Below are 65,218 nucleotides of genomic sequence, written 5' to 3'. Positions count from 1 at the left end.
TTGGGTAGACATTAAATCTACTTTCAAGAAAAGTAAACCAGAATACACTACCACTGAAGTCCCTTGGGCCTGGAAAATGAACCCCAGAATTACAATAATAATCAAATAAAACATGTATTTAACCTTTATTTAACTGGGCAAGTCAGTTAAGAACAAATTCTTATTTCCAATGACATCCTACCGCGGCTAAACCCTAACTTGGACGACGCTGGGCCAATTGTGCGCTGCCCTATGGGACTCCCAATCACGGCTGGTTTTGATACAGTCTGGAATTGAACCAAGGTCTGTAGCGACGCCTCTAGCACTGAGATGCAGTGCCTTAGACCTCTGCGCCAATCGGGAGCCAAAATGATCCTAACCAGCTGTCCCCTGGGTCTGGGAGTGCTTTCTCCATTCAGACACACATGTGGATGGATGAAGAGCTAGCTAGGGTCATGGGGCAAGGGCCATGGGGCAAAGGTCATGGGGCAAGGGCCATGGGGCAACGGTCATGGGGCAAGGGCCATGGGGCAAGGGCCATGGGGTAAGGGTCATGGGGAAAGGACCATGGGGAAAGGGCCATGGGGCAACGGTCATGGGGCAAGGGCCATGGGGCAAGTGTCATGGGGCAAGGGCCATGGGGCAAGAGTCATGGGGAAAGGGCCATGGGGCAAGGGTCATGGGGCAAGGACCATGGGGCAAGGGTCATGGGGCAAGGGCCATGGGGCAAGGGTCATGGGGCAAGGGTCATGGGGCAAGGGCCATGGGGCAAGGGTCATGGGGCAAGGGTCATGTAGCAAGGGCCATGGGGCAAGGATAGAGAACCGCAAAACTGGATTACTGCTGGACACTAATGTCCTGTGTCTCACAGCATAGCGTTTGTTAATCATATTAACCAAAGGCCTTCTGCTGTGTGTGTGTGTGTGTGTGTGTGTGTGTGTGTGCGTGCGTGCGTGCGTGCGTGCGTGTGTGTGTGAGTATGTCATGGTTAGCTGAACACCCACTCCTCCTCCAAATGTGAAATATTCATGTTGAAAGCCACCCATCCCTCCCTCCCCATCCCTCCCTCCCCATCCCTGCCTCTCTTCCTCCCTCCCTCTCTTCCTCTTGCACCAGAATGTACAGAAGTGTTCAGCCATGATTGTTGCGGGGTAATTGTTACTTCCTAATTACAGTTTCCTGATTCAAATCCTCCTCAGAGCTATATGTTCACGTCCACGCCAGTTCTGGAGAGATCGGTGATGTCTGGGGTTGTAGTGTAATGAATTCAATTTCAAAATAGGGGTTTTAATTGAACTTATTGAAGTTGAATTGAATTAGATTGATGGATTATATTATTATGACATATACATGCACATAACAAACATATTATAGACTAACACAGTTTATGGCTGTACTGTGTTATTCTATTCTATGTTGTTCTTTTGTTTTTGTCTCCAAAGTGGAGACGAAGAGGAGGGAGGGAGGGAGGGAGGGGAGAAGAGGGTAGAAGGAGGGAGAAGGGTGGGGGTGGAGGGAGGGATGGATGGAGAGGGAGAGAGAGAGGGAGAGATGGAGGGAGGGAGGGGAGAAGAGGGTAGAAGGAGGGAGAAGGGTGGGGGTGGAGGGAGGGATGGATGGAGAGGGAGAGAGAGAGGGAGAGATGGAGGGAGAGAGGGAGAGAGAGAGGGGGAGATGGAGGGAGAGAGCGAGAGCGAGAGAGAGAGAGAGAGAGAGAGGGGGAGATGGAGGGAGAGAGCGAGAGAGAGAGAGAGAGGGGGGGTGGAGGGAGGGAGGGATGGATGGAGAGGGAGAGAGAGAGGGAGAGATGGAGGGAGGGAGGGGAGAAGAGGGTAGAAGGAGGGAGAGGGGGGGGTGGAGGGAGGGAGGGATGGATGGAGAGGGAGAGAGAGAGGGAGAGATGGAGGGAGGGAGGGAGAGAGAGAGAGGGGGAGATGGAGGGAGAGAGCGAAAGAGAGAGAGAGAGAGAGGGGGGGGAGATGGAGGGAGAGAGGGAGAGAGAGAGGGGGAGATGGAGGGAGAGAGCGAGAGCGAGAGAGAGAGAGAGAGAGAGGGGGAGATGGAGGGAGAGAGCGAGAGAGAGAGAGAGAGAGGGGGGGGTGGAGATGGAGATGGAGGGAGAGAGCGAGAGAGCGAGAGAGAGAGAGAGAGAGAGAGAGGGGAGATGGAGGGAGGGAGATGGAGGGAGAGTGAGAGAGAGAGAGAGAGAGAGAGAGAGAGAGAGAGAGAGAGAGAGAGAGAGAGAGAGAGAGAGAGAGAGAGAGAGAGTGAGTGAGAGAGGGGGAGATGGAGGGAGAGTGAGGGAGATGGAGGGAGAGTGAGAGAGAGAGAGGGAGATGGAGGGAGAGTGAGAGAGAGAGCGAGAGAGAGAGGGAGAGTGAGAGTGAGAGAGGGAGATGGAGGGAGAGTGAGAGAGAGCGAGAGAGAGGGAGATGGAGGGAGAGAGAGAGAGAGAGAGAGAGAGAGAGAGAGATGGAGGGAGAGAGAGAGAGAGAGAGGGGAGATGGAGGGAGAGAGAGAGGGAGATGGAGGGAGATGGAGGGAGAGTGAGAGAGAGAGCGAGAGAGAGGGAGATGGAGGGAGAGTGAGAGAGAGAGAGAGAGAGAGAGAGAGAGAGAGAGAGAGAGAGAGAGAGAGAGAGAGATGGAGGGAGAGAGAGAGAGGGAGAGGGAGATGGAGATGGAGATGGAGGGAGAGAGAGAGAGAGAGAGAGAGAGAGAGAGAGAGAGAGAGAGACAGAGAGAGAAGAAAAGGTCAACCAGTGAAGAACAAACACCATTGTAAATACAACCCATATTTATGCTTATTTATTTTCCTTTGTGTTCTTTAACCATTTGTACATTGTTACAACACTGTATATATATATATATATATATATATATATATATATATATATATATATATATATATATATATATATGTATAATATGACATTTGTAATGTCTTTATTGTTTTTGACATTTCTGAATGTGTAATTTTATTGTTTATTTCACGTTTGTATATTATCTACCTCACTTGCTTTGGCAATGTTAACACATGTTTCCCATGCCAATAAAGCCCCTTGAATTGAATTGAATTGAACTGAAAGGCCGCCGTAGACAGACCTGGCTCTCAAGAGAAGACAGGCTATTTGCCCGCAAAATGAGGTGGAAACTGAGCTACACTTCCTAACCTCCTGCTAAATGTATGACCACACTAGAGATACATATTTCCCACAGATCACACAGACCCACAAAGAATTAGAAAACAAATCAAACATAGATAAAATCCCATATCTATTAGTTGAAATACCGCAGTGTGCAGTCACAGCAGCCAGATCTGTGGCCCGTTGCCATGAGAAAAGGGCAACCAGTGAAGAACAAACACCATTACAAATACCACCAATATGTATCTGTTTATTTATCTTCCACTACTATTCCTACTACTATTTGCACATTGCTAAAACACTGTACATAGCTGATAATATAACACTGTACATAGCTGATAATATAACACTGTACATAGCTGATAATAAAACAGGAGATGTTTTTTTAGTCTTCTCACTTTAGTTTATTGTTTATTTCACTTGCTTTGGAAATGTAAACATGTTTCCCATGTCAATAAAACCCCATTGAATTGAAGGGAGGGGGAGAGAGAGAGAAAGAGAGAGGGGGAGAGAGGAGAGAGAGGGGGAGAGAGGAGAGAGAGGGGGAGAGAGGAGAGAGAGGGAGAGAGAGAAAGAGAGAGAGAGAGAAGGAGAAATAGAGAGAGGGGGAGAGAGGAGAGAGAGGGGAGAGAGAGAGAAAGAGAGAGAGAGAGAAGGAGAAATAGAGAGAGGGGGAGAGAGAGGGAGCGAGGGAGAGAGAGTGGGAGAGAGGAAGAGAGAGTGAGAGAGAAGGAGAGAAAGAGAGGGAGATGGAGAGGGGGACGGAGGGAGAGAGGGAGAGGGAGAGAGGGAGGCGTCTTACTGGGAGAAAACACATCTGTGTATCATCATATCTCGCTACGACACTCTGATTCAAATTGACCGGGCAAGACTAATTTAAATACATTAACTATTCATTAATTAAATAAAAAGGCCAGTTAGCCCCAGGGTCCTTTATAATAAAACACTGGGATGTACAGTTTATGCAAAAAATCTAAGTTCCATGTGTTGGGCTTATTATGCTAATGCTGAATGACAAAATACATGTTCTTCTGCCTCCAAATGGAGATGAGGGAGGATGCTGTCAGCAAGTTGTTTCCAGGGTACACAGACTCTCATATTGCATGTTAGAACATATTGAAATAGGAAAAGTGTGAAAAAGAATGTATTCTCTCACTACTGTAAGTCACTCTGGAGAAGAGTGTCTGCTAAATGACTGAAGTGTAAATGTGAAATAATAATATGATGCTATTTGTCCTATGTATCATTGCCTGTCATGGTAATAACCATGAGTTGTTTTACTGCTGTCTTCAGCTAAAGACCTGGGACCCTACAAGTGTGAAATATGACGGGTGTGGTATTCTGCTTTGTACATTTGTTATGTTAAATCAATAGTCTGGTATATTCTGAAGAAAACACACGCACGCACGCACGCACACACACACACACACACACGCACACACGCACACACACACACACACACACACACACACAGAGAGAGAGATAATTGAATTCAATTGAACATTGAGAGAGGAGAGAGAACACATAAACATACCCATATCAATAAAACAGGGAGTCAACACAGTGATTAAGGAGGAGCACAACTATTTTTGGCAGCCCCTCAAAAAATGCGTGAGAGTTCTACGGCAGTGTTTACGTGTCATTTTGCAACGTGGCGCCCATAGTCATCTCGTGTTACAGACAGCCCGTGGACCAATGGCAGGGACACTAACAATGAGTGAGGTTGAACCAGCGCTGAAGCCGAATATGTGAATGGTTGTACGTGAAGTAGGAAGCAACCTCGCTAGGTTGAGCTCTGTGGTGTCCCGTGGTAACTAGCCGGGCATGTTTGAAACGAAAATACGACCTGGGGCGGGCTGTAATTGTCTGAAGTGACCTGTGTAATGTTTTTAAATGCACCTATACTCTACTGCAAGACTTGATGCTTGGATGCCACGTTTCGGCAACATTGTTACGCTCCTCAAAGTAAGAAAGTAGCCAGCTTGCGCTGTTGATTTATTTCGTCTCAGTAGACTTGTAACAAACTGGCTACATTTGTAGCAGCGGGCTAAATACGGCTTGATACTTAGCTCACGTAGCTTCACTCCGCAACAGCTGATCTGTCCTCAAACATCCTACTGATGGACGCGTACGGCTACGTGTGCGTTCTGCTCCTCTGCTCTTGTGTCGTGCTCGGTAAACCAACGCTAAGAAAAGAACGCGTCCACCACGACCCGTTAGAACTAATTAAACAGGCCAACGAAGACAACCAGAGCTTCCAATTCGATCATGAGGCCTTTCTGGGAAAGGAGGACGCTACTACGTTCGACCAGCTTACCCCGGAGGAGAGCAAAGACAGGCTTGGGTAAGGTTCCCCTGCAAACACTAGAGATACATGTGATACAATGCAGGGTCACTAAAGTGCAAAACTAGTTGAAAGACGACAGTTTATTCGGTTCTCCTCAGTTCCATTATTCTCTGATAACTCTTCACGTTGGTGTCTTTGCGTCGCGAGGATCTCTATCTGGACAGCAAGCGGTGGTGACGCAACCAACCTCTGGTGCGTAATGTGGGCTATTGTCACATATCTCCACAGTTATGGGCCGCCTTAGTGGGTCACAATAGTCGCATATTCCTGTTAATGTATTTCGTGGTATCTTGGCTTTGGGTTATTAAAAATTCACAACTCGCCCAAGTGGTGCCTGAGACGTTTGCATGCCAGCAGACCCGCATGATATAACGGTACATTATTACGCTTTTAAATGTAGAGCGAGTGCTATTCGCTCGCACACATTCCCCGGTCATATTATAATTGCAGAGTGTAGTTCTTAATTATGGATAATGCATTAAAGAAGCAAGAGGAAGTTTTGTGGTGTTGAGAGAGTTGGATAAAAGTTGAGAACCACGAGCAGAATCTTGTTCGGGGGTTTTAAATGTGTGTGGGAACCCATGGAACGTGTCAAAGGCGGTGTGTTATTTCATAGAGAGACCTGTCTAGCTTCCTGTAGTTCTGTTTCATCTTTGCCACTGTTCAAATGACATGTTGGCTCTATGTTACACACGTTGGCTGAAATGGGTGTAGGTTGTGTTGGCCCTTCTCCCTGAGAATTCCCTTTCCTGAATCGCATTGAGTGGGAGGACCCTCTTAACATCACAACGTGGCAACCAAGATAGATATAAATAAGTTTACCCTCGTTGGTGGAAAACTAACTTCCTAAATATAACACACTCAATATTATTTAGGCACAAGTTCCTCCCAAAGCAAACATGTAACTCAATAGTTTTTTATTCTCTCATCGCCAGCTGACAGTATGTATAAACTGATAGTGTTGTTTTGCTAGAATGACTGCTTACTTATGCCCCTGAAGACATCAACTCATGTCTCGGTTACCTTTTCTAAAGGAAATATATGGTCCATTATATTTAACTGCATCTATGTATGGCTGTGCATTATAATTAAAGGAAATGAACGATATACTATAGTAGTGTTTGTGTGCGCTCTGTGTCCCACAGTAAGATAGTGGACCGGATAGACGGTGATGGAGATGGCTATGTCACCATCACTGAACTGAAGGCCTGGATCAAGCGGGTGCAGAAGCGTTATGTCTACGAGAACGTGGCCAAGGTGTGGACGGATTACGACCTCAACAAAGACAACAAGATCTCGTGGGATGAGTACAAGCAGGCTACCTATGGCTACTACCTGTGTAAGATATGATATGACCTGCTTATGACATGTTCTGTCAGATATGACCTGCTTATGACATGTTCTGTCAGATATGATATGACCTGCTTATGACATGTTCTGTCAGATATGATATGACCTGCTTATGACATGTTCTGTCAGATATGACCTGTTTATCACATGTTCTGTCAGATATGATATGACCTGCTTATGACATGTTCTGTCAGATATGACCTGCTTATGACATGTTCTGTCAGATATGATATGACCTGCTTATGACATGCTCTGTCAGATATGATATGACCTGCTTATGACATGTTCTGTCAGATATGATATGACCTGCTTATGACATGTTCTGTCAGATATGACCTGCTTATGACATGTTCTGTCAGATATGATATGACCTGCTTATGACATGTTCTGTCGGATATGATATGACCTGCTTATGACATGTTCTGTCGGATATGATATGACCTGCTTATGACATGTTCTGTCAGATATGATATGACCTGCTTCTGACATGTTCTGTCGGATATGATATGACCTGCTTATGACATGTTCTGTGAGATATGACCTGCTTATGACATATTCTGTCAGATATGACCTGCTTATGACATGTTCTGTTAGATATGATATGACCTGCTTATGACATGTTCTGTCGGATATGATATGACCTGCTTATGACATGTTCTGTCAGATATGATATGACCTGCTTATGACATGTTCTGTCGGATATGATATGACCTGCTTTATGACATGTTCTGTAAGATATGGTATGACCTGCTTATGACATGTTCTGTCAGATATGGTATGACCTGCTTATGACATGTTCTGTCAGATATCATATGACCTGCTTATGACATGTTCTGTCAGATATGACCTGCTTGTGACATGTTCTGTCAGATATGACCTGCTTGTGACATGTTCTGTTAGATATGACCTGCTTATGACATGTTCTGTCAGATATGACCTGCTTATGACATGTTCTGTCAGATATGACCTGCTTATGACATGTTCTGTCGGATATGATATGACCTGCTTATGACATGTTCTGTCAGATATGACCTGCTTATGACATGTTATGTAGCTGTTTTGACTGAAGATTCAATCAAATCCTCACTTCTCTCCTCTCTGGTTGTCTGACTCATGGCCCCTCTCCCCTCTCTGGTTGTCTGACTCATGGCCCCTCTCTCCTCTCTGGTTGTCCGACCCATGGCTCCTCTCTGGTTGTTTGACCCATGGCCCCTCTCTCCTCTCTGGTTGTCCGACCCATGGCCCCTCTCTCCTCTCTGGTTGTCTGACAGCTAACAATATCACACCTTCCATTCAAATTCATGACCTACCTAGTTATTTAAGCCAGCATCTCTACTTCAGTTGTTTGAACACCAACCACTTGTTTGTCTTTCCTCCAAGCTAACCCAGAGGAGTTTGAAGAGGCCACAGACCAGTTCAGCTTCAAGAAGATGCTGCCCAGGGACGAGAGGAGATTTCAAACAGCTGATCTGGATGGAGATCTGGCAGCTGATAGAGAAGAGTTCACCTCCTTCCTCCACCCAGAGGAGTTTGACCACATGAAGGACATCGTGGTCCTGGTTAGTGTTCCAAATCTGCACTGAAATGTCTAGTGTTGTCCTGGATGACCAGCCTGTTTCTGCTCCCTTAGCAGAAATGAGTTGGCTAATGCAGAAACTCTCACATGGGTTGTGGTAGTGTATCAGTAGATGGAGAAACCGCAAACTCCACAGCAGCCTAGAAAACTGATTTGAGTACCTCCGAAACGTAGTAAATCAGGGCTGTATTTGAGAAGCAGCTTTAAACCCTGAGTTATGTGAAAAGTTCACAGCTGTATTGAAAACTCCTCATCGTACTCTATAGATGAGTTGACTGGCTTTTTGAAAATGTTTTGTAGTTCTTGGAACAGATGAGAGTTTCTGTGAAATCTGTTTCTGTCTGATGTCCCACTAGGAGTGCTCTGCATTCAGATCCCGCTCTCTAATGACACTTAACTCAGCCTGGAAATTCTGTGTAGATGTTTTGGAACAGGTCTAGTGGGACAAACCGACCCATGTCACTTAAATATAAATACTGACAGCGCTGAACAGTCGCGTGGCAAACATGGAGAAACTAATGCACTCGGCTTCTGACTTCATGAAAACTGTAATACCCATTTGACAGAGTTAATTATTGATGGTTAATTTTTCAGAAATGTTTCTGGGTTGCCTCTTGGTCAGTGTTGTCTTCATTGATTGTAGTGATCACACCTTGTGGTTGTAGTCAATAGGGGCAGTCTTTCCAAGTCAGACCCAAGCCATGACTGGTGTTGTAGAGGAGATTAACCCCTATACTACTGGTGTTGTAGAGGAGATGAACCCCTATACTACTGGTGGTGTAGAGGAGATGAACCCCTATACTACTGGTGGTGTAGAGGAGATGAACCCCTATACTACTGGTGTTGTAGAGGAGATGAACCCCTATACTACTGGTGGTGTAGAGGAGATGAACCCCTATACTATTGGTGTTGTAGAGGAGATGAACCCCTATACTACTGGTGGTGTAGAGGAGATGAACCCCTATACTACTGGTGTTGTAGAGGAGATGAACCCCTATACTACTGGTGGTGTAGAGGAGATGAACCCCTATACTACTGGTGTTGTAGAGGTGAACCCCTATACTACTGGTGTTGTAGAGGAGATGAACCCCTATACTACTGGTGGTGTAGAGGTGATATCCTAGATGAGTCCTGCTATGGAGAGGAGATGAACCCCTATACTACTGGTGGTGTAGAGGAGATGAACCCCTATACTACTGGTGGCGTAGAGGAGATGAACCCCTATACTACTGGTGTTGTAGAGGAGATGAACCCCTATACTGCTGGTGTTGTAGAGGTGAACCCCTATACTACTGGTGTTGTAGAGGAGATGAACCCCTATACTACTGGTGTTGTAGAGGAGATGAACCCCTATACTACTGGTGTTGTAGAGGAGATGAACCCCTATACTACTGGTGTTGTAGAGGAGGTGAACCCCTATACTACTGGTGGTGTAGAGGAAATGAACCCCTATATTACTGGTGGTGTAGAGGAGGTGAACCCCTATACTACTGGTGGTGTAGAGGAGATGAACCCCTATACTACTGGTGGTGTAGAGGAGATAAACCCCTATACTACTGGTGGCGTAGAGGAGGTGAACCCCTATACTACTGGTGTTGTAGAGGAGGTGAACCCCTATACTACTGGTGTTGTAGAGGAGATGAACCCCTATACTGCTGGTGTTGTAGAGGAGATGAACCCCTATACTACTAGTGGTGTAGAGGAGATGAACCCCTATACTGCTGGTGTTGTAGAGGAGGTGAACCCCTATACTGCTGGTGTTGTAGAGGAGATGAACCCCTATACTACTGGTGTTGTAGAGGAGATGAACCCCTATACTACTGGTGTTGTAGAGGTGAACCCTATACTACTCTAGTGGTGTAGAGGAGATGAACCCCTATACTACTGGTGTTGTAGAGGAGGTGAACCCCTATACTACTGGTGTTGTAGAGGAGATGAACCCCTATACTACTGGTGTTGTAGAGGAGATGAACCCCTATACTACTGGTGTTGTAGAGGTGAACCCCTATACTACTGGTGTTGTAGAGGAGGTGAACCCCTATACTACTGGTGTTGTAGAGGAGGTGAACCCCTATACTACTGGTGGTGTAGAGGAGGTGAACCCCTATACTACTGGTGTTGTAGAGGAGGTGAACCCCTATACTACTGGTGTTGTAGAGGAGATTAACCCCTATACTACTGGTGTTGTAGAGGAGGTGAACCCCTATACTACTGGTGTTGTAGAGGAGGTGAACCCCTATACTGCTGGTGTTGTAGAGGAGGTGAACCCCTATACTACTGGTGTTGTAGAGGAGGTGAACCCCTATACTACTGGTGTTGTAGAGGAGATGAAACCCTATACTACTGGTGTTGTAGAGGTGAACCCCTATACTACTGGTGTTGTAGAGGAGATGAACCCCTATACTACTGGTGGTGTAGAGGTGATATCCTAGATGAGTCCTGCTATGGAGAGGAGATGAACCCCTATACTACTGGTGGTGTAGAGGAGATGAACCCCTATACTACTGGTGGCGTAGAGGAGATGAACCCCTATACTACTGGTGTTGTAGAGGAGATGAACCCCTATACTGCTGGTGTTGTAGAGGTGAACCCCTATACTACTGGTGTTGTAGAGGAGATGAACCCCTATACTACTGGTGTTGTAGAGGAGATGAACCCCTATACTACTGGTGTTGTAGAGGAGATGAACCCCTATACTACTGGTGTTGTAGAGGAGGTGAACCCCTATACTACTGGTGGTGTAGAGGAAATGAACCCCTATATTACTGGTGGTGTAGAGGAGGTGAACCCCTATACTACTGGTGGTGTAGAGGAGATGAACCCCTATACTACTGGTGGTGTAGAGGAGATAAACCCCTATACTACTGGTGGCGTAGAGGAGGTGAACCCCTATACTACTGGTGTTGTAGAGGAGGTGAACCCCTATACTACTGGTGTTGTAGAGGAGATGAACCCCTATACTGCTGGTGTTGTAGAGGAGATGAACCCCTATACTACTAGTGGTGTAGAGGAGATGAACCCCTATACTGCTGGTGTTGTAGAGGAGGTGAACCCCTATACTGCTGGTGTTGTAGAGGAGATGAACCCCTATACTACTGGTGTTGTAGAGGAGATGAACCCCTATACTACTGGTGTTGTAGAGGTGAACCCTATACTACTCTAGTGGTGTAGAGGAGATGAACCCCTATACTACTGGTGTTGTAGAGGAGGTGAACCCCTATACTACTGGTGTTGTAGAGGAGATGAACCCCTATACTACTGGTGTTGTAGAGGAGATGAACCCCTATACTACTGGTGTTGTAGAGGTGAACCCCTATACTACTGGTGTTGTAGAGGAGGTGAACCCCTATACTACTGGTGTTGTAGAGGAGGTGAACCCCTATACTACTGGTGGTGTAGAGGAGGTGAACCCCTATACTACTGGTGTTGTAGAGGAGGTGAACCCCTATACTACTGGTGTTGTAGAGGAGATTAACCCCTATACTACTGGTGTTGTAGAGGAGGTGAACCCCTATACTACTGGTGTTGTAGAGGAGGTGAACCCCTATACTGCTGGTGTTGTAGAGGAGGTGAACCCCTATACTACTGGTGTTGTAGAGGAGGTGAACCCCTATACTACTGGTGTTGTAGAGGAGATGAAACCCTATACTACTGGTGTTGTAGAGGTGAACCCCTATACTACTGGTGTTGTAGAGGTGAACCCCTATACTACTGGTGTTGTAGAGGAGATGAACCCCTATACTACTGGTGTTGTAGAGGAGGTGAACCCCTATACTACTGGTGTTGTAGAGGAGATGAACCCCTATACTACTGGTGTTGTAGAGGTGAACCCTATACTACTGGTGTTGTAGAGGAGATGAACCCCTATACTACTGGTGTTGTAGAGGAGATGAACCCCTATACTACTGGTGTTGTAGAGGAGGTGAACCCCTATACTACTGGTGTTGTAGAGGAGGTGAACCCCTATACTACTGGTGTTGTAGAGGAGATGAACCCCTATACTACTGGTGTTGTAGAGGAGATGAACCCCTATACTACTGGTGTTGTAGAGGAGGTGAACCCCTATACTACTGGTGTTGTAGAGGAGATGAACCCCTATACTACTGGTGTTGTAGAGGAGATGAACCCCTATAATACTGGTGTTGTAGAGGAGATGAACCCCTATACTGCTGGTGTTGTAGAAGAGATGAACCCCTATACTGCTGGTGTTGTAGAGGAGATGAACCCCTATATTGCTGGTGTTGTAGAGGAGATGAACCCCTATACTACTGGTGGTGTAGAGGAGATGAACCCCTATACTACTGGTGTTGTAGAGGAGATGAACCCCTATACTGCTGGTGTTGTAGAGGAGGTGAACCCCTATACTACTGGTGTTGTAGAGGAGGTGAACCCCTATACTACTGGTGTTGTAGAGGAGGTGAACCCCTATACTACTGGTGTTGTAGAGGAGGTGAACCCCTATACTACTGGTGTTGTAGAGGAGATGAACCCCTATACTACTATAGTGGTGTAGAGGAGATGAACCCCTATACTACTGGTGTTGTAGAGGAGATGAACCCCTATACTACTCTAGTGGTCTAGATGAGGTGAACCCCTATACTACTGGTGTTGTAGAGGAGGTGAACCCCTATACTACTGGTGTTGTAGAGGAGATGAACCCCTATACTACTATAGTGGTGTAGAGGAGATGAACCCCTATACTACTGGTGTTGTAGAGGAGATGAACCCCTATACTACTCTAGTGGTCTAGATGAGGTGAACCCCTATACTACTGGTGGTGTAGAGGAGATGAACCTCTATACTACTGGTGTTGTAGAGGAAATGAACCCCTATACTACTCTAGTGGTCTAGAGGAGGTGAACCCCTATACTACTCTAGTGGTCTAGATGAGGTGAACCCCTATACTACTGGTGTTGTAGAGGAGATGAACCCCTATACTACTAGTGGTGTAGAGGAGATGAACCCCTATACTACTGGTGGTGTAGAGGAGATGAACCCCTATACTACTGGTGGTGTAGAGGAGATGAACCCCTATACTACTGGTGTTGTAGAGGAGATGAACCCCTATACTACTAGTGGTGTAGAGGAGATGAACCCCTATACTACTGGTGGTGTAGAGGAGATGAACCCCTATACTACTGGTGTTGTAGAGGAGATGAACCCCTATACTACTGGTGGTGTAGAGGAGATGAACCCCTATACTACTGGTGTTGTAGAGGAGATGAACCCCTATACTGCTGGTGTTGTAGAGGAGGTGAACCCCTATACTACTGGTGTTGTAGAGGAGGTGAACCCCTATACTGCTGGTGTTGTAGAGGAGGTGAACCCCTATACTACTGGTGTTGTAGAGGAGGTGAACCCCTATACTACTGGTGTTGTAGTGGAGATGAACCCCTATACTACTGGTGTTGTAGAGGAGATGAACCCCTATACTACTGGTGTTGTAGAGGAGGTGAACCCCTATACTACTGGTGGTGTAGAGGAGATGAACCCCTATACTACTGGTGTTGTAGAGGTGAACCCTATACTACTGGTGTTGTAGAGGAGATGAACCCCTATACTACTGGTGTTGTAGAGGAGATGAACCCCTATACTACTGGTGTTGTAGAGGAGGTGAACCCCTATACTACTGGTGTTGTAGAGGAGGTGAACCCCTATATTACTGGTGTTGTAGAGGAGATGAACCCCTATACTACTGGTGTTGTAGAGGAGATGAACCCCTATACTACTGGTGTTGTAGAGGAGGTGAACCCCTATACTACTGGTGTTGTAGAGGAGATGAACCCCTATACTACTGGTGTTGTAGAGGAGATGAACCCCTATAATACTGGTGTTGTAGAGGAGATGAACCCCTATATTGCTGGTGTTGTAGAGGAGATGAACCCCTATACTACTGGTGGTGTAGAGGAGATGAACCCCTATACTACTGGTGTTGTAGAGGAGATGAACCCCTATACTGCTGGTGTTGTAGAGGAGGTGAACCCCTATACTACTGGTGTTGTAGAGGAGGTGAACCCCTATACTACTGGTGTTGTAGAGGAGGTGAACCCCTATACTACTGGTGTTGTAGAGGAGGTGAACCCCTATACTACTGGTGTTGTAGAGGAGATGAACCCCTATACTACTATAGTGGTGTAGAGGAGATGAACCCCTATACTACTGGTGTTGTAGAGGAGATGAACCCCTATACTACTCTAGTGGTCTAGATGAGGTGAACCCCTATACTACTGGTGTTGTAGAGGAGGTGAACCCCTATACTACTGGTGTTGTAGAGGAGATGAACCCCTATACTACTATAGTGGTGTAGAGGAGATGAACCCCTATACTACTGGTGTTGTAGAGGAGATGAACCCCTATACTACTCTAGTGGTCTAGATGAGGTGAACCCCTATACTACTGGTGGTGTAGAGGAGATGAACCCCTATACTACTGGTGTTGTAGAGGAAATGAACCCCTATACTACTCTAGTGGTCTAGAGGAGGTGAACCCCTATACTACTCTAGTGGTCTAGATGAGGTGAACCCCTATACTACTGGTGTTGTAGAGGAGATGAACCCCTATACTACTAGTGGTGTAGAGGAGATGAACCCCTATACTACTGGTGGTGTAGAGGAGATGAACCCCTATACTACTGGTGGTGTAGAGGAGATGAACCCCTATACTACTGGTGTTGTAGAGGAGATGAACCCCTATACTACTAGTGGTGTAGAGGAGATGAACCCCTATACTACTGGTGGTGTAGAGGAGATGAACCCCTATACTACTGGTGGTGTAGAGGAGATGAACCCCTATACTATTGGTGTTGTAGAGGAGATGAACCCCTATACTACTGGTGGTGTAGAGGAGATGAACCCCTATACTACCGGTGTTGTAGAGGAGATGAACCCCTATACTACTGGTGTTGTAGAAGAGATGAACCCCTATACTACTGGTGTTGTAGAGGAGATGAACCCCTATACTACTGGTGTTGTAGAGGAGATGAACCCCTATACTACTAGTGGTGTAGAGGAGATGAACCCCTATACTACTGGTGGTGTAGAGGAGATGAACCCCTATACTACTGGTGGTGTAGAGGAGATGAACCCCTATACTATTGGTGTTGTAGAGGAGATGAACCCCTATACTACTGGTGGTGTAGAGGAGATGAACCCCTATACTACCGGTGTTGTAGAGGAGATGAACCCCTATACTACTGGTGTTGTAGAAGAGATGAACCCCTATACTACTGGTGTTGTAGAGGAGATGAACCCCTATACTACTGGTGTTGTAGAGGAGATTAACCCCTATACTACTGGTGGTGTAGAGGAGGTGAACCCCTATACTACTGGTGTTGTAGAGGTGAACCCCTATACTACTGGTGTTGTAGAGGAGGTGAACCCCTATACTACTGGTGTTGTAGAGGAGGTGAACCCCTATACTACTGGTGTTGTAGAAGAGATGAACCCCTATACTACTCTAGTGGTGTAGAGGAGATGAACCCCTATACTACTGGTGTTGTAGAGGTGAACCCCTATACTACTGGTGTTGTAGAGGAGGTGAACCCCTATACTACTGGTGTTGTAGAGGAGGTGAACCCCTATACTACTAGTGGTGTAGAGGAGATGAACCCCTATACTACTGGTGTTGTAGAGGAGATGAACCCCTATACTACTGGTGTTGTAGAGGAGATGAACCCCTATACTACTGGTGTTGTAGAGGAGATGAACCCCTATACTACTGGTGGTGTAGAGGAGATGAACCCCTATACTACTGGTGTTGTAGAGGAGGTGAACCCCTATACTACTGGTGTTGTAGAGGAGGTGAACCCCTATACTACTGGTGTTGTAGAGGAGATGAACCCCTATACTACTAGTGGTGTAGAGGAGATGAACCCCTATACTACTGGTGGTGTAGAGGAGATGAACCCCTATACTACTGGTGTTGTAGAGGAGGTGAACCCCTATACTACTAGTGGTGTAGAGGAGATGAACCCCTATACTACTGGTGTTGTAGAGGAGATGAACCCCTATACTACTGGTGTTGTAGAGGAGATGAACCCCTATACTACTGGTGTTGTAGAGGAGATGAACCCCTATACTACTAGTGGTGTAGAGGAGATGAACCCCTATACTACTGGTGTTGTAGAGATGAACCCCTATACTACTGGTGTTGTAGAGGAGATGAACCCCTATACTACTGGTGTTGTAGAGGAGATGAACCCCTATACTACTAGTGGTGTAGAGGAGATGAACCCCTATACTACTGGTGTTGTAGAGGAGATGAACCCCTATACTACTCTAGTGGTCTAGGTGAGGTGAACCCCTATACTACTGGTGTTGTAGAGGAGATGAACCCCTATACTACTCTAGTGGTCTAGGTGAGGTGAACCCCTATACTACTGGTGTTGTAGAGGTGAACCCTATACTACTGGTGTTGTAGAGGAGGTGAACCCCTATACTACTCTAGTGGTCTAGGTGAGGTGAACCCCTATACTACTGGTGTTGTAGAGGTGAACCCTATACTACTGGTGGTGTAGAGGAGATGAACCCCTATACTACTGGTGGTGTAGAGGAGATGAACCCCTATACTACTGGTGTTGTAGAGGAGGTGAACCCCTATACTACTAGTGGTGTAGAGGAGATGAACCCCTATACTACTGGTGGTGTAGAGGAGATGAACCCCTATACTACTGGTGTTGTAGAGGAGGTGAACCCCTATACTACTAGTGGTGTAGAGGAGATGAACCCCTATACTACTGGTGTTGTAGAGGAGATGAACCCCTATACTACTGGTGTTGTAGAGGAGATGAACCCCTATACTACTGGTGTTGTAGAGGAGATGAACCCCTATACTACTAGTGGTGTAGAGGAGATGAACCCCTATACTACTGGTGTTGTAGAGATGAACCCCTATACTACTGGTGTTGTAGAGGAGATGAACCCCTATACTACTGGTGTTGTAGAGGAGATGAACCCCTATACTACTAGTGGTGTAGAGGAGATGAACCCCTATACTACTGGTGTTGTAGAGGAGATGAACCCCTATACTACTCTAGTGGTCTAGGTGAGGTGAACCCCTATACTACTCTAGTGGTCTAGGTGAGGTGAACCCCTATACTACTGGTGTTGTAGAGGAGATGAACCCCTATACTACTCTAGTGGTCTAGGTGAGGTGAACCCCTATACTACTGGTGTTGTAGAGAAGATGAACCCCTATACTACTGGTGGTGTAGAGGAGGTGAACCCCTATACTACTGGTGTTGTAGAGGAGGTGAACCCCTATACTACTCTAGTGGTCTAGGTGAGGTGAACCCCTTTACTACTGGTGTTGTAGAGGTGAACCCTATACTACTGGTGTTGTAGAGGAGATGAACCCCTATACTACTGGTGTTGTAGAGGAGATGAACCCCTATACTACTGGTGTTGTAGAGGAGGTGAACCCCTATACTACTGGTGTTGTAGAGGAGATGAACCCCTATACTACTGGTGTTGTAGAGGAGGTGAACCCCTATACTACTGGTGTTGTAGAGGAGATGAACCCCTATACTACTGGTGTTGTAGAGGAGGTGAACCCCTATACTACTGGTGTTGTAGAGGAGGTGAACCCCTATACTACTGGTGGTGTAGAGGAGGTGAACCCCTATACTGCTGGTGGTGTAGAGGAGATGAACCCCTATACTACTGGTGTTGTAGAGGAGATGAACCCCTATACTACTGTTGGTGTAGAGGAGATAAACCCCTATACTACTGGTGGTGTAGAGGAGGTGAACCCCTATACTGCTGGTGGTGTAGAGGTGAACCCCTATACTACTGGTGTTGTAGAGGAGGTGAACCCCTATACTGCTGGTGGTGTAGAGGAGATGAACCCCTATACTACTGGTGTTGTAGAGGAGGTGAACCCCTATACTGCTGGTGGTGTAGAGGAGATGAACCCCTATACTACTGGTGTTGTAGAGGAGATGAACCCCTATACTACTAGTGGTGTAGAGGAGATGAACCCCTATACTACTGGTGTTGTAGAGGAGGTGAACCCCTATACTACTGGTGTTGTAGAGGAGGTGAACCCCTATACTACTGGTGTTGTAGAGGAGATGAACCCCTATACTACTCTAGTGGTCTAGGTGAGGTGAATCCCTATACTACTGGTGTTGTAGAGGAGGTGAACCCCTATACTACTCTAGTGGTCTAGGTGAGGTGAATCCCTATACTACTGGTGTTGTAGAGGAGATGAATCCCTATACTACTGGTGTTGTAGAGGAGGTGAACCCCTATACTACTGGTGTTGTAGAGGAGATGAACCCCTATACTACTGGTGTTGTAGAGGAGGTGAACCCCTATACTACTGGTGTTGTAGAGGAGGTGAACCCCTATACTACTGGTGTTGTAGAGGAGGTGAACCCCTATACTACTGGTGTTGTAGAGGAGATGAACCCCTATACTACTGGTGTTGTAGAGGAGGTGAACCCCTATACTACTGGTGTTGTAGAGGAGGTGAACCCCTATACTACTGGTGGTGTAGAGGAGGTGAACCCCTATACTGCTGGTGGTGTAGAGGAGATGAACCCCTATACTACTGGTGTTGTAGAGGAGATGAACCCCTATACTACTGGTGGTGTAGAGGAGATAAACCCCTATACTACTGGTGGTGTAGAGGAGGTGAACCCCTATACTGCTGGTGGTGTAGAGGTGAACCCCTATACTACTGGTGTTGTAGAGGAGGTGAACCCCTATACTGCTGGTGGTGTAGAGGAGATGAACCCCTATACTACTGGTGTTGTAGAGGAGGTGAACCCCTATACTGCTGGTGGTGTAGAGGAGATGAACCCCTATACTACTGGTGTTGTAGAGGAGATGAACCCCTATACTACTAGTGGTGTAGAGGAGATGAACCCCTATACTACTGGTGTTGTAGAGGAGATGAACCCCTATACTACTGGTGTTGTAGAGGAGGTGAACCCCTATACTACTGGTGTTGTAGAGGAGATGAACCCCTATACTACTCTAGTGGTCTAGGTGAGGTGAATCCCTATACTACTGGTGTTGTAGAGGAGGTGAACCCCTATACTACTCTAGTGGTCTAGGTGAGGTGAATCCCTATACTACTGGTGTTGTAGAGGAGATGAATCCCTATACTACTGGTGTTGTAGAGGAGGTGAACCCCTATACTACTGGTGTTGTAGAGGAGATGAACCCCTATACTACTGGTGTTGTAGAGGAGGTGAACCCCTATACTACTGGTGTTGTAGAGGAGATGAACCCCTATACTACTGGTGTTGTAGAGGAGGTGAACCCCTATACTACTGGTGGTGTAGAGGAGATGAACCCCTATACTACTGGTGTTGTAGAGGAGGTGAACCCCTATACTACTGGTGTTGTAGAGGAGATGAACCCCTATACTACTGGTGTTGTAGAGGAGATGAACCCCTATACTACTGGTGTTGTAGAGGAGATGAACCCCTATACTACTGGTGTTGTAGAGGAGGTGAACCCCTATACCACTGGTGTTGTAGAGGAGGTGAACCCCTATACTACTCTAGTGGTCTAGGTGAGGTGAACCCCTATACTACTGGTGTTGTAGAGGAGATGAACCCCTATACTACTCTAGTGGTCTAGGTGAGGTGAACCCCTATACTACTGGTGTTGTAGAGGAGATGAACCCCTATACTACTCTAGTGGTCTAGGTGAGGTGAACCCCTATACTACTGGTGTTGTAGAGGAGATGAACCCCTATACTACTGGTGTTGTAGAGGAGATGAACCCCTATACTACTGGTGGTGTAGAGGAGATGAACCCCTATACTACTGGTGTTGTAGAAGATGTGAACCCCTATACTACTCTAGTGGTCTAGGTGAGGTGAATCCCTATACTACTGGTGTTGTAGAGGTGAACCCTATACTACTGGTGTTGTAGAGGAGGTGAACCCCTATACTACTCTAGTGGTCTAGGTGAGGTGAATCCCTATACTACTGGTGTTGTAGAGGAGATGAATCCCTATACTACTGGTGTTGTAGAGGAGGTGAACCCCTATACTACTGGTGTTGTAGAGGAGATGAACCCCTATACTACTGGTGTTGTAGAGGAGATGAACCCCTATACTACTGGTGTTGTAGAGGAGGTGAACCCCTATACTACTGGTGGTGTAGAGGAGATGAATCCCTATACTACTGGTGGTGTAGAGGAGATGAACCCCTATACTACTGGTGTTGTAGAGGAGGTGAACCCCTATACTACTGGTGTTGTAGAGGAGATGAACCCCTATACTACTGGTGTTGTAGAGGAGATGAACCCCTATACTACTGGTGTTGTAGAGGAGATGAACCCCTATACTACTGGTGTTGTAGAGGAGGTGAACCCCTATACTACTGGTGTTGTAGAGGAGGTGAACCCCTATACTACTGGTGTTGTAGAGGAGATGAACCCCTATACTACTGGTGTTGTAGAGGAGGTGAACCCCTATACTACTGGTGTTGTAGAGGAGGTGAACCCCTATACTACTGGTGGTGTAGAGGAGATGAACCCCTATACTACTCTAGTGGTGTAGAGGAGATTAACCCCTATACTACTGGTGGTGTAGAGGAGATGAACCCCTATACTACTGGTGTTGTAGAGGAGATGAACCCCTATACTACTGGTGGTGTAGAGGAGATGAACCCCTATACTACTTGTGGTGTAGAGGAGATGAACCCCTATACTACTGGTGGTGTAGAGGAGATGAACCCCTATACTACTGGTGGTGTAGAGGAGATGAACCCCTATACTACTGGTGTTGTAGAGGCGATATCCTAGATGAGTCCTGCTATGGAGAGGAGATTAACCTCTAAACTACCGGTGTTGTAGAGGAGGTGAACCCCTATACTACTGGTGGTGTAGAGGAGATGAACCCCTATACTACTCTAGTGGTGTAGAGGAGATTAACCCCTATACTACTGGTGGTGTAGAGGAGATGAACCCCTATACTACTGGTGTTGTAGAGGAGATGAACCCCTATACTACTGGTGGTGTAGAGGAGATGAACCCCTATACTACTTGTGGTGTAGAGGAGGTGAACCCCTATACTACTGGTGTTGTAGAGGAGATGAACCCCTATACTACTGGTGTTGTAGAGGAGATGAACCCCTATACTACTGGTGTTGTAGAGGTGAACCCCTATACTACTGGTGTTGTAGAGGAGGTGAACCCCTATACTACTGGTGTTGTAGAGGAGGTGAACCCCTATACTACTGGTGGTGTAGAGGAGGTGAACCCCTATACTACTGGTGTTGTAGAGGAGGTGAACCCCTATACTACTGGTGTTGTAGAGGAGATTAACCCCTATACTACTGGTGTTGTAGAGGAGGTGAACCCCTATACTACTGGTGTTGTAGAGGAGGTGAACCCCTATACTGCTGGTGTTGTAGAGGAGGTGAACCCCTATACTACTGGTGTTGTAGAGGAGGTGAACCCCTATACTACTGGTGTTGTAGAGGAGATGAAACCCTATACTACTGGTGTTGTAGAGGTGAACCCCTATACTACTGGTGTTGTAGAGGTGAACCCCTATACTACTGGTGTTGTAGAGGAGATGAACCCCTATACTACTGGTGTTGTAGAGGAGGTGAACCCCTATACTACTGGTGTTGTAGAGGAGATGAACCCCTATACTACTGGTGTTGTAGAGGTGAACCCTATACTACTGGTGTTGTAGAGGAGATGAACCCCTATACTACTGGTGTTGTAGAGGAGATGAACCCCTATACTACTGGTGTTGTAGAGGAGGTGAACCCCTATACTACTGGTGTTGTAGAGGAGGTGAACCCCTATACTACTGGTGTTGTAGAGGAGATGAACCCCTATACTACTGGTGTTGTAGAGGAGATGAACCCCTATACTACTGGTGTTGTAGAGGAGGTGAACCCCTATACTACTGGTGTTGTAGAGGAGATGAACCCCTATACTACTGGTGTTGTAGAGGAGATGAACCCCTATAATACTGGTGTTGTAGAGGAGATGAACCCCTATACTGCTGGTGTTGTAGAAGAGATGAACCCCTATACTGCTGGTGTTGTAGAGGAGATGAACCCCTATATTGCTGGTGTTGTAGAGGAGATGAACCCCTATACTACTGGTGGTGTAGAGGAGATGAACCCCTATACTACTGGTGTTGTAGAGGAGATGAACCCCTATACTGCTGGTGTTGTAGAGGAGGTGAACCCCTATACTACTGGTGTTGTAGAGGAGGTGAACCCCTATACTACTGGTGTTGTAGAGGAGGTGAACCCCTATACTACTGGTGTTGTAGAGGAGGTGAACCCCTATACTACTGGTGTTGTAGAGGAGATGAACCCCTATACTACTATAGTGGTGTAGAGGAGATGAACCCCTATACTACTGGTGTTGTAGAGGAGATGAACCCCTATACTACTCTAGTGGTCTAGATGAGGTGAACCCCTATACTACTGGTGTTGTAGAGGAGGTGAACCCCTATACTACTGGTGTTGTAGAGGAGATGAACCCCTATACTACTATAGTGGTGTAGAGGAGATGAACCCCTATACTACTGGTGTTGTAGAGGAGATGAACCCCTATACTACTCTAGTGGTCTAGATGAGGTGAACCCCTATACTACTGGTGGTGTAGAGGAGATGAACCTCTATACTACTGGTGTTGTAGAGGAAATTAACCCCTATACTACTCTAGTGGTCTAGAGGAGGTGAACCCCTATACTACTCTAGTGGTCTAGATGAGGTGAACCCCTATACTACTGGTGTTGTAGAGGAGATGAACCCCTATACTACTAGTGGTGTAGAGGAGATGAACCCCTATACTACTGGTGGTGTAGAGGAGATGAACCCCTATACTACTGGTGGTGTAGAGGAGATGAACCCCTATACTACTGGTGTTGTAGAGGAGATGAACCCCTATACTACTAGTGGTGTAGAGGAGATGAACCCCTATACTACTGGTGGTGTAGAGGAGATGAACCCCTATACTACTGGTGTTGTAGAGGAGATGAACCCCTATACTACTGGTGGTGTAGAGGAGATGAACCCCTATACTACTGGTGTTGTAGAGGAGATGAACCCCTATACTGCTGGTGTTGTAGAGGAGGTGAACCCCTATACTACTGGTGTTGTAGAGGAGGTGAACCCCTATACTGCTGGTGTTGTAGAGGAGGTGAACCCCTATACTACTGGTGTTGTAGAGGAGGTGAACCCCTATACTACTGGTGTTGTAGTGGAGATGAACCCCTATACTACTGGTGTTGTAGAGGAGATGAACCCCTATACTACTGGTGTTGTAGAGGAGGTGAACCCCTATACTACTGGTGGTGTAGAGGAGATGAACCCCTATACTACTGGTGTTGTAGAGGTGAACCCTATACTACTGGTGTTGTAGAGGAGATGAACCCCTATACTACTGGTGTTGTAGAGGAGATGAACCCCTATACTACTGGTGTTGTAGAGGAGGTGAACCCCTATACTACTGGTGTTGTAGAGGAGGTGAACCCCTATATTACTGGTGTTGTAGAGGAGATGAACCCCTATACTACTGGTGTTGTAGAGGAGATGAACCCCTATACTACTGGTGTTGTAGAGGAGGTGAACCCCTATACTACTGGTGTTGTAGAGGAGATGAACCCCTATACTACTGGTGTTGTAGAGGAGATGAACCCCTATAATACTGGTGTTGTAGAGGAGATGAACCCCTATATTGCTGGTGTTGTAGAGGAGATGAACCCCTATACTACTGGTGGTGTAGAGGAGATGAACCCCTATACTACTGGTGTTGTAGAGGAGATGAACCCCTATACTGCTGGTGTTGTAGAGGAGGTGAACCCCTATACTACTGGTGTTGTAGAGGAGGTGAACCCCTATACTACTGGTGTTGTAGAGGAGGTGAACCCCTATACTACTGGTGTTGTAGAGGAGGTGAACCCCTATACTACTGGTGTTGTAGAGGAGATGAACCCCTATACTACTATAGTGGTGTAGAGGAGATGAACCCCTATACTACTGGTGTTGTAGAGGAGATGAACCCCTATACTACTCTAGTGGTCTAGATGAGGTGAACCCCTATACTACTGGTGTTGTAGAGGAGGTGAACCCCTATACTACTGGTGTTGTAGAGGAGATGAACCCCTATACTACTATAGTGGTGTAGAGGAGATGAACCCCTATACTACTGGTGTTGTAGAGGAGATGAACCCCTATACTACTCTAGTGGTCTAGATGAGGTGAACCCCTATACTACTGGTGGTGTAGAGGAGATGAACCCCTATACTACTGGTGTTGTAGAGGAAATGAACCCCTATACTACTCTAGTGGTCTAGAGGAGGTGAACCCCTATACTACTCTAGTGGTCTAGATGAGGTGAACCCCTATACTACTGGTGTTGTAGAGGAGATGAACCCCTATACTACTAGTGGTGTAGAGGAGATGAACCCCTATACTACTGGTGGTGTAGAGGAGATGAACCCCTATACTACTGGTGGTGTAGAGGAGATGAACCCCTATACTACTGGTGTTGTAGAGGAGATGAACCCCTATACTACTAGTGGTGTAGAGGAGATGAACCCCTATACTACTGGTGGTGTAGAGGAGATGAACCCCTATACTACTGGTGGTGTAGAGGAGATGAACCCCTATACTATTGGTGTTGTAGAGGAGATGAACCCCTATACTACTGGTGGTGTAGAGGAGATGAACCCCTATACTACCGGTGTTGTAGAGGAGATGAACCCCTATACTACTGGTGTTGTAGAAGAGATGAACCCCTATACTACTGGTGTTGTAGAGGAGATGAACCCCTATACTACTGGTGTTGTAGAGGAGATGAACCCCTATACTACTAGTGGTGTAGAGGAGATGAACCCCTATACTACTGGTGGTGTAGAGGAGATGAACCCCTATACTACTGGTGGTGTAGAGGAGATGAACCCCTATACTATTGGTGTTGTAGAGGAGATGAACCCCTATACTACTGGTGGTGTAGAGGAGATGAACCCCTATACTACCGGTGTTGTAGAGGAGATGAACCCCTATACTACTGGTGTTGTAGAAGAGATGAACCCCTATACTACTGGTGTTGTAGAGGAGATGAACCCCTATACTACTGGTGTTGTAGAGGAGATTAACCCCTATACTACTGGTGGTGTAGAGGAGGTGAACCCCTATACTACTGGTGTTGTAGAGGTGAACCCCTATACTACTGGTGTTGTAGAGGAGGTGAACCCCTATACTACTGGTGTTGTAGAGGAGGTGAACCCCTATACTACTGGTGTTGTAGAAGAGATGAACCCCTATACTACTCTAGTGGTGTAGAGGAGATGAACCCCTATACTACTGGTGTTGTAGAGGTGAACCCCTATACTACTGGTGTTGTAGAGGAGGTGAACCCCTATACTACTGGTGTTGTAGAGGAGGTGAACCCCTATACTACTAGTGGTGTAGAGGAGATGAACCCCTATACTACTGGTGTTGTAGAGGAGATGAACCCCTATACTACTGGTGTTGTAGAGGAGATGAACCCCTATACTACTGGTGTTGTAGAGGAGATGAACCCCTATACTACTGGTGGTGTAGAGGAGATGAACCCCTATACTACTGGTGTTGTAGAGGAGGTGAACCCCTATACTACTGGTGTTGTAGAGGAGGTGAACCCCTATACTACTGGTGTTGTAGAGGAGATGAACCCCTATACTACTAGTGGTGTAGAGGAGATGAACCCCTATACTACTGGTGGTGTAGAGGAGATGAACCCCTATACTACTGGTGTTGTAGAGGAGGTGAACCCCTATACTACTAGTGGTGTAGAGGAGATGAACCCCTATACTACTGGTGTTGTAGAGGAGATGAACCCCTATACTACTGGTGTTGTAGAGGAGATGAACCCCTATACTACTGGTGTTGTAGAGGAGATGAACCCCTATACTACTAGTGGTGTAGAGGAGATGAACCCCTATACTACTGGTGTTGTAGAGATGAACCCCTATACTACTGGTGTTGTAGAGGAGATGAACCCCTATACTACTGGTGTTGTAGAGGAGATGAACCCCTATACTACTAGTGGTGTAGAGGAGATGAACCCCTATACTACTGGTGTTGTAGAGGAGATGAACCCCTATACTACTCTAGTGGTCTAGGTGAGGTGAACCCCTATACTACTGGTGTTGTAGAGGAGATGAACCCCTATACTACTCTAGTGGTCTAGGTGAGGTGAACCCCTATACTACTGGTGTTGTAGAGGTGAACCCTATACTACTGGTGTTGTAGAGGAGGTGAACCCCTATACTACTCTAGTGGTCTAGGTGAGGTGAACCCCTATACTACTGGTGTTGTAGAGGTGAACCCTATACTACTGGTGGTGTAGAGGAGATGAACCCCTATACTACTGGTGGTGTAGAGGAGATGAACCCCTATACTACTGGTGTTGTAGAGGAGGTGAACCCCTATACTACTAGTGGTGTAGAGGAGATGAACCCCTATACTACTGGTGGTGTAGAGGAGATGAACCCCTATACTACTGGTGTTGTAGAGGAGGTGAACCCCTATACTACTAGTGGTGTAGAGGAGATGAACCCCTATACTACTGGTGTTGTAGAGGAGATGAACCCCTATACTACTGGTGTTGTAGAGGAGATGAACCCCTATACTACTGGTGTTGTAGAGGAGATGAACCCCTATACTACTAGTGGTGTAGAGGAGATGAACCCCTATACTACTGGTGTTGTAGAGATGAACCCCTATACTACTGGTGTTGTAGAGGAGATGAACCCCTATACTACTGGTGTTGTAGAGGAGATGAACCCCTATACTACTAGTGGTGTAGAGGAGATGAACCCCTATACTACTGGTGTTGTAGAGGAGATGAACCCCTATACTACTCTAGTGGTCTAGGTGAGGTGAACCCCTATACTACTCTAGTGGTCTAGGTGAGGTGAACCCCTATACTACTGGTGTTGTAGAGGAGATGAACCCCTATACTACTCTAGTGGTCTAGGTGAGGTGAACCCCTATACTACTGGTGTTGTAGAGAAGATGAACCCCTATACTACTGGTGGTGTAGAGGAGGTGAACCCCTATACTACTGGTGTTGTAGAGGAGGTGAACCCCTATACTGCTGGTGTTGTAGAGATGAACCCCTATACTACTGGTGTTGTAGAGGAGGTGAACCCCTATACTACTGGTGGTGTAGAGGAGGTGAACCCCTATACTGCTGGTGGTGTAGAGGAGATGAACCCCTATACTACTGGTGTTGTAGAGGAGATGAACCCCTATACTACTGTTGGTGTAGAGGAGATAAACCCCTATACTACTGGTGGTGTAGAGGAGGTGAACCCCTATACTGCTGGTGGTGTAGAGGTGAACCCCTATACTACTGGTGTTGTAGAGGAGGTGAACCCCTATACTGCTGGTGGTGTAGAGGAGATGAACCCCTATACTACTGGTGTTGTAGAGGAGGTGAACCCCTATACTGCTGGTGGTGTAGAGGAGATGAACCCCTATACTACTGGTGTTGTAGAGGAGATGAACCCCTATACTACTAGTGGTGTAGAGGAGATGAACCCCTATACTACTGGTGTTGTAGAGGAGGTGAACCCCTATACTACTGGTGTTGTAGAGGAGGTGAACCCCTATACTACTGGTGTTGTAGAGGAGATGAACCCCTATACTACTCTAGTGGTCTAGGTGAGGTGAATCCCTATACTACTGGTGTTGTAGAGGAGGTGAACCCCTATACTACTCTAGTGGTCTAGGTGAGGTGAATCCCTATACTACTGGTGTTGTAGAGGAGATGAATCCCTATACTACTGGTGTTGTAGAGGAGGTGAACCCCTATACTACTGGTGTTGTAGAGGAGATGAACCCCTATACTACTGGTGTTGTAGAGGAGGTGAACCCCTATACTACTGGTGTTGTAGAGGAGGTGAACCCCTATACTACTGGTGTTGTAGAGGAGGTGAACCCCTATACTACTGGTGTTGTAGAGGAGATGAACCCCTATACTACTGGTGTTGTAGAGGAGGTGAACCCCTATACTACTGGTGTTGTAGAGGAGGTGAACCCCTATACTACTGGTGGTGTAGAGGAGGTGAACCCCTATACTGCTGGTGGTGTAGAGGAGATGAACCCCTATACTACTGGTGTTGTAGAGGAGATGAACCCCTATACTACTGGTGGTGTAGAGGAGATAAACCCCTATACTACTGGTGGTGTAGAGGAGGTGAACCCCTATACTGCTGGTGGTGTAGAGGTGAACCCCTATACTACTGGTGTTGTAGAGGAGGTGAACCCCTATACTGCTGGTGGTGTAGAGGAGATGAACCCCTATACTACTGGTGTTGTAGAGGAGGTGAACCCCTATACTGCTGGTGGTGTAGAGGAGATGAACCCCTATACTACTGGTGTTGTAGAGGAGATGAACCCCTATACTACTAGTGGTGTAGAGGAGATGAACCCCTATACTACTGGTGTTGTAGAGGAGATGAACCCCTATACTACTGGTGTTGTAGAGGAGGTGAACCCCTATACTACTGGTGTTGTAGAGGAGATGAACCCCTATACTACTCTAGTGGTCTAGGTGAGGTGAATCCCTATACTACTGGTGTTGTAGAGGAGGTGAACCCCTATACTACTCTAGTGGTCTAGGTGAGGTGAATCCCTATACTACTGGTGTTGTAGAGGAGATGAATCCCTATACTACTGGTGTTGTAGAGGAGGTGAACCCCTATACTACTGGTGTTGTAGAGGAGATGAACCCCTATACTACTGGTGTTGTAGAGGAGGTGAACCCCTATACTACTGGTGGTGTAGAGGAGATGAACCCCTATACTACTGGTGTTGTAGAGGAGGTGAACCCCTATACTACTGGTGTTGTAGAGGAGATGAACCCCTATACTACTGGTGTTGTAGAGGAGATGAACCCCTATACTACTGGTGTTGTAGAGGAAATGAACCCCTATACTACTGGTGTTGTAGAGGAGGTGAACCCCTATACCACTGGTGTTGTAGAGGAGGTGAACCCCTATACTACTCTAGTGGTCTAGGTGAGGTGAACCCCTATACTACTGGTGTTGTAGAGGAGATGAACCCCTATACTACTCTAGTGGTCTAGGTGAGGTGAACCCCTATACTACTGGTGTTGTAGAGGAGATGAACCCCTATACTACTCTAGTGGTCTAGGTGAGGTGAACCCCTATACTACTGGTGTTGTAGAGGAGATGAACCCCTATACTACTGGTGTTGTAGAGGAGATGAACCCCTATACTACTGGTGGTGTAGAGGAGATGAACCCCTATACTACTGGTGTTGTAGAAGAGGTGAACCCCTATACTACTCTAGTGGTCTAGGTGAGGTGAATCCCTATACTACTGGTGTTGTAGAGGTGAACCCTATACTACTGGTGTTGTAGAGGAGGTGAACCCCTATACTACTCTAGTGGTCTAGGTGAGGTGAATCCCTATACTACTGGTGTTGTAGAGGAGATGAATCCCTATACTACTGGTGTTGTAGAGGAGGTGAACCCCTATACTACTGGTGTTGTAGAGGAGATGAACCCCTATACTACTGGTGTTGTAGAGGAGATGAACCCCTATACTACTGGTGTTGTAGAGGAGGTGAACCCCTATACTACTGGTGGTGTAGAGGAGATGAATCCCTATACTACTGGTGGTGTAGAGGAGATGAACCCCTATACTACTGGTGTTGTAGAGGAGGTGAACCCCTATACTACTGGTGTTGTAGAGGAGATGAACCCCTATACTACTGGTGTTGTAGAGGAGATGAACCCCTATACTACTGGTGTTGTAGAGGAGATGAACCCCTATACTACTGGTGTTGTAGAGGAGGTGAACCCCTATACTACTGGTGTTGTAGAGGAGGTGAACCCCTATACTACTGGTGTTGTAGAGGAGATGAACCCCTATACTACTGGTGTTGTAGAGGAGGTGAACCCCTATACTACTGGTGTTGTAGAGGAGGTGAACCCCTATACTACTGGTGGTGTAGAGGAGATGAACCCCTATACTACTCTAGTGGTGTAGAGGAGATTAACCCCTATACTACTGGTGGTGTAGAGGAGATGAACCCCTATACTACTGGTGTTGTAGAGGAGATGAACCCCTATACTACTGGTGGTGTAGAGGAGATGAACCCCTATACTACTTGTGGTGTAGAGGAGATGAACCCCTATACTACTGGTGGTGTAGAGGAGATGAACCCCTATACTACTGGTGGTGTAGAGGAGATGAACCCCTATACTACTGGTGTTGTAGAGGCGATATCCTAGATGAGTCCTGCTATGGAGAGGAGATTAACCTCTAAACTACCGGTGTTGTAGAGGTGATATCCTAGATGAGTCCTGCTATGGAGAGGTCTATATTAATTATGTTCTATATTTTTAATAACACATGTTTATTATTAGTCATCCACTTCCCAGGGTAAGTGGTCTTTAATCTTTCAGTAGGCTTCAGCAGGGGCATTTATAACCTGCTTGAAGCATGGTGTATGTGTGTGTGTTGTCACCAGCCTGTACAGTGTGAAGCTATTTTGACTGGTAAGGGGGGTGACTGCGTTTTGTGGTAGTGATGGCATTCCTCTCTTCTTACAACTGCTAAAGTTCCAACCTTAAGCCTCGTTCACATTACCCATAAGTGCTCTTGGCTTGCTTGACTTGCTATAAAGTTAGAGAAACAAGTTGAGGAAAGAAAAAGTAACGAAACATAACATGTTTCATCACCTGAAATAATATATTTATCCTGTCTTGAATAAAAAGGTCATATTTTGCAATATCCCAAAATAAATGCAATCTCTGAGGAGAGACAGGCTGTCCTCCATCTTGCCTTACAAAACACTACACTGGTCTGTTCAGTAGCGGGACAATCTCTGAGGAGAGACAGAGTGTCCTCCATCTTGCCTTACAAAACACTACACTGGTCTGTTCAGTAGCGGGACAATCTCTGAGGAGAGACAGGGTGTCCTCCATCTTGCCTTACAAAACACTACACTGGTCTGTTCAGTAGCGGGACAATCTCTGAGGAGAGACAGAGTGTCCTCCATCTTGCCTTACAAAACACTACACTGGTCTGTTCAGTAGCGGGACAAGACTTTGTGAAGATGACGTAGGGCTTAATGAAATACGTCACGATGTAAACGGGGAATTAGGGAGTCCGTCATGACACATCTTCTCTTAACAACTGCTACAACCTTAGAGAGGCAGTCATGCAAATAGAAGTTAAATCCCAAACGAGGGAATACAACACAAGGATTGTGCAATGTTGACAGGATGAGTTGAGTCACTGTAAACATACCTAAGAGACTGTATAGGGATGGCTCACAACTTTAAAAACATCTACACCATACAGGGCATTCACAAAGTATTCAGACCTTTACTCTGTCCACATTTTGTTACGTTACAGCCTTATTCTAAAATGGATTCAATAAAACATTTTCCTCATCAATCTACACACAATACCCCATAATGACAAAGCAAAAATCGTTTTTTAGAACTTTTAGCAAATGTATATTTAAAAAATAAAAACAGGTTCCTAATTTACGTAAGTATTCAGAACCTGATTTGGGAAGGAACACACATGTCTATATAAGGTCCCACAGTTGACCGTGCATGTCAGAGCAAAAACCAAGCCCTGAGGTGGAAGGAATTGTCCGTAGAGCTCAGAGACAGGATTGTGTCGAGGTACAGATCTGGGGAAGGGTACCAAAAAATGTCAGCAGCATTGAAGATCCCCAAGAACACAATGGCCTCCATCATTCTTAAATGGAAGAAGTTTGGAACCACTAAGACTCTTCCTAGAGCTGGCCTCCCGGCCAAACTGAGCAATCGGGGGAGAAGGACCTTCTGATGAAACCAAGATTGAACTCTTTGGCCTGAATGCCAAGTGTCACGTCTGGAGGAAACCTGGTATCATCCCTACGGTGAAGCTTGGTGGTGGCAGCATCATGCTGTTGGGATGTTTTTCAGCGACAGTGACTGGGAGACTAGCCAGGATCGAAGGCAAGATGAACGGAGCAAAATACAGAGATATTCTTGATGAAAACCTGCTCCAGAGCGTACCTCACTGGGTCGAGGGTTCACCTTCCAACAGGACAACGACCCTAAGCACACAGCCAAGACAACGCAGGAGTGGCTTTGGGACAAGTCTCAATGTTCTTGAGTGGCCCAGCCAGAGCCCGGACTTGAACCTGATCGAACACCTCCTGGAGAGACCTAAAAATAGCTGTGTAGTAACGTTCCCCATCCAACCTGACACAGCTTGAGAGGATCTGCAGAGAAGAATGGGAGAAACTCCCCAAATACAGGTGTGCCAAGCTTGTAGCGTCATACCCAAGAAGACTTGAGGCTGTAATCGCTGCCAAAGGTGCTTCAATAAAGTACAGAGTAAATGGTCTGAATACTTATGTAAATGTAATATTTCTGTTTTACATTTTTTTATTCATTTGCTAAGATTTCTAAATCTGTTTTTGATTTGTCATTATAGGTTATTGCGTGTAGATTGATGATGGGGGGGTAACTATTTTAGTCCATTTTAGAATAAGGCTGTAAAGTAACAAGGTGGAAAAAGTCAAGGGGTCTGAATACTTTCCTAATGCACTGTATATACAATCCATTCTTCCAGATAAACAGCTAGTTAGATATATCTCAAATTACGCAAGTAAAGCAACCATAGATTGTTCTAAAGGAAGTGTGTAAAATCTCATCTCTGAAAACAGACATGGTCTCTAATCCAGGAGGTTAGCTGATCATCAGCAGTGGCTGTGTAATCGTTGTGTCACTCAGAGCCTCGTAGCTCGACTCATACTGCCTGGGGCTGTGTGTTTTATCTTTTATTACTGTCAGTAGTGAGAGTCCCACTGCCGTTGACCTCTGTGTCCCCCTTTTATGACATCATTGCCTGTGTTTGCGTGCAGGAGACTCTGGAGGACATTGATAAGAATGGAGACGGACATGTGGACGAGGATGAGTATATTGGTGAGTTGGGGAGGCGTGACTGGGGTTGACACTGCATCAGGAGACTAACCCTTCATGAACACAGGTTACAGGTCATTTTCACTCACTTCATAATTTTTGTAAAAAAAAATGTCATTCTCTCCTTTTTCAGCGGAATTTCCTTTTTTTTTTTACACACGAGGACAGGTCTACCCTCATTTTAATGCAAAACTATTTTTAACCAATTTGTGTAATTATTTTCTCCACAAACTATATCATGTTCTTATGGTATATTGGAAGTGTTTACAAGGTTTGGTGTTAGTATCTCCTGGGTCTTCTAGACTAGAGGAAGAGTTCCTAACACAAGATGTGGGCAACCCCGTGAGCTCGGTGACCTGATTAGGAATCAAAGGCCTGTTTGTTGGTTGCTTTGGGAAACTCTGCTGTGACGCTGCAGTCTGCTGACTTAGTCTCTGTCTGCCTATTCAAGGATTTCACTGTTCCTTTTAGGTTGTGTTTTTACAGGAATATCCACTTAGAAACTGCTTAGAAACATCACATAGCTTGCTTGTATACCGTTAGTAGAGTTTTGATTACAGGTCCTTATAGTAAATGGCTTATACAGGGAATGCAGATGAACAAACAATGATTTACAACATTTTTACTAATGGTTAACAAACTATTTAGTTACGGTTTATAAGCATACTTTCAAACAAAGTGTTCGCTTTTGACCTTCTTTGAGTATGTCATCCCATATCTTCCTGTGTCATTGCAGCGGACATGTTTTCCCATGAGGAGGGAGGTCCAGAACCAGACTGGGTCAGAACGGAGCGAGACCAGTTCTCTGACTTCCGGGACCTGAACAAGGACGGAAAGATGGACGTGGCGGAGATTCGCCACTGGATCCTGCCCCAGGACTACGATCACGCCATGGCAGAGGCCCGACACCTGGTCTACGAGTCAGACCAGGACAAGGTACTGATCCTGTAACCTAGTCTACGAGTCAGACCAGGACAAGGTACTGATCCTGTAACCTAGTCTACGAGTCAGACCAGGACACGGTAGTGATCCTATAACCTAGTCTACGAGTCAGACCAGGACAAGGTAGTGATCCTATAACCTAGTCTACGAGTCAGACCAGGACACGGTACTGATCCTATAACCTAGTCTACGAGTCAGACCAGGACATGGTACTGATCCTATAACCTAGTCTACGAGTCAGACCAGGACACGGTACTGATCCTATAACCTAGTCTACGAGTCAGACCAGGACATGGTACTGATCCTATAACCTAGTCTACGAGTCAGACCAGGACACGGTACTGATCCTATAACCTAGTCTACAAGTCAGACCAGGACAAGGTACTGATCCTATAACCTAGTCTACGAGTCAGACCAGGACAAGGTACTGATCCTGTAACCTAGTCTACGAGTCAGACCAGGACAAGGTAGTGATCCTATAACCTAGTCTACGAGTCAGACCAGGACAAGGTACTGATCCTATAACCTAGTCTACGAGTCAGACCAGGACAAGGTACTGATCCTATAACCTAGTCTATGAGTCAGACCAGGACAAACTACTGATCCTATAACCTAGTCCACGAGTCAGACCAGGACATGGTACTGATCCTATAACCTAGTCTACGAGTCAGACCAGGACAAGGTACTGATCCTATAACCTAGTCCACGAGTCAGACCAGGACATGGTACTGATCCTGTAACCTAGAGTACGAGTCAGACCAGGACATGGTACTGATCCTATAACCTAGTCTACGAGTCAGACCAGGACATGGTACTGATCCTATAACCTAGTCTACGAGTCAGACCAGGACAAGGTACTGATCCTATAACCTAGTCTACGAGTCAGACCAGGACAAGGTACTGATCCTATAACCTAGTCTACGAGTCAGACCAGGACAAGGTACTGATCCTGTAACCTAGTCTACGAGTCAGACCAGGACAAGGTACTGATCCTATAACCTAGTCTACGAGTCAGACCAGGACAAGGTACTGATCCTATAACCTAGTCTATAAGTCAGACCAGGACAAGGTATTGATCCTATAACCTAGTCTACGAGTCAGACCAGGACAAGGTACTGATCCTATAACCTAGTCCACGAGTCAGACCAGGACATGGTACTGATCCTGTAACCTAGAGTACGAGTCAGACCAGGACATGGTACTGATCCTATAACCTAGTCTACGAGTCAGACCAGGACAAGGTACTGATCCTATAACCTAGTCTACGAGTCAGACCAGGACAAGGTACTGATCCTATAACCTAGTCTATAAGTCAGACCAGGACAAGGTACTGATCCTATAACCTAGTCTACGAGTCAGACCAGGACAAGGTACTGATCCTATAACCTAGTCCACGAGTCAGACCAGGACATGGTACTGATCCTGTAACCTAGAGTACGAGTCAGACCAGGACATGGTACTGATCCTATAACCTAGTCTACGAGTCAGACCAGGACAAGGTACTGATCCTATAACCTAGTCTACGAGTCAGACCAGGACAAGGTACTGATCCTATAACCTAGTCTACGAGTCAGACCAGGACAAGGTACTGATCCTGTAACCTAGTCTACGAGTCAGACCAGGACAAGGTACTGATCCTATAACCTAGTCTACGAGTCAGACCAGGACAAGGTACTGATCCTGTAACCTAGTCTACGAGTCAGACCAGGACAAGGTACTGATCCTATAACCTAGTCTATGAGTCAGACCAGGACAAGGTACTGATCCTATAACCTAGTCTACGAGTCAGAATTGGACAAGGTACTGATCCTATAACCTAGTCTACGAGTCAGACCAATATGACAAACGATTGTTTAAGTTTTCATTCCTCTTTACCAATTTTCTGGCTGGTAATATTATGTAGGACACTTTTTTTTATAATGTCTTAGCTGTCAAAATGGAGGGATTGAATTTCAAGTGTTAGTTCTTTAGTAGTAGGAGATCTTATCGACTCTATGTAAACCTGACTGGGTTCTCTCTTCTCAGGACACAATGCTGACCAAGGAGGAGATCCTGGAGAACTGGAACATGTTTGTAGGAAGTCAGGCCACCAACTATGGAGAAGACCTGACCAAGAACCATGATGAACTCTGAGCATAGTTTATTGTTGTGTTTGTGGCAGGGCGGTCGGACCTCAACTGAGCATCGTCAACCTCGACCACAAACTTGTCTGGTCCTCAGCCTTATCCTGCTAAATGTCATCAGTTGAACACAAACATAGTTCCAACACTGCAGTAACCCCCCCGAGGGGAGGGGCCAAGGAATAGTCTGTTCCTACCACTGACGGTCCAGGTCCTCCTGAGCGGCTGGACCAGGTTTGGTCCTGTTTCTGACATTTAGGAACAGTGATTGACCACACCCAACCTCCTTGTGACTGCCATTGACGTTGCTTATCAGCCAGAGTCCCATCTGGCTTAGCAGCCTTTTACATCTCTATACACAGATCATCACATCACCATCTTTGACCGTTTGATCATTTCCCTTATATTGTCTTTTCTTTAAACCTGACGTGATTTTAGCAGAGATGAGAACATAGGGTTGATCGTCAGGAATATTTGATTTGATTGTGGTTCCAATGTGAAAACAAAGCACAACCTAGAATACTCTAATTCTATTTATTTAGTCATTTAACTTGAGGAGGTGAAGAAGCCTGGGAGGTATAAGAGTTAGACAGAGGTCAATGGGTGTTTATAGCGTTTATGAAGGCTGCCTACTTGTTGAACTTGTCAGATATCACTACACACGTTGTTTTTATACAGTGGACACAGATGTTGTTTTTGTTTTGCTGGCCAGTAAAGACTATTTTATAAATCAGATATTTTGTGAAGTGCTCTTAGATTTGCGAGCTTCCTGTTGTTTTAGGATCTCTTACTAACACCCATCTTAATGATATGCTCTTTGCCCGCATCTTTTCCCAATACAGTCTGTGAAAACATTCATTTTAATCACTTTTGCTTAGTTCGCTTGTTTGTTTTATACACTTAAGGCCTGTGTAAAAATGTAATATGAGTTTCATGCACAATAACCAGGCTATTGTCAAGATGAAAATGTAAGTTTAGCCTTTTCATTGTTATGGGAGTTTTGGAGTGATGTAAAATGACTTGAAACGCAGGCGAAGAGGGGTTCCAGAGTACTGTATGTGTGTCCTCCATTACCTCAAAGCTGCTTCTCATATTGACACTATTGTTCACGTCGTAACATAGGACTTCCTGTTACATCACTTCCTCTTGTACCATGCCAAATGTACTCCCTTGTGTATATTAATGTTTTAGAAAAAGAAACCCATTTTCCCATTATTGTCTAGTTTGTATCTCTATGACGACCCACATCCTTTTTTATATGTACCTTTTTTGTCTCTGTATGAGAAGTTAAGCCAAGGTTTTTCTCTGTATGAGAAGTTAAGCCAAGGTTTTTCTCTGTATGAGAAGTTAAGCCAAGGTTTTTCTCTGTATGAGAAGTTAAGCCAAGGTTTTTCTCTGTATGAGAAGTTAAGCCAAGGTTTTTCTCTGTATGAGAAGTTAAGCCAAGGTTTTTCTCTGTATGAGAAGTTAAGCCAAGGTTTTTCTCTGTATGAGAAGTTAAGCCAAGGTTTTTCTCTGTATGAGAAGTTAAGCCAAGGTTTTTCTCTGTATGAGAAGTTAAGCCAAGGTTTTTCTCTGTATGAGAAGTTAAGCCAAGGTTTTTCTCAAATCAAATGTATTTATAAAGCCCTTCTTACATCAGCTGATGTCACAAAGTGCTGTACAGAAACCCAGCCTAAAACCCCAAACAGCAAGCAATGCAGGTGTAGAAGCCCAGTGGCTAGGAAAAACTCACTAGAAAGGCCAGAACCTAGGAATAAACCTAGAGAGGAACCAGGCTATGAGGGGTGGCCAGTCCTCTTCTGGCTGTGCCGGGTGGAGATTATAACAGAACATGGTCAAGATGTTCAAATGTTCATAAATGACCAGCAGGGTCAAATAATAATAATCACAGTGGTTGTAGAGGGTGCAACAGGTCAGCACCTCAGGAGTAAATGTCAGTTGGCTTTTCATAGCCGATCATTGATAGTATCTCTACCACTCCTGCTGTCTCTAGAGAGTTGAAAACAGCAGGTCTGGGACAGGTAGCATGTCCGGTGAACAGGTCGGGGTTCCATAGCCGCAGGCAGAACAGTTGAAACTGGAGCAGCAGCACGGCCAGGTGAACTGGGAACAGAAAGGAGTCATCATGCCAGGTAGTCGTGAGGCATGGTCCTAGGGCTCAGGTGCTCTGAGAGAGAGAGAGAAAGAAAGAGAGAATTAGAGAGAGCATACTTAAATTCACACAGGACACCGGACAGGAGAAATACTCCAGATATAACAGACTGACCCTAGCCCCCCGACACAAACTACTGCAGCATAAATACTGGAGGCTGAGACAGGAGGGGTCAGGAGACACTGTGGCCCCATCCGAGGACATCCCCGGACAGGGCAAAACAGGCAAGATAAAACCCCACCCACTTTGCCAAAGCACAGCCCCCACACCACTAGAGGGATATCTTCCACCACCAACTTACCATCCTGAGACAAGGCCGAGTATAGCTCATAAAGATCTCCGCCACGGCACAACCCAAGGGGGGGCGCCAACCCAGACCAGAAAATCTGCTGTTACAAGTTGTTCCATATAGGTCTCTGCTAAGCTCAGTTGTAGGATTGGTACCTCTTGTTTGAGTTTAGGGCCTGGGAAAGGGTGCAGTCATGAACACGGTCTGGCAGAGAGCTGGAGACATTGGGTATCATTTGAAGCAGGACAAACACAGAATCAAACTCCAATTTAAACACCTTTCACATCCCACACACAAAATAGGCTTTAAGTTTTTTCTCTGTCTGTCTGCCTGTCTGTCTGTCTGTGTCTGTATCTATCTGTGTCTGTCTGTCTGTGTCTCTGTCTGTCTGTGTCTGTCTCTCTGTCTCTGTATCTATCTCTTTCTGTCTGTGTCTGTCTCTCTCTCTCTCTTCATCTCTCTCTGGTGTATAAACACCACTAACAGTTACCCTCACTCTCACGCTATTTTCTTTCTCTCCTCTTGTTCTTAGTCTTGCTCTCACACTTTCTATTTCTCTCTGACACAGGCGAGCACTCAGCACAGCTGTGGATCAGAGCTTAACAAGTCATTCTATTGTCTTGGATGACTCAAACAGTCTGTCATTTCCCACCATTACAGCTACTGGAGGCCTGTTAAGACCCCTATCCTGTATCTACAGGTGTACCTGTTAAATATCAATCCTTGTGTGTGAGACCGACCAGCTTTCTGGCTGCTACTGCTTGGCTACAGGCCAAACTGTCCACAGGGCCACTGACTTGCTAATTGATTTTCCACTACAGGTTGCTGAAGTGTGTGTGTTTATATTCACACTAGCACTAGTGTGCTTGCCAGTTCGTTGGCATGCCTCCACTAATGTTTGTACATCTGTCTATTTGACTAAGTGAGTGTTAAAACACGAGGCATACCGGTATTCTGTTGACACTGTCACTGACTAATTGAAACACACACACACTGTTAGCAGGGATCGGGTGAATCTGACTACAGTCGCTCCTGGCTGTTCCAGTGGAACTCTCCAATGTAACTGAGAAAGCCACCCAGCATGGTCTGTCCCCTCTGTCCTCTCATGTGGAATATACGGGTGGAGACGTGTGTATGTTAGCATGACAAGTGGAGTGGGACCAATGTGATGAAGCTCATTAGGAACTAGAGATGGCTGTGTACTGTGTGTGTTAGGCTGTCATTCTGTTTTAATAGAGGGCCTTGTTGCAGATTCTATGGAACGCCATGGAATAAGAGGTCATCTTGTATGCTAGCATTTGTCACCAGGCACTCTGGGATGGGGATAAGGCACCGAATGTCTTTGAGGTGGTTTAATATTGTGGAAGCTAGGTATCTTAAGGTGGCGGTTTAGTTTCATGTTGTGGAAGCTAGGTATCTCGAGGTGGCAGTTTAGTTTCATATTGTGGAAGCTAGGTATCTCGAGGTGGCAGTTTAGTTTCATATTGTGGAAGCTAGGTGTCTCGAGGTGGCGGTTTAGTTTAATATTGTGGTAGCTAGGTGATGGTTTAGTTTCATATTGTGGAAGCTAGGTATCTTAAGGTGGTGGTTTAGTTTCATGTTGTGGAAGCTAGGTATCTCGAGGTGGCAGTTTAGTTTCATATTGTGGAAGCTAGGTATCTCGAGGTGGCAGTTTAGTTTCATATTGTGGAAGCTAGGTGTCTCGAGGTGGCGGTTTAGTTTAATATTGTGGTAGCTAGGTGATGGTTTAGTTTCATATTGTGGAAGCTAGGTATCTTAAGGTGGTGGTTTAGTTTAATTTTGTGGAAGCTAGGTGTTTCGAGGTGGCGGTTTAGTTTCATATTGTAGAAGCTAGGTGTCTCGAGGTGGTGGCTTAGTTTCATATTGTGGAGGCTAGGTGGAATCCTGGTGTCTCCAGGTGGTGATTTAGTTTCATATTGTGGAAGCTAGGTGTCTCGAGGTGGTGGCTTAGTTTCATATTGTGGTAGCTAGGTGACACGGTTAGTTTAATATTGTGGTAGCTAGGTGACACCTTTTAGTTTAATATTGTGGTAGCTAGGCGACACCTTTTAGTTTAATATTGTGGTAGCTAGGTGACACCTTTTAGTTTAATATTGTGGTAGCTAGGTGGAAGCGAGGTGGTGGCTTAGTTTCATATTGAGGAAGCTAAGTGTCTCGAGGTGGCGGTTTAGTTTCATATTGTGAAAGCTAGGTGGAATCCTGGTGTCTCGAGGTGGTGGTTTAGTTTCATGTTGTGGAAGCTAAGTGTCTCGAGGTGGCGGTTTAGTTTCATATTGTGGAAGCGAGGTGTCTCGAGGTGGTGGCTTATTTTCATATTGTGGTAGCTAGGTGACATGGTTAGTTTAATATTGTGGTAGCTAGGTGACACCTTTTAGTTTAATATTGTGGTAGCTAGGTGATGCGGTTAGTTTAATATTGTAGTAGCTAGGTGATGCGGTTAGTTTAATATTGTGGTAGCTAGGTGACACCATTAGTTTAATATTGTGGTGGTTAGTTTAATATTGTGGTAGCTAGGTGATGCGGTTAGTTTAATATTGTGGTGGTTAGTTTAATATTGTGGTAGCTAGGTGACGCCGTTAGTTTAATATTGTGGTGGTTAGTTTAATATTGTGGTAGCTAGGTGACACCATTAGTTTAATATTGTGGTGGTTAGTTTAATATTGTGGTAGCTAGGTAATGCGGTTAGTTTAATATTGTGATAGCTAGGTGACACCATTAGTTTAATATTGTGGTGGTTAGTTTAATATTGTGGTAGCTAGGTGACGCCGTTAGTTTAATATTGTGGTAGCTAGGTGACACCTTTTAGTTTAATATTGTGGTAGCTAGGTGATGCGGTTAGTTTAATATTATGGTAGCTAGGTGACGCCGTTAGTTTAATATTGTGGTGGTTAGTTTAATATTGTGGTAGCTAGGTGACACCATTAGTTTAATATTGTGGTAGCTAGGTGACACCGTTAGTTTAATATTGTGGTAGCTAGGTGATGCGGTTAGTTTAATATTGTGGTAGCTAGGTGACAACGTTAGTTTAATATTGTGGTAGCTAGGTGATGCGGTTAGTTTAATATTGTGGTAGCTAGGTGACAACGTTAGTTTAATATTGTGGTAGCTAGGTGACAACGTTAGTTTAATATTGTGGTAGCTAGGTGACACCGTTAGTTTAATATTGTGGTGGTTAGTTTAATATTGTGGTGGTTAGTTTAATATTGTGGTAGCTAGGTGACACCATTAGTTTAATATTGTGGTGGTTAGTTTAATATTGTGGTAGCTAGGTGATGCGGTTAGTTTAATATTGTGGTAGCTTGGTGACACCGTTAGTTTAATATTGTGGTAGCTAGGTGATGCGGTTAGTTTAATATTGTGGTAGCTAGGTGACAACGTTAGTTTAATATTGTGGTAGCTAGGTGACGCCGTTAGTTTAATATTGTGGTAGCTAGGTGACAACGTTAGTTTAATATTGTGGTAGCTAGGTGACAACGTTAGTTTAATATTGTGGTAGCTAGGTGATGCGGTTAGTTTAATATTGTGGTAGCTAGGTGACAACGTTAGTTTAATATTGTGGTAGCTAGGTGACGCCGTTAGTTTAATATTGTGGTAGCTAGGTGACAACGTTAGTTTAATATTGTGGTAGCTAGGTGACAACGTTAGTTTAATATTGTGGTAGCTAGGTGATGATTTAGTTTCATATTGTGGTAGCTAGGTGACGCGGTTAGTTTAATATTGTGGTAGCTAGGTGACACCTTTTAGTTTAATATTGTGGTAGCTAGGTGACACCTTTTAGTTTAATATTGTGGTAGCTAGGTGACACCTTTTAGTTTAATATTGTGGTAGCTAGGTGACACCTTTTAGTTTAATATTGTGGTAGCTAGGTGACACCTTTTAGTTTAATATTGTGGTAGCTAGGTGATGTGGTTAGTTTAATATTGTGGTGGTTAGTTTAATATTGTGGTAGCTAGGTGACGCCGTTAGTTTAATATTGTGGTGGTTAGTTTAATATTGTGGTAGCTAGGTGACACCGTTAGTTTAATATTGTGGTAGCTAGGTGATGCGGTTAGTTTAATATTGTGGTAGCTAGGTGACACGGTTAGTTTAATATTGTGGTAGCTACGTGACACCGTTAGTTTAATATTGTGGTAGCTAGGTGACACCTTTAGTTTAATATTGTGGTAGCTAGGTGATGCCGTTAGTTTAATATTGTGGTAGCTAGGTGACACCGTTAGTTTAATATTGTGGTAGCTAGGTGACACCGTTAGTTTAATATTGTGGTAGCTAGGTGACACCGTTAGTTTAATATTGTGGTAGCTAGGTGATGCGGTTAGTTTAATATTGTGGTAGCTAGGTGATGCCGTTAGTTTAATATTGTGGTAGCTAGGTGACCCCGTTAGTTTAATATTGTGGTAGCTAGGTGACCCCGTTAGTTTAATATTGTGGTAGCTAGGTGACACCGTTAGTTTAATATTGTGGTAGCTAGGTGACACCATTAGTTTAATATTGTGGTGGTTAGTTTAATATTGTGGTGGTTAGTTTAATATTGTGGTAGCTAGGTGACACCATTAGTTTAATATTGTGGTGGTTAGTTTAATATTGTGGTAGCTAGGTGACACCATTAGTTTAATATTGTGGTAGCTTGGTGACACTGTTAGTTTAATATTGTGGTAGCTAGGTGATGCGGTTAGTTTAATATTGTGGTAGCTAGGTGACAACGTTAGTTTAATATTGTGGTAGCTAGGTGACAACGTTAGTTTAATATTGTGGTAGCTAGGTGACAACGTTAGTTTAATATTGTGGTAGCTAGGTGATGCGGTTAGTTTAATATTGTGGTAGCTAGGTGACAACGTTAGTTTAATATTGTGGTAGCTAGGTGACGCCGTTAGTTTAATATTGTGGTAGCTAGGTGACAACGTTAGTTTAATATTGTGGTAGCTAGGTGACAACGTTAGTTTAATATTGTGGTAGCTAGGTGATGATTTAGTTTCATATTGTGGTAGCTAGGTGACGCGGTTAGTTTAATATTGTGGTAGCTAGGTGACACCTTTTAGTTTAATATTGTGGTAGCTAGGTGACACCTTTTAGTTTAATATTGTGGTAGCTAGGTGACACCTTTTAGTTTAATATTGTGGTAGCTAGGTGACACCTTTTAGTTTAATATTGTGGTAGCTAGGTGATGTGGTTAGTTTAATATTGTGGTGGTTAGTTTAATATTGTGGTAGCTAGGTGACGCCGTTAGTTTAATATTGTGGTGGTTAGTTTAATATTGTGGTAGCTAGGTGACACCGTTAGTTTAATATTGTGGTAGCTAGGTGATGCGGTTAGTTTAATATTGTGGTAGCTAGGTGACACGGTTAGTTTAATATTGTGGTAGCTACGTGACACCGTTAGTTTAATATTGTGGTAGCTAGGTGACACCGTTAGTTTAATATTGTGGTAGCTAGGTGACACCGTTAGTTTAATATTGTGGTAGCTAGGTGATGCGGTTAGTTTAATATTGTGGTAGCTAGGTGATGCCGTTAGTTTAATATTGTGGTAGCTAGGTGACCCCGTTAGTTTAATATTGTGGTAGCTAGGTGACCCCGTTAGTTTAATATTGTGGTAGCTAGGTGACACCTTTAGTTTAATATTGTGGTAGCTAGGTGACACCATTAGTTTAATATTGTGGTGGTTAGTTTAATATTGTGGTGGTTAGTTTAATATTGTGGTAGCTAGGTGACACCATTAGTTTAATATTGTGGTGGTTAGTTTAATATTGTGGTAGCTAGGTGACACCATTAGTTTAATATTGTGGTAGCTTGGTGACACTGTTAGTTTAATATTGTGGTAGCTAGGTGATGCGGTTAGTTTAATATTGTGGTAGCTAGGTGACAACGTTAGTTTAATATTGTGGTAGCTAGGTGACAACGTTAGTTTAATATTGTGGTAGCTAGGTGACAACGTTAGTTTAATATTGTGGTAGCTAGGTGATGCGGTTAGTTTAATATTGTGGTAGCTAGGTGACGCCGTTATTTTATATTGTGGTAGCTAGGTGATTCCGTTAGTTTAATATTGTGGTAGCTAGGTGACAACGTTAGTTTAATATTGTGGTAGCTAGGTGACAACGTTAGTTTAATATTGTGGTAGCTAGGTGACAACGTTAGTTTAATATTGTGGTAGCTAGGTGATGCGGTTAGTTTAATATTGTGGTAGCTAGGTGACGCCGTTATTTTATATTGTGGTAGCTAGGTGATGATTTAGTTTCATATTGTGGTAGCTAAGTGACACGGTTAGTTTAATATTGTGGTAGCTAAGTGACGCGGTTAGTTTAATATTGTGGTAGCTAGGTGACGCGGTTAGTTTAATATTGTGGTAGCTAGGTGACGCGGTTAGTTTAATATTGTGGTAGCTAGGTGACGCGGTTAGTTTAATATTGTGTTAGCTAGGTGACGCGGTTAGTTTAATATTGTGGTAGCTAGGTGACGCGGTTAGTTTAATATTGTGGTAGCTAGGTGACACCTTTTAGTTTAATATTGTGGTAGCTAGGTGACACCTTTTAGTTTAATATTGTGGTAGCTAGGTGACACCTTTTAGTTTAATATTGTGGTAGCTAGGTGACACCTTTTAGTTTAATATTGTGGTAGCTAGGTGACACCTTTTAGTTTAATATTGTGGTAGCTAGGTGATGCGGTTAGTTTAATATTGTGGTGGTTAGTTTAATATTGTGGTAGCTAGGTGACGCCGTTAGTTTAATATTGTGGTGGTTAGTTTAATATTGTGGTAGCTAGGTGACGCTGTTAGTTTAATATTGTGGTGGTTAGTTTAATATTGTGGTAGCTAGGTGACACCGTTAGTTTAATATTGTGGTAGCTAGGTGATGCGGTTAGTTTAATATTGTGGTAGCTAGGTGACACGGTTAGTTTAATATTGTGGTAGCTAGGTGACACCGTTAGTTTAATATTGTGGTAGCTAGGGGATGCGGTTAGTTTAATATTGTGGTAGCTAGGTGACACGGTTAGTTTAATATTGTGGTAGCTTGGTGACACCTTTAGTTTAATATTGTGGTAGCTAGGTGATGCGGTTAGTTTAATATTGTGGTAGCTAGGTGACAACGTTAGTTTAATATTGTGGTAGCTAGGTGACAACGTTAGTTTAATATTGTGGTAGCTAGGTGACAACGTTAGTTTAATATTGTGGTAGCTAGGTGATGCGGTTAGTTTAATATTGTGGTAGCTAGGTGACGCCGTTATTTTATATTGTGGTAGCTAGGTGATGCGGTTAGTTTAATATTGTGGTAGCTAGGTGACAACGTTAGTTTAATATTGTGGTAGCTAGGTGACAACGTTAGTTTAATATTGTGGTAGCTAGGTGACAACGTTAGTTTAATATTGTGGTAGCTAGGTGATGCGGTTAGTTTAATATTGTGGTAGCTAGGTGACGCCGTTATTTTATATTGTGGTAGCTAGGTGATGATTTAGTTTCATATTGTGGTAGCTAAGTGACACGGTTAGTTTAATATTGTGGTAGCTAAGTGACGCGGTTAGTTTAATATTGTGGTAGCTAGGTGACGCGGTTAGTTTAATATTGTGGTAGCTAGGTGACGCGGTTAGTTTAATATTGTGGTAGCTAGGTGACGCGGTTAGTTTAATATTGTGTTAGCTAGGTGACGCGGTTAGTTTAATATTGTGGTAGCTAGGTGACGCGGTTAGTTTAATATTGTGGTAGCTAGGTGACACCTTTTAGTTTAATATTGTGGTAGCTAGGTGACACCTTTTAGTTTAATATTGTGGTAGCTAGGTGACACCTTTTAGTTTAATATTGTGGTAGCTAGGTGACACCTTTTAGTTTAATATTGTGGTAGCTAGGTGACACCTTTTAGTTTAATATTGTGGTAGCTAGGTGATGCGGTTAGTTTAATATTGTGGTGGTTAGTTTAATATTGTGGTAGCTAGGTGACGCCGTTAGTTTAATATTGTGGTGGTTAGTTTAATATTGTGGTAGCTAGGTGACGCTGTTAGTTTAATATTGTGGTGGTTAGTTTAATATTGTGGTAGCTAGGTGACACCGTTAGTTTAATATTGTGGTAGCTAGGTGATGCGGTTAGTTTAATATTGTGGTAGCTAGGTGACACGGTTAGTTTAATATTGTGGTAGCTAGGTGACACCGTTAGTTTAATATTGTGGTAGCTAGGGGATGCGGTTAGTTTAATATTGTGGTAGCTAGGTGACACGGTTAGTTTAATATTGTGGTAGCTTGGTGACACCTTTAGTTTAATATTGTGGTAGCTAGGTGATGCCGTTAGTTTAATATTGTGGTAGCTAGGTGACACCGTTAGTTTAATATTGTGGTAGCTAGGTGACACCGTTAGTTTAATATTGTGGTAGCTAGGTGACACCGTTAGTTTAATATTGTGGTAGCTAGGTGATGCGGTTAGTTTAATATTGTGGTAGCTAGGTGATGCCGTTAGTTTAATATTGTGGTAGCTAGGTGACCCCGTTAGTTTAATATTGTGGTAGCTAGGTGACCCCGTTAGTTTAATATTGTGGTAGCTAGGTGACACCGTTAGTTTAATATTGTAGTAGCTAGGTGACACGGTTAGTTTAATATTGTGGTAGCTAGGTGACGCCGTTAGTTTAATATTGTGGTAGCTAGGTGACGCGGTTAGTTTAATATTGTGGTAGCTAGGTGACACCGTTAGTTTCATATTGTGGTAGCTTAGTGACGCGGTTACTTTAATATTGTGGTAGCTAGGTGACACCGTTAGTTTAATATTGTGGTAGCTAGGTGACACCGTTAGTTTAATATTGTGGTAGCTAGGTGACACTGTTAGTTTCATATTGTGGTAGCTAAGTGACGCGGTTAGTGTAATATTGTGGTAGCTAGGTAATGCGGTTAGTTTAATATTGTGGTAGCTTGGTGATGCAGTTAGTTTAATATTGTGGTAGCTTGGTGATGCAGTTAGTTTAATAGTGTAGTAGCTTGGTGATGCAGTTAGTTTAATATTGTGGTAGCTAGGTAATGCGGTTAGTTTAATAGTGTAGTAGCTTGGTGATGCAGTTAGTTTAATATTGTGGTAGCTAGGTAATGCGGTTAGTTTAATAGTGTAGTAGCTTGGTGATGCAGTTAGTTTAATATTGTGGGAGCTAGGTAATGCGGTTAGTTTAATAGTGTAGTAGCTTGGTGATGCAGTTAGTTTAATATTGTGGGAGCTAGGTAATGCGGTTAGTTTAATAGTGTAGTAGCTTGGTGATGCAGTTAGTTTAATATTGTGGGAGCTAGGTAATGCGGTTAGTTTAATAGTGTAGTAGCTAGGTGATGCAGTTAGTTTAATATTGTGGTAGCTAGGTGATGCAGTTAGTTTAATAGTGTGGTAGCTAGGTGATGCAGTTAGTTTAATATTGTGGTAGCTAGGTGATGCAGTTAGTTTAATATTGTGGTAGCTAGGTGACCCCGTTAGTTTAATATTGTGGTAGCTAGGTGACACCGTTAGTTTAATATTGTGGTAGCTAGGTGACACCGTTAGTTTAATATTGTGGTAGCTAGGTGATGCAGTTAGTTTAATATTGTGGTAGCTAGGTGATGCAGTTAGTTTAATATTGTGGTAGCTAGGTGACACCGTTAGTTTAATAGTGTGGTAGCTAGGTGATGCAGTTAGTTTAATATTGTGGTAGCTAGGTGATGCAGTTAGTTTAATATTGTGGTAGCTAGGTGATGCAGTTAGTTTAATATTGTGGTAGCTAGGTGACCCCGTTAGTTTAATATTGTGGTAGCTAGGTGACCCAGTTAGTTTAATATTGTGGTAGCTAGGTGACCCAGTTAGTTTAATATTGTGGTAGCTAGGTGATGCAGTTAGTTTAATATTGTGGTAGCTAGGTGATGCAGTTAGTTTAATATTGTGGTAGCTAGGTGACTATGTTTGTGCTTGGTATTTTAATTGACATTCCTTTGACATTTTCCAAGTTTATTGAATCTGTGATTAGCAGTGAATTTGTATATAATCCCATTCTAGTTGGCTGATGTTGAGTATTTCATAAATAACTAACAGGTAAACAATTTCTTGGAATCCCATGTTGTAACCCATGAATAGACATTCGTTTAGGGATACATTTGAATGTCTGACATTCGACACCGATTTTGAGTAATTGTATTTTTTAAATAAAAATAAAAACATTTGAGTAATTTAGGAGACACTTAACCCTAATCGCTCCTGTAAATCGCTCTGGATAAGTGCCTTGGTCAAGGACATATCGACAGATTTTTCACCTAGTCGGTTCAGGGATTCAAACCAGCGGCCTTTAGGTTACTGGCCCAACACTCTTAACTGCTAGGCTGCTAGTACTACCTCCTCCTGGGTCTTCACGAAAAGAGACATTACACTTTGTAATGGTTGGGTTTTCTGTGGTTTAGTAAATCATTTGAGGTCTGGAGTCAGGCATTTAAATAATCCCGGTATAAAAATACTAAGTAGTTTAATATGACGATCCACACAACGTGTGTGTGTGAGAGGTTCTTTGGTATATTCACATGTTTCTTTGTACATTCACCTCACAGTTATGTTTAACAGCCTGCTGTTTGAAAGAAGTCCCTAATCATTCACACTGTGTGTGTGTGTGTGTGTGTGTGTGTGTGTGTACAGGCATGCTCTCAGAGGGCTCTCATATAAGTCTTTATGGAACAGCCCCTCTCCAGTGATGATAATGAGCCCTGTGGGTGAGGAGGAGGGGGGGGGGGGGTAATGGGCATATTAATGCTGTCAGCCCCTCAAACTCACAAGCACACACTCATTTTTACACACACACAAAGTAAGCCTACATCATACCACTGGAACAGTGATGGTGTTTTCTAAGAAACTGTAGGCTTTTACATTTGGGGCGAGGGCCAACCAAAGCAGTAACAAAAGACCTTTAGATTTGGGGCGAGGGCCAACCAAAGCAGTAACAAAAGGCCTTTAGATTTGGGGCAAGGGCCAACCAAAGCAGTAACAAAAGGCCTTTAGTTTTGGGGCGAGGGCCAACCAAAGCAGTAACAAAAGGCCTTTAGATTTGGGGCAAGGGCCAACCAAAGCAGTAACAAAAGGCCTTTAGATTTGGGGCGAGGGTCAACCAAAGCAGTAACAAAAGGCCTTTAGTTTTGGGGCGAGGGCCAACCAAAGCAGTAACAAAAGGCCTTTAGATTTGGGGCGAGGGCCAACCAAAGCAGTAACAAAAGGCCTTTAGTTTTGGGGCGAGGGCCATCCAAAGCAGTAACAAAAGGCCTTTAGTTTTGGGGCGAGGGCCAACCAAAGCAGTAACAAAAGGTCTTTAGTTTTGGGGCGAGGGCCAACCAAAGCAGTAACAAAAGGCCTTTAGATTTGGGGCGAGGGCCAACCAAAGCAGTAACAAAAGGCCTTTAGTTTTGGGGCGAGCGCCAACCAAAGCAGTAACAAAAGGCCTTTAGTTTTGGGGCGAGGGCCAACCAAAGCAGTAACAAAAGGCCTTTAGATTTGGGGCGAGGGTCAAACAAAGCAGTAACAAAACAAAATAAACCAGTGGAAGACACATCAGAAAGCCTGACTGAAAATGTGTCTTGAGTCTACAACAATATTATATTCCTCCCTCACCATTAGCCACCAATACTACATTCCTCTCCTGTCTTTTCCAGATATCTCTATTTCTTCCCTCTCTCCATCTATTCTCATATTTTTTCTCCTCTCTCAGGCTGTGGATACCAAAGCCCAGGGTTGTGTTTCTGATGGTCTGTTGTGGCTCATTTGACCCTTCCTCTACCAAGGCGTTCATAACAGACAGACTGCTATCCTGAACAGAGGTCTGGAACTACCAATGCGTTCATAACAGACCCCTATCCTGAACAGAGGTCTGGAACTACCAAGGCATTCATAACAGACCCCTATCCTGAACAGAGGTCTGGAACTACCAAGGCGTTCATAACAGACCCCTATCCTGAACAGAGGTCTGGAACTACCAAGGCGTTCATAACAGACCCCTATCCTGAACAGAGGTCTGGAACTACCAATGCGTTCATAACAGACCCCTATCCTGAACAGAGGTCTGGAACTACCAAGGCATTCATAACAGACCCCTATCCTGAACAGAGGTCTGGAACTACCAAGGCGTTCATAACAGACCCCTATCCTGAACAGAGGTCTGCAACTACCAAGGCATTCATAACAGACCACACTATGTGGGTCTTCCAGGCCTATAGGACATCTGCATATGGTTGAATATATACGGTGTTACTATGTGGGTCTTCCAGGCCTATAGGACATCTGCATATGGTTGAATATATACAGTGTTACTATGTGAGTCTTCCAGGCCTATAGGACATCTGCATATGGTTGAATATTCATATTTAAACTTTATCTGTTTGACTCTTATCCTCAAAGACAGATGCAGTTTGCTGTTGTTGCTCCATTCAGATGCGCGTGCGCACGTTTGTGTGTGTGTGTGCACACGTTTGTGTGTGTGTGTGTGTGCATATGTGTGTGTGTGTGTGTGTGTGCGCACGTTTGTGTGTGTGCGTATGTGTGTGTGTGTGTGCGCACATTTGTGTGTGTGTGTGTGTGTGTGTGTGTGTGTGTGTGTGTGTGTGTGTGTGTCAGCATGCTCTAGTACCCTCAAACTCAACTCTGGACCTGGAAGCCAGTTCCACTGCGTTTTTTCATTGGGGTAGAACAGAACCATCAGGCTCCAGACCTGGTAGGGTCAGAGTTCAATACCTCTGCTCTGGTATTTGCTGCCTTAAGTATGAACCTTTGCATGTTTTAAGTTTTTGTGACGACAAAGTCTGAAGTGGAGGCATCAATCTGTTATATGTCACCTGTGGAGAGATCTCAATACTGAGAGAAGTCAGAATGACCCTGTATCTCTCCCTTATAGGACTTTACTCAGAATTATCCTGTATCTCTCCCTTATAGGACTTTACTCAGAATGACCCTGTATCTCTCCCTTATAGGACTTTACTCAGAATGACCCTGTATCTCTCCCTTATAGGACTTTACTCAGAATGACCCCGTATCTCTCCCTTATAGGACTTTACTCAGAATGACCCTGTATCTCTCTCTCCCTTATAGGACTTTACTCAGAATGACCCCGTATCTCTCCCTTATAGGACTTTACTCAGAATGACCCTGTATCTCTCCCTTATAGGACTTTACTCCATCTAGTGTAGAAAATATGGAAGTGCATCTCAGCCTGTCTTACAATTTTACCCGTCTGTACATCATGAGCTTTACACCCCTGCCTATTATGGAATGAGATCCTTTTGGAACTTCTTCAGAGGGACCTGGGTTCAGTTTCATAAAGAGTCTACCCCACTTATTAATTTGTTCCCTCACTAACTCCGTTCTTAATTTATTACACAGGAGGATAACACTGAAACTGTCCTTGCATATGATCTAACTACAGAAGAGCACGATTAGATTCCAAAAGCATGTGATCAGGATACATCAGTTAGTTTGTTTGGTTGGAAAACATTGCAAAATAAAATTCCTATCAAATCTATTTCTGTATGAGAGAGAAACATTGTTGTCTATACCTTTTAGGACAATCCACATCTTCCTCTATCCATCATCCTTCATCTCTCTATCCCTCCATCCATCCCTCTATCAAATCTATTTCTGTATGAGAGAGAAACATTGTTGTCTATACCTTTTAGGACAATCCACATCTTCCTCCATCCCTCATCCTTCATCTCTTTATCCTTCCATCCATCCCTCTATCAAATCTAATTTGATTTGCCACATGTGCCAAATACAACAAGTGTAGACTTTACCGTGAAATGCTTATTTACAAGCCCTTAACCAACAGTGCAGTTCAAGAAGAAAATATTTACCAAGTAGGATAAAATAAAAAGTAAGAACAGAAAGTAACACAATAAGAATAACAATAACGAGGCTATATACAGGGGGCACCGGTACCGAGTCAGTGTGTGGGGGTACAGGCTAGTTAAGGTTATCTGTACATGTAGGTGGGGGCGAAGTGACCATGCATAGGTAACAAACAAACAGCGAGTAGCAGCAGTGTGCAAAAGGGGGAGGGATCAATGTAAATTGTCCGGTGGTGATTTTTATGAATTGTTCAGCAGTCTTACGGCTTGGGGGTAGAAGCTGTTGAGGAGCCTTTTGGTCCTTGACTTGGCGCTCCGGCACCGCTTGCCGTGTGGTAGCAGAGAAAACAGTCTATATGAGTGACTGGAGTCTCTGACAATTATATGGGCTTTCCTCTGACACTGCCTATTATATAGGTCCTGGATTACAGGAAACTTGGCCTCAGTGATGTATTGGGCCATTCGCACTACCCTCTGTAGGGCCTTACGGTCAGATGCCGAGCAGTTGCCTTACCAGGCGGTGATGCAACCGGCCAGGATGCTCTCGATGGTGCAGCTGTAGAACCTTTTGAGGATCTGGGGACACATGCCAAATCTTTTCAGTATTCTGAGAGTGAAAAGGTTTTGTCGCGCCCTCTTCACGACTGTCTTGGTATGTTTGGACCATGATAGTTCATTGGTGATGTGGACACCAAGGAACTTGAAACTCTCAACCCTTTCCACAAGGCCATAAGGCTATAAGGCCATAAGAAGAAAATGCTCACCCAGAAGCAGCGCTCCTAGTGGCCGGGGACTTTAATGCAAGCATACAAATCAGTTTTACCAAATGTTTACAAGCATGTCACATGTGCAACCAGGGAAAGAAAAATCCTAGATCACCTTTACTCCACACACACAGAGATGCATACAAAGCTCTCCCCTGCCCTCCATTTGGCAAATCTGACCATAATTATATCCTCCTGATTCCTGATTACAAGCAAAAACTAAAGCAGGAAGTACCAGTGACTCGCTCAATACGGAAGTGGTCAGATGACGCGGATGCTACACTACAGGACTGTTTTGCTGGCACAGACTGGAATATTTTCCGGGATTCATCCAATGGTATTGAGGAATACATCGCCTCAGTCATCGGCTTCATCAATAAGTGCATCGATGACGTCGTCCCCACAGTGACTGTACGTACATGTCTCAACCAGAAGCCATGGATTACAGGCAACATCCGCATCAAGCTAAAGGCTAGAGCTGCCGCTTTCAAGGAGTGGGAGACTAATCTGGATGCTTATAAGAAATCCCACTCTTCCCTCAGACGAACCGTCAAACAAGCAAATCGTCAATACAGGGCTAAGATTGAATCGTACTACACCGGCTCTGACGCTCGTCGGATGTGGCAGGGCTTGAAAACTATTACGGACTACAAAGGGAAACCCAGACGCGAGCTGCCCAGTGACGCGAGCCTACCAGATGAGCTAAATGCCTTTTATGCTCGCTTCGAGGCAAGCAACACTGAAGCATGCACGAGAGCACCAGCTGTTCTGGATGACTGTGTGATAACGCTCTCAGTAGCTGATGTGAACAAAACCTTTAAACAGGTCAACATTCACAACACTGCTGGGCCAGACGGATTACCAGGACGTGTATTCAAAGCATGCCTGGACCAACTGACAAGTGTCTTCACTGACATTTTCAACCTCTCCCTGACCGAGTCTGTAATACCAACATGTTTCAAGCAGACCACCATAGTCCCTGTGCCTAAGGAAGCGAAGGTAACCTGCCTAAATAATTACCGCCCCGTGGCACTCACGTCGGTAGCCATTAAGTGCTTTGGAAGGTTGGTCATGGCTCACATCAACAGCATCCTTCCGGACACCCTAGACCAACTCCCATTCGCATACTGCCCCAACAGATCCACAGATGACGTAATCTCAATCACACTCCACACTGCCCTTTCTCACCTGGATGAAAGGAACACGTGTGAGAATGCTGTTCATTGACTACAGCTCAGTGTTCAACACCAGAGTGCCAACGAAGCTAATCACTAAGCTAAGGACTCTGGGAGTAAACACCTCCCTCTGAAACTGGATTTTGGACATCCTGACGGGCCACCCCCAGGTGGTAAGAGTAGGCAACAACACATCTGCCACACTGACCTTTAACACTGGGGCCCCTCAGGGGTGTGTACTTAGTCCCCTCCTGTATTCCCTGTTCACCCACGAATGCGTGGCCAAACACGACTCCAACACCATAATTTAGTTTGCTGATGACACAACAGTGGTATGTCTGATCACCGACAACGATGAGACGGACTATAGGGAGGAGGTCAGAGAACTGGCAGTGTGGTGCCACGACAACAACCTCTCCCTCAATTTGAGCAAGACTAAGGAGCTGATCATGGACTACAGGAAAAGGTGGGCCGAACAGGCCCCCATTAACATCGATGGGGCTGTACCTTATAGGATGCCCTCCATCCTTCCATCCCTCTATCCCGCCATCCCTCTATCCATCCGTCTATCACTTCATCCCTCTATCTCTCTACCCTTCTATCCCTCCATCCCTCTATCCCTCCATCCTTCTATCCCTCTATCCCTCCTATTCCTCCATCCCTCTCTCCCTCCATCCCTCTATCCTTCTATCCATATATCCCTCCATCCCTCTATCCCTCTTCTTCCTCCCTCCATCCATCCATCTCTCTATCCCTCATCCTTCTATCCATCTATCCCTCCATCCCTCCTCCTCGCCCCTCTGTCCATCCATCTCTCGATATCTCTATCCCTCCATCCCTTCCGATTGAGCCGACATATGCAGATTTTCCCCCGAATACGGTCTCCGCTAACGCAGGAATATTTCCTTTAAATGTCAATCAGGCTACAACATGAAACTTCTATAATATTGATTGAATCCAGCCCAATGTCTCATTTTCCATCCCTCCATCTTCAGGAAGCAGGGTCCTGTGATCTGATGTCTCACATGATGGAAACACATCTAATCTTATTTCAGCCTAGCATCCTCCACAAGAGGGGAGTTGAGAGAAGACGAGATGAGAGAAGACGAGATGAGAGGAGGAGAAAGGAGAGAAGACGAGATGAGAGAAGATGCGATGAGAGGAGGAGAGAAGACGAGATGAGAGAAGACGAGCTGAGAGGAGGGAAAAGGAAAGGAGAGAAGATGAGATGAGAGAAGATGAGATGAGAGAAAGCAAGATGAGAAAGGAGAGAAGATGAGATGAGAGAATACGAGATGAGAGGAGGAGAAAGGAGAGAAGACGAGATGAGAAAAGAAGAGCTGAGAGGAGGGAAAAGGAAAGGAGAGAAGACGAGATGAGAGAAGATGAGATGAGAGAAGGCGAGATGAGAAAGGAGAGAAGACGAGATGAGAGAAGACGAGATGAGAGAAGATGAGCTGAGAGGAGGAGAAAGGAGAGAAGACGATTTGAGAGAAGATGAGATGAGAGAAAGCAAGATGAGAAAGGAGAGAAGACGAGATGAGAGAGGACAAGATGAGAGGAGGAGAAAGGAGAGAAGACGAGATGAGAGGAGGAGAAAGGAGAGGAGACGAGATGATAGAAGACGAGATGAGAGGAGGAGAAAGGAGAGAAGACGAGATGAGAGGAGGAGAAAGGAGAGGAGACGAGTTGATAGAAGATGAGATAGGAGAGGAGGAGAAAGAGAAGAAGAGATTAGAGAAGACGAGATGTGAGAAAGGAGAGAAGACATGATGAGAGAAGACAAAATTAGAGGAGACGAGACGAGATGAGATGAGAGGAGACGAGATGAGAGAAGACAAGATGAGAATCCTGCTAGAATCCTGACTAGAACCAAAAAATTTGATCATATTACTCCAGTGCTAGCCTCTCTACACTGGCTTCCTGTCAAAGCAAGGGCTGATTTCAAGGTTTTACTGCTAACCTACAAAGCATTACATGGGCTTGCTCCTACCTATCTCTCTGATTTGGTCCTGCCGTACATACCTACACGTACGCTAAGGTCACAAGACGCAGGCCTCCTAATTGTCCCTAGAATTTCTAAGCAAACAGCTGGAGGCAGGGCTTTCTCCTATAGAGCTCCATTTTTATGGAACGGTCTGCCTACCCATGTCAGAGACGCAAACTCGGTCTCAACCTTTAAGTCTCTACTGAAGACTAATCTCTTCAGTGGGTCATATGATTGAGTGTAGTCTGGCCCAGGAGTGGGAGGGTGAACGGAAAGGCTCTGGAGCAACGAACCGCCCTTGCTGTCTCTGCCTGGCCGGTTCCCCTCTTTCCACTGGGATTCTCTGCCTCTAACCCTATTACAGGGGCTGAGTCACTGGCTTACTGGGGCTCTCTCATGCCGTCCCTGGAGGGGGTGCGTCACCTGAGTGGGTTGAGTCACTGATGTGGTCATCCTGTCTGGGTTGGCGCCCCCCCCCCCCCCCCCCCCCCCTTGGGTTGTGCCGTGGCGGAGGTCTTTGTGGGCTATACTCAGCCTTGTCTCAGGATGGTAAGTTGGTGGTTGAAGATATCCCTCTAGTGGTGTGGGGGCTGTGCTTTGGCAAAGTGGGTGGGGTTATATCCTTCCTGTTTGGCCCTGTCCGGGGGTGTCCTCGGATGGGGCCACAGTGTCTCCTGACCCCTCCTGTCTCAGCCTCCAGTATTTATGCTGCAGTAGTTTATGTGTCGGGGGGCTAGGGTCAGTTTGTTATATCTGGAGTACTTCTCCTGTCCTATTCGGTGTCCTGTGTGAATCTAAGTGTGCGTTCTCTAATTCTCTCTTTCTCTCTTTCTCTCTCTCGGAGGACCTGAGCCCTAGGACCATGCCCCAGGAATACCTGACATGATGACTCCTTGCTGTCCCCAGTCCACCTGACTGTGCTGCTGCTCCAGTTTCAACTGTTCTGCCTTATTATTATTCAACCATGCTGGTCATTTATGAACATTTGAACATCTTGACCATGTTCTGTTATAATCTCCACCCGGCACAGCCAGAAGAGGACTGGCCACCCCACATAGCCTGGTTCCTCTCTAGGTTTCTTCCTAGGTTTTGGCCTTTCTAGGGAGTTTTTCCTAGCCACCGTGCTTCTACACCTGCATTGCTTGCTGTTTGGGGTTTTAGGCTGGGTTTCTGTACAGCACTTTGAGATATCAGCTGATGTACGAAGGGCTATATAAATAAATGTGATTTGATTTGATTTGATTTGATGAGAAAGGAGAGAAAAGAGAGTGCCATGTATCAGAATGTAAAAGTGTGTGTGTGTGTGTGTGTGTGTGTGTGTGTGTGTGTGTGTGTGTGTGTGTGTGTGTGTGTGTGTGTGTGCGGTTGTGTGTGTCTGTGCGTGTTTGTTTGTGTGTGTATATGTATATGTGCCCCCTCTCTAGGGACCATCCCATTGTTCCTTTTTTCTACGACAGACTCAAGGTGTTTTCCTCTCCTGTCTTCCCTCCCTCCCCCCCCTCATCTCTCCTCCATCTCTTCTCCCTGTGTGAGAATGTAACCCTCCCAGGCCGCATCTGAGCTCGGGCCCCCGAGGGCCCTACAGTCCCAGTGCTCCAAACCCCAGCAGCCCCTCAGGTTCCCCACTCTACCATAGGGAATTCCAAGGGCCCCCCAGGCCTTCAGACTATGGAGCAGCAGCCCAGCACAGGGGAGCCAGCCCAGAGGGGGAAACGTGTCTGGGAACACAACTAATGCTTCAGTGAGCATGGAGACAGCTCTCAGCCTTCTGTTGGTGTAGCTCTGCATGTGTCTGGGCATAATCTGAAGGAGGACATTTTGCATACACATATGCAGATGTAGGATCTTCATTTGAGACAGTTTGCTACAACATTACATTTTTTATAATTCTGCAGCCACAGGAAATGTGCATTATTATGTGGATTATAATTAATGGACATGTGTGTACGTGTTGATATATTTTTCATAAGGGAAAAAAAGTCAAATTCAAAATGGAAATTATAAACTTCAGAAGCCTTTTTAAACCTCAAATACACTAAAAGTTTTACAAAGGAAAGTTCTCCTGCAACAGGGTGATCAAATTAAGATCCTGTGTGTGCAGGAACACAGGTAGTTGTGCTCAGTAGGGGTCTAGCCTGCGAAGAACTCTGGTTCCCTGCTCTGCTCCTCAGCCCACTAACATTCCAGTCGACTGGTTCAGTTCTATAACCTCTGATTTACACCAGGACTTGCTCTGCTCCCTCAACCCACTCACATTCCAGTCAACTAGTTCAGTTCTATAACCTCTGATTTACACCAGGACCTGCTCTGCTCCTCAGCCCACTCACATTCCAGTCAACTAGTTCAGTTCTATAACCTCTGATTTACACCAGGACCTGCTCTGCTCCTCAACCCACTCACATTCCAGTCGACAGGTTCAGTTCTATAACCTCTGATTTACACCAGGACCTGCTCTGTTCCTCAGCCCACTCACATTCCAGTCAACTAGTTCAGTTCTATAACCTCTGATTTACACCAGGACCTGCTCTGCTCCTCAGCACACTAACATTCCAGTCAACTGGAGAATAGCTGGATCAATGGAAGAAGGTTTAGGTCTGTGTCTTTTACGGTGTGTGTGATCAGGGCCTTTTGACGGCACTAACCAAGATTTTGCCATGGAGCGTAGAATTTTTTTTAAAGCAAGGGCCATAGGGAGGAGAACAAATGTTACAGTTTTATAACACATTTCATGCAATTCTACACATTTTACCATGAATTATGCCATGCTACTTTGATATCTGAGTGAGAATGACTAACCAAATCAACGGGGCCCCCTGGAGGTCAGGGCCCCTGGGCACGTCGCTATTCGGCCATGATTACTACAAGTTTAGATAGCTGGCTAGACCATCAAAAAATTGTGAGCTGATATGACTAATTCAGTGACTGTCAGTGATTGACACAAGATAAAAACTGATAAACGATTCACAACCACAATTATAAATTGCACCTGGTGTAGTGTTACCTCTGCTCCCTGCAGTCAGTCTCCTGCTGGGGGTGTATTGGAGTGGGTAAAACTTGGTAAAACTATAGACTCCTCTGTCTTCTTCTGATCTCTCCCTCCATACTGGTACCCCCACAGAGACAGACCAAAGAGAAGCACTGCTTAATCAGAGTACAGTGGGATTAGCAGAGAGAAAACCCCCAGGGATATCAACCCAGATCACACCAGCCCCGGCTTCAAATGACTGACCCATGACCCAGACATAGAAGGCTGCCATTATAATATTTCTAATTTAGTTTGGCGTGTATCCATGTCCATCTCAGAACTGATTCAGGCGGTGGAGTTGTGTAAAGAATGTGTGTGTGTACGTGCGTGTGTGTGCCTGTGTGCGTGTGTGTGTTTCTGTCTGCACCATGTGATCAGCCTGATGACCAGGTTTTAAGAGGTATTACAACTATAAGCCAGTATATACACTGAGTATACAAAACATTATGAACACCTGCTCTTTCCATGACAGACTGACCAGGTGAATCAGTGTAGATGAAGGGGAGGAGATGGGTTAAAGAAGGATTGTTAAGTCTTGAGACATGGATTGTGTATGTGTGTTATTCAGAGGGTGACTGGGCAAGACAAAATATTTAAGTGTCTTTGAACAGGGTATGTAGTAGGTACCAGGCCCACTGGTTTGTAATAGAACTGCAATGCTGCTGGGTTTTTCACGCTCAACAGTTTCCCGTGTGTATCAAGAATGGTCCACCACCCAAAGGACATCCAGCCAACTTGACACAACTGTGGGAAGCATTAGAGTCCAAATGGGCCAGCATCTCTATGGAACGTTTTTGACACCTTGTAGAGTCCATGCCCCGACAAATTCAGGCTCTTCTGAGGGCAAAATCCCTCCTCATTAACCCACACAGAGCCATACAGCAGCCCTCATCATTAACCCACACAGAGCCATACTGCAGCCCTCATCATTAACCCACACAGAGCCATACTGCAGCCCTCATCATTAACCCACACAGAGCCATACAGCAGCCCTCATCATTAACCCACACAGAGCCATACTGCAGCCCTCATCATTAACCCACACAGAGCCATACTGCAGCCCTCATCATTAACCCACACAGAGCCATACAGCAGCCCGCATCATTAACCCACACAGAGCCATACAGCAGCCCCCATCATTAACCCACACAGAATCATACAGCAGCCCTCATCATTAACCCACACAGAGTCATACAGCAGCCCCCATCATTAACCCACACAGAGCCATACTGCAGCCCTCATCATTAACCCACACAGAGCCATACAGCAGCCCTCATCATTAACCCACACAGAGCCATACAGCAGCCCGCATCATTAACCCACACAGAGCCATACAGCAGCCCCCATCATTAACCCACACAGAATCATACAGCAGCCCTCATCATTAACCCACACAGAGTCATACAGCAGCCCCCATCATTAACCCACACAGAGCCATACTGCAGCCCTCATCATTAACCCACACAGAGCCATACTGCAGCCCTCATCATTAACCCACACAGAGCCATACAGCAGCCCGCATCATTAACCCACACAGAGCCATACAGCAGCCCCCATCATTAACCCACACAGAATCATACAGCAGCCCTCATCATTAACCCACACAGAGTCATACAGCAGCCCCCATCATTAACCCACACAGAGCCATACTGCAGCCCTCATCATTAACCCACACAGAGCCATACAGCAGCCCTCATCATTAACCCACACAGAGCCATACAGCAGCCCGCATCATTAACCCACACAGAGCCATACAGCAGCCCCCATCATTAACCCACACAGAATCATACAGCAGCCCTCATCATTAACCCACACAGAGTCATACAGCAGCCCCCATCATTAACCCACACAGAGCCATACTGCAGCCCTCATCATTAACCCACATAGAGCCATACAGCAGCCCTCATCATTAACCCACACAGATCCATACTGCAGCCCTCATCATTAAGCCACACAGAGCCATACAGCAGCCCTAATCATTAACCCACACAGAGCCATACAGCAGCCTCATCATTAACCCACACAGAGTCATACAGCAGCCCTCATCATTAACCCACACAGAGCCATACAGCAGCCCACATCATTAACCCACACAGAGCCATACAGCAGCCCTCATCATTAACCCACACAGAGCCATAGAGCAGCCCACATCATTAACCCACACAGAGCCATACAGCAGCCCTCATCATTAAGCCACACAGAGCCATACAGCAGCCCTAATCATTAACCCACACAGAGCCATACAGCAGCCCTCATCATTAACCCACACAGAGCCATACAGCAGCCCTCATCATTAACCCACACAGAGCCATAGAGCAGCCCACATCATTAACCCACACAGAGCCATACAGCAGCCCTCATCATTAACCCACACAGAGCCATAGAGCAGCCCACATCATTAACCCACACAGAGCCATAGAGCAGCCCACATCATTAACCCACACAGAGCCATAGAGCAGCCCACATCATTAACCCACACAGAGCCATACTGCAGCCCTCATCATTAACCCACACAGAGCCATACAGCAGCCTCATCATTAACCCACACAGAGTCATACAGCAGCCCTCATCATTAACCCACACAGAGCCATACAGCAGCCCACATCATTAACCCACACAGAGCCATACTGCAGCCCTCATCATTAACCCACACAGAGCCATACAGCAGCCCTCATCATTAACCCACACAGAGCCATACAGCAGCCCACATCATTAACCCACACAGAGCCGTACAGCAGCCCTCATCATTAACCCACACAGAGCCATACAGCAGCCCACATCATTAACCCACACAGAGCCATAGAGCAGCCCACATCATTAACCCACACAGAGCCATAGAGCAGCCCACATCATTAACCCACACAGAGCCATAGAGCAGCCCTCATCATTAACCCACACAGAGCCATACAGCAGCCCACATCATTAACCCACACAGAGCCATACAGCAGCCCACATCATTAACCCACACAGAGCCATAGAGCAGCCCACATCATTAACCCACACAGAGCCATAGAGCAGCCCTCATCATTAACCCACACAGAGCCATACAGCAGCCCTCATCATTAACCCACACAGAGCCATACAGCAGCCCACATCATTAACCCACACAGAGCCATAGAGCAGCCCACATCATTAACCCACACAGAGCCATAGAGCAGCCCACATCATTAACCCACACAGAATCATACAGCAGCCCACATCATTAACCCACACAGAGCCATAGAGCAGCCCACATCATTAACCCACACAGAGCCATAGAGCAGCCCACATCATTAACCCACACAGAGCCATAGAGCAGCCCACATCATTAACCCACACAGAGCCATAGAGCAGCCCACATCATTAACCCACACAGAGCCATACAGCAGCCCACATCATTAACCCACACAGAGCCATGCAGCAGTTAACATTGACTCATGTTTTATTAAGCTGCATGCTATAACAGGATCACTCCTCCTCTTATTGCCCTGCACACACACTGACACACAACTCCACCCACATCATGCATTACTTCACAGGCCTGAGCAAACTGCCTCTCTGCATCATGTGGTGTAGACACAGACACGCTATACACTCAAAGCCCCTCACAACTGGGGTGTATCAGTTCAGAATGGGATGGATCTGAACTAGGGAAGGTACTGGTCTGGTAACAACAGAGGGTAACATCAGCTTTAGCCCTCCTCCTTTTCATTCCACAATCTCAGATCAATCTGACACAGTAGAATTTGGCCACTGATTCTCACTGACAGGCAGACACTGCCCTCGTGTGGCAGGAGGGTGTAACATCAGAGCATTTTAATTTACTTGGGTGTCAGGAATGGGGATCATGGTGAACATACAGATAAACCAGGTTTCAATCCATGGAGCGCTGTACTAAACGCGCCATTTAAAGGTATTTCCGATTGAGTCGACATGTGAAGCGTTCACCGTGAATGCGAACGTGGGAACAGATCGATAGATTGGATAGAATCCCGGCCTTAGACCTTGATATATGTAGGCTTTTACATGTGTGGTGATGGGATCCAACCAATGGTGTTTATATGTGGTGATGGGACCCAACCAATGGTGTTTATATATGGTGATGGGACCCAACCAATGGTGTTTATATGTGGTGATGGGACCCAACCAATGGTGTTTATATGTGGTGATGGGATCCAACCAATGGTGTTTATATATGGTGATGGGACCCAACCAATGGTGTTTATATGTGGTGATGGGACCCAACCAATGGTGTTTATATATGGTGATGGGACCCAACCAATGGTGTTTATATATGGTGATGGGACCCAACCAATGGTGTTTATATATGGTGATGGGACCCAACCAATGGTGTTTATATGTGGTGATGGGACCCAACCAATGGTGTTTATATATGGTGATGGGACCCAACCAATGGTGTTTATATATGGTGATGGGACCCAACCAATGGTGTTTATATATGGTGATGGGACCCAACCAATGGTGTTTATATATGGTGATGGGACCCACCAATGGGTGCCGACAGAGATGGCCACCTCGCTTCGCGTTCCTAGGAAACTATGCAGTTTTTTGTTTTTTTTACGTGTTATTTCTTACATTAGTACCCCAGGTCATCTTAGGTTTCATTACATACAGTTGAGAAGAACTACTGAATATAAGAGCAGCGTCAACTCACCATCAGTACGACCATCAGTACGACCAAGAATATGACTTTCGCGAAGCGGATCCTGTGTTCTGCCTTTCACCCAGGACAACGGAATGGATCCCAGCCGGCGACCCAAAAAAACGACTTCGTAAAAGAGGGAAACGTAGCGGTCTTCTGGTCAGACTCCGGAGACGGGCACATCGTGCACCACTCCCCAGTATACTTCTCGCCAATGTCCAGTCTCTTGACAACAAGGTTGATGAAATCCGAGCAAGGGTAGCATTCCAGAGGGACATCAGAGACTGTAACGTTCTTTGCTTTACGGAAACATGGCTCACTGGAGAGACGCTATCGGAGTCGGTGCAGCCAGCTGGTTTCTCCACGCATCGCGCCGACAGAAACAAACATCTTTCTGGTAAGAAGAGGGGCGGGGGCGTATGCCTTATGGCTAACGAGATGTGGTGTGGTCACAAAAGCATACAGGAACTCAAGTCCTTCTGTTCACCTGATTTAGAATTCCTCACAATCAAATGTCGACCGCATTATCTACCAAGGGAATTCTCTTCGATTATAATCACAGCCGTATATATTCCCCCCCAAGCAGACACATCGATGGCTCTGAACAAACTTTATTTGACTCTTTGCAAACTGGAATCCATACATCCTGAGGCTGCATTCATTGTAGCTGGGGATTTTAACAAGGCTAATCTGAAAACAAGACTCCCTAAATTGTATCAGCATATCGATTGCGCAACCAGGGCTGGCAAAACCTTGGATCACTGCTATTCTAACTTCCGCGACGCATATAAGGCCCTGCCCCGCCCTACTTTCGGAAAAGCTGACCACGACTCCATTTTGTTGATCCCTGCCTACAGACAGAAACTAAAACAAGAAGCTCCCACGCTGAGGTCTGTTCAACGCTGGTCCGACCAATCTGATTCCACACTCCAAGACTGCTTCTTCCATCACGTGGACTGGGATATGTTTCGT

General features: G+C 45.2%; 1 protein-coding gene across 1 annotated transcript; it reads left to right on the top strand.

Annotated features, from left to right (window-relative positions):
• Positions 1–4,883: 4,883 nt before the first annotated feature.
• LOC139411719 (reticulocalbin 1, EF-hand calcium binding domain) lies at positions 4,884–37,612 on the top strand. Its single transcript, XM_071158392.1, has 6 exons — positions 4,884–5,468; positions 6,617–6,810; positions 8,202–8,380; positions 33,281–33,341; positions 34,075–34,274; positions 36,306–37,612. The coding sequence occupies exons 1-6, from the start codon at positions 5,245–5,247 to the stop codon at positions 36,411–36,413; spliced, it is 966 nt and encodes a 321-aa protein (XP_071014493.1). The 5' UTR covers positions 4,884–5,244; the 3' UTR covers positions 36,414–37,612.
• The last annotated feature ends 27,606 nt before the right edge of the window (positions 37,613–65,218 follow it).

The sequence above is a fragment of the Oncorhynchus clarkii genome, chromosome 6 (genome assembly GCF_045791955.1).
Source record: "Oncorhynchus clarkii lewisi isolate Uvic-CL-2024 chromosome 6, UVic_Ocla_1.0, whole genome shotgun sequence".
Classification (NCBI taxonomy): domain Eukaryota; kingdom Metazoa; phylum Chordata; class Actinopteri; order Salmoniformes; family Salmonidae; genus Oncorhynchus; species Oncorhynchus clarkii.
This window is presented reverse-complemented; position numbering and strand designations above follow the sequence as displayed.

Excerpts from the sequence above, each read along its gene's own strand:
- LOC139411719 (XM_071158392.1), top strand. The coding sequence starts at position 5,245 with ATGGACGCGTACGGCTACGTGTGCGTTCTGCTCCTCTGCTCTTGTGTC. Across the intron at positions 6,811-8,201 it reads TACCTATGGCTACTACCTGT|CTAACCCAGAGGAGTTTGAA; the intron begins GTAAGATATGAT and ends CTTTCCTCCAAG. Across the intron at positions 34,275-36,305 it reads ACGAGTCAGACCAGGACAAG|GACACAATGCTGACCAAGGA; the intron begins GTACTGATCCTG and ends CTCTCTTCTCAG.